A 72,089-nucleotide genomic window follows, 5' to 3' on the forward strand; every position below is an offset into this window, starting at 1 on the left:
ATATTCAGAGGTCAATAACTTAAAATTGGTACAGTAATGTGGTATGAATCTGGGTTTGCTGATACATTGGAACATTGTTTATAAGACCCCAGTGAGATATTCAACGCACCCTCAGAGACTGCCGAGATATAGCGCCACCAATTGTGCCCAGAGTGCAATGGTACATAACTGTTTTTGCCTCGCTGTATTGCGATTTTTGGCAAGTTCAGAGGTCAATAACCAGAAAATGGTACAGTATTGTGGTATGAATTTGGGTTTGCTGATAGATTGGAACATTGTTTACAAGACCCCAGTGAGATATTCAACGCACCCTCAAAGACTGCTGAGATATAGCGCCACCAATTGTGCCCAGAGGGCAACGGTACATAGCTGTATTGCGATTTTTGGCATATTCAGAGGTCAATAACTTAAAATTGGTAGAGTATTATGGTATAAATCTGGGTTTGCTGATAGATGGGAACATTGTCTACAAGACTCCAGTGAGATATTCAACGCACCCTCAGAGACTGCTGAGATATAGCGCCACCAATTGTGCCCAGAGTGCAATGGTACAACTGTTTTTGCCTCGCTGTATTGCGATTTTTGGCAAGTTCAGAGGTCAATAACTTAAAATTGGTACAGTAATGTGGTATAAATCTGGGTTTGCTGATAGATGGGAACATTGTTTATAAGACCCCAGTGAGATATTCAACGCACCCTCAGAGACTGCTGAGATATAGCGCCACCAATTGTGCCCAGAGTGCAATGGTACATACCTGTTTTTGTCTCGCTGTATTGCGATTTTTTGCATATTCAGAGGTCAATAACTTAAAATTGGTACAGTAATATGGTATGAATCTGGGTTTGCTGATAGATGGGAACATTGTTTATAAGACCCCAGTGAGAAATTCAACGCACCCTCAGAGACTGCTGAGATATAGCGCCACCAATTGTGCCCAGAGTGCAATGGTAACTTTTTGCCTCGCTGTATTGCGATTTTTTGCATATTCAGAGGTCAATAACTTAAAATTGGTACAGTAATGTGGTATGAATCTGGGTTTGCTGATACATTGGAACATTTTTTATAAGACCCCAGTGAGATATTCAACGCACCCTCAGAGACTGCCGAGATATAGCGCCACCAATTGTGCCCAGAGTGCAATGGTACATAACTGTTTTTGCCTCGCTGTATTGCGATTTTTGGCAAGTTTAGAGGCCAATAACCTAAAGTTGGTAGAGTAAATTGGTATGAATTTGGATTTACTGATAGATTGTAACATTGTCTACAAGACCCCAGTGAGATATTCAACGCACCCTCAAAGACTACTGAGAAATAGCGCCACCAATTGTGCCCTGAGTGCAATGGTACATAACTGTTTTTGCCTCGCTGTATTGCGATTTTTGGCATATTCAGAGGTCAATAACTTAAAATTGGTACAGTAATATGGTATGAATCTGGGTTTGCTGATAGATGGGAACATTGTTTATAAGACCCCAGTGAGAAATTCAACGCACCCTCAGAGACTGCTGAGATATAGCGCCACCAATTGTGCCCAGAGTGCAATGGTACATAACTGTTTTTGCCTCGCTGTATTGCGATTTTTGGCAAGTTCAGAGGTCAATAACTTAAAATTGGTACAGTAATGTGGTATGAATCTGGGTTTGCTGATAGATGGGAACATTGTCTACAAGACCCCAGTGAGATATTCAACGCACCCTCAAAGACTACTGAGAAATAGCGCAACCAATTGTGCAAAGAGTGCAATGGTGCATAGCAGTTTTTGCCTTGCTGTATTGCGATTTCTGGCAAGTTTAGAGGCCAATAACCTAAAGTTGGTAGAGTAAATTGGTATGAATTTGGGTTTACTGATAGATTGTAACATTGTCTACAAGACCCCAGTGAGATATTCAACGCACCCTCAAAGACTACTGAGAAATAGCGCCACCAATTGTGCCCAGAGTGCAATGGTACATAACTGTTTTTGCCTCACTGTATTGCGATTTTTGGCATATTCAGAGGTCAATAACCTAAAATTGGTACAGTAATGTGGTATAAATCTGGGTTTGCTGATAGATGGGAACATTGTTTATAAGACCCCAGTGAGATATTCAACGCACCCTCAGAGACTGCTGAGATATAGCTCCACCAATTGTGCAAAGAGTGCAATGGTACAACTGTTTTTGCCTCGCTGTATTGCGATTTATGGCAAGTTTAGAGGTCAATAACTAGAAAATGGTACAGTATTGTGGTATGAATTTGGGTTTACTGATAGATTGGAACATTGTTTACAAGACCCCAGTGAGATATTCAACGCACCCTCAGAGACTGCTGAGATATAGCGCCACCAATTGTGCCCAGAGTGCAACGGTACATAGCTGTATTGCGATTTTTGGCATATTCAGAGATCAATAACTTAAAATTGGTACAGTATTATGGTATAAATCTGGGTTTGCTGATAGATGGGAACATTGTCTACAAGACCCCAGTGAGATATTCAACGCACCCTTAGAGACTGCTGAGATATAGCGCCACCAATTGTGATCAGAGTGCAATGGTACATAACTGTTTTTGCCTCGATGTATTGCGATTTTTGGCAAGTTCAGAGGTCAATAACTTAAAATTGGTACAGTAATGTGGTATGAATCTGGGTTTGCTGATAGATGGGAACATTGTCTACAAGACCCCAGTGAGATATTCAACGCACCCTCAAAGACTACTGAGAAATAGCGCCACCAATTGTGCAAAGAGTGCAATGGTGCATAGCAGTTTTTGCCTTGCTGTATTGCGATTTTTGGCAAGTTTAGAGGTCAATAGACAAAAAATGGTACAGTAATATGGTATAAATCTGGGTTTGCTGATAGATGGGAACATTGTTTATAAGACCCCAGTGAGATATTCAACGCACCCTCAGAGACTGCTGAGATATAGCTCCACCAATTGTGCAAAGAGTGCAATGGTACAACTGTTTTTGCCTCGCTGTATTGCGATTTATGACAAGTTTAGAGGTCAATAACCAGAAAATGGTACAGTATTGTGGTATGAATTTGGGTTTGCTGATAGATTGGAACATTATTTACAAGACCCCAGTGAGATATTCAACGCACCCTCAGAGACTGCTGAGATATAGCGCCACCAATTGTGCCCAGAGTGCAACGGTACAACTGTTTTTGCCTCGCTGTATTGCGATTTTTGGCAAGTTCAGAGGTCAATAACTTAAAATTGGTACAGTAATGTGGTATGAATCTGGGTTTGCTGATAGATGGGAACATTGTCTACAAGACCCCAGTGAGATATTCAACGCACCCTCAAAGACTACTGAGAAATAGCGCCACCAATTGTGCAAAGAGTGCAATGGTGCATAGCAGTTTTTGCCTTGCTGTATTGCGATTTTTGGCAAGTTTAGAGGTCAATAGACAAAAAATGGTACAGTAATATGGTATAAATCTGGGTTTGCTGATAGATGGGAACATTGTTTATAAGACCCCAGTGAGATATTCAACGCACTCTCAAAGACCGCTGAGATAAGCCGAAAAGAAAATGAATGAGTACATATACACACACTTAAATAAACACAGACACAAGAAAATGTATTGTATTGTATGTGTAGGTATATATATATATATATATATATATATATATATATATATATATATATATATATATATATATATGTATGTATATATATATATATATATATGTATATATATATATATATATATATATATATATATATATATATATATGTATATATATATATATATATATGTATATATATATATATATATATATATATATATATATATATATATATATATATATATATATATATATATATATATATATATATATATATATATATATGTAGAGAGAGAGAGAGAGAGAGAGAGAGAGAGAGAGACATATTTTACACACATATTTATAAATAGGTACATATTTTTACATTTTTATAAGGTATATAGATTAATTGGCATTTATATGTCAGTACGGCGACACAGTGGTGCAGTGGGTATCACGTTCGCCACACAGCAAGAAGGTCGCTGGTTTGATCCTCGGCTCAGTTGGCGTTTCTGTGTGGAGTTTGCATGTTCTCCCTGTGTTTGCATGGGTTTCCTCTGGGTGCTCCGGTTTCCCCCACAGTCCAGACATGCGGTACAGGTAAATTGGGTAGGCTAAACTGTCCGTAGTGTGTGTGTGGATGTTTCCCAGAGATGGGTTGCGGCTGGAAGGGCATCCGCTGCGTAAAAACTTGCTGGATAAGTTGGTGGTTGCTGTGGCGACCCCGGATTAATAAAGGGACTAAGCCGACAAGAAAATGAATGAATGAATGTAATCAGTACAATATGTATAATAGCATTGTAAAATATTTTTATTTCACTACTACTACTACTACTAATAATAATAATAATTATAATAATAACAATTATGAATCATTATTATTAAATCATTATCTATTAGCATCTTTATTTTGTATAAATTTATAACACAAACATAATAATATTATCTTTAGTGTTAAACATTTTTAATGTTAAAATACACACACCCACACACACACACACACACACACACACACACACACACACACACACACACACACACACACACACACACACACATAGTTTATAGTACACACATATATAGTATGTAGTAGGCACACAAATACATATAGGTTACAAGTAAAACAATAAATGAATATGCAAAAAACTTGGCATATAGCACCTCCAACTGGGCATTTATTGAAATGTCTGTATTTTTACATTTTTTTTTTTAAGGTCTGTCTTTTCAATGGTATAGAATATTTATACATATGCAGACGCATGACATATATACTATTAGTCTGTTGTGTAATATTAAAGACAACACGGTACAGTAATTAATTATGCAATAGCTCATTCAGTTCAATTCACATTCATTTGTATAAGGTATATAAAAATGTGTATAAAAAGTGCATTGTCTGTTCTTTGAAACAATAGGTTTAACAAAACTAGTATTGTATTTACAGGCGTGGGTGTCTAATACAAATTTTAGTATTTGCAGATAAAACATGCAGTAACTTTTACAACTTGAATAAATTAAAAGAATTATTTTGTATCTAAAATCCTTGCAGAGGCAGGCACTGTCTATACATAGGTGGGTCAGGTGAAGTCTTCATAAAGGACAATATTTCTGAAAAAAAACAGAAATATATTGTACTCAAACGATGGCACTGTCAATAATAATCAATGATGTACTTAGATTTCATGCTTGCAGCCCGTTTTCTGTCTTACATCAGTTTCATTTAGCCTTTTTCGTTTTTCAAAAAGGAACACAAATAAACACGGTCCCTAAGTTGAGCGCAAATAAGAAGCTGAAAAACGGAAGCGTCGCGGTTTTTAAGGTGGACCGCATAGCGTCAATAAGAAGCTGCGAATAAGAAGCTGGATTCAGCCTCGTTGAGGATAGTGACGATTAAAGAGTTCGACCGAATTCCCTAATCCTACCTCTGAAGCATCTCTGTCTGATTTTTTTTCTGCAGGAAAGTGTGGTGTTTCCTTATACATTTACCTGAGTGTCCTACGTCACAGTGACGACGTTCTGGAATCCCGCGCCAAATCAAAAAAAAATAGTAAAGGGATTCCCGCGCCAGAAGTCTACAGGCGTAAACCACACCTACTATCTCTGGATTTTGTGAATTGTTTAGTCCCTGAAGTAAGTGAAAAATGCTATAAATAGGTAAACTCTAACTTTACAGTGTTTTTTTCCACACGCAGCTCTGTAAAATAATGTCTAAACTGAAAATAACTTACCCTGTTGAAAAAACTGCATATGCCGGTAAATGTATGTTTTATGCTACTTTGCTGGTTTATGCTAGTTTAAACTGGTTCATGTTGGTCTTAGAATCTCGGTAGTTTATTTGTGTTTTGGCGTTGATCTTAAATTAAACCACAAGTTTTCCTGCGTGACGCAGCACTGTTTTCAGGAGGACATCCCTTCAGCGTATCGCGGGAGTCCCACTGGGAGTCAACCACGCTGTTGTCATGACATCCATTCAACGTGCCACGTAATGTTCCACATGCGAGTCAACAAATCAAAATGATCTGCCATTGCAGTAAGATAGACTAATTATACTTTGTAACATAAGATACATTTTCTTGGCTTTAAAGCTAATTTACTTTAAAAAAATATATATAATAATATATAATAATAATATATATATATATATATATATATATATATATATATATATATATATATATATATATATATATATACACTTATCAGACCTATTTAGTATAATTAACATAAACTTTGTGTGAAAAGGAATTAAACGAGAGTTAATAGCCTATAAACAGGAGAAATCCAGATAATTTAAGAATTGTCGTTATACTGTAGGCTATATTCTGTCTTAAAATGAGCCAAAGCGTTTGAACTTAAAGCAAGATAGTATGAATTAAATCAGGATTACAAACATACATGCATAATGGCCACTTATTTATTCAAGTTAAGACTTGAGAGTTACAAACAATGCAAAATTATTACTTTATTGATTGAGCATTTCTTAGTAAGCAAACTTAAAACAAGTTATTACAGCTAAAATACACGACTGGTCTTAAATTATCTCTAATTATGTTTAAGGCTAAATTTGCAGGCAAAGTAAAGTTTAAGCTTTACTATATAAGACAAAAATAGAGAAATGATCGTAAAACAACCATAGTACAACCATATATAATGTATTCTTAAATTATACTGTATATATATATATATATATATATATATATATATATATATATATATGTATATATGTATGAATATATTTTGGCTATAAATAAGCGTTACTTGTAGGAGTTTTTGCAGTGATTTCTCACGTTAGACTGCTCTGTATTTTGTACCATGTTACTTTTGACCTATGTCTGATTGTTATTTACATTAAAAAAAATTACTCACATTTAAATTGTGTCACTTGGCATACCAGTTTTATCATGAATGTATTTAGATAGATGTTTTTAACGGTTGATTTATGTATGTGCATGTTTATTAAAATCTATTTATTCTGGAGGTTTGGCATTGATGAAAGTTCAGATTGGACCTTTGACATTGATAACTTTAATAACACCTGGCCCAGAGACCTATAGTATAACCCAGTGTTTCTCAACCCTGTTCCTGGAGGCACACCAACAGTACATATTTTGGATGTCTCCCTTTTCTGACCCATAACTTCAGGTGTTGGAGTCTCTTCTGATGTTATGATAAGTCGATTCAGGTGTGTTTGCTTAGGGAGAGGTTGAAAATGTGTACTGTTGGTGTGCCTTCAGGAACAGGGTTGGGAAACACTGGTATAACCTATATCTATAACTATAAATGCAGCATTTTGTACGTGTTCTTCAGCACAACACAAACAATTTTGATAGAAAAATTGAATATTTCAAAGTACATTTTTTAATAATGAGGCTGAAAATGAACTTTCAGATTGGCATTTCACAACACAACCGTTTGAAACAGATTAGATTGCCCACTAGAGGGCAGGAAATGCTCAGACATCATTGACACGTTCATTAATGCTGAAATTTAAAAACAAAAATCATATGTGTAACTGCAATACAGTGTAATAAATACATATCAGATTAACAAACATGACCATGGTTAGCTGAAACGATCCATAAAAACAAATTTTTAGTGTACAGTCAAACAGTATTAGTTTTCAACCCTTTTCCTCAGATTTGTAACAGTCGCTATACAGAAGTGTCAGAGACCTTTACCATCGATTCTGTCTCTGATGGCTCTGTGTCTTCAGATGAATCTGTAAGAAGTCAGAATAAATATAAATGTTGGTGCTACAAGTAGTTAGCATCTAACAGCTGCTAAAATCAAACACAAAGAAAAAATAGCACAAAAAAAAGAAGTCTTGTTTGAAACGTTTATTATATATGGTCATTTCTATTATCTATGTACAGTAATCTGACCTTTTCACACATTTCAATGCAGTCTTCTAAATTACATACTATTTAAGCTTTATTGGAAATAAGCAAGTCAAATTAGAGTCAGTATATTCTTCGAAAAGATGTAAGAAACTCACCTCGGACAATAAATGTCTTGGAGATCACATTTCTCCCATTCCTGGCGATATGTAGTTTATATATTCCAAAGTCTGTGGGTCTGATATCACTGATTGTTAGATATCCGTTTTGTTGATCCAGCTGTAATCGGTCTCTGAATGTCTTGTCATGACCAGCACATTCAGTGATGTTTGGCGTGTTTAGTCTGCTTATGACGACAAATGGGTTTGTGACGTGTGAATTTATCCCTCCAAACCTCCACTGCAGCACATTAAAACTGTCTATTTTTGTGACGCCGGATTTTAGAGTGACGAACTCTCCCACACTCACTGACACAGTCTTCAGTTCATCTGTTTCAGCCAAATCATCACCTAGGGAACACATAGGGATGCAAAAAAATATTCAACAGTGTACTAAAAACCTATTATATTTTCTTTGTTTCATGTTCAGACATCAGCATTTTCAAAATGATCTCTATTTTCATGCATTTCATGAAAACTACTAAAAAAGCTTCTTTTTTTTTCTTCCAAACAAGTAGATGGCGATATGACAGTTGCGCTAATACAATCCTGTTGTCTAACTTTGTTTAAATTTAGGTGGTCAAATACTTGCTCATGCATATAGACCGAAAGCATAATAATTATGAGCAGTACATTTTCATAAATTCACATTTTTTGTAATTAATGCAGAGACTATAATGGTATAATTTAAAAAAAAACTTAATAATTATATTTTTAACCAATTTTAATCTGTTGCTGTGTAAATCAATGGACAAATTAATGTTCAGGTTAAACTGTTCTTCTTTAAACGCATCCTTTTGTTTAAACGCAACAGTATTTAATAATTAATAATTATAAGATGGTGTTATGCAGTGGCGCAGTAGGTAGTGCTGTCGCCACACAGCTAGAAGGTCGCTGGTTCGAGCCTCGGCTGGGTCAGTTGGCGTTTCTGTGTGGAGTTTGCATGTTCTCCCTGCATTTGCATGGGTTTCCTCTGGGTGCTCTGGTTTCCCCCACAGTCCAAAGACATGCAGTATAGGTGAATTGGGAAGGCTAAATTGTCCGTAGTGTGTGAGTGAGTGTGTATGGATGTTTCCCAGAGATGGGTTGCGGCTGGAAGGGCATCGGCTGCGTGAAACACATGCTGGATAAATTGGCGGTTCATTCCGCTGTGGTGACCCCAGATTAATAAAGGGACTAAGCCGACAAGAAAATGAATGAATGAATGAAGATGCAGAATGAAAGGTATTGTCTTACCGTCATACACCTCAGAAAATTGTTGCACAGAAGCCTGGCCTGTTTAAAGACAAACCACACACACATATACCCATATATTGTAATTCTTTAGAAATATGTAAGACGATTTATTTCAACACATCTTGAAAAAGAATACTTTTAATAACTAATTTCTAATCATTTCTTTGTCTTCGCTATAATGACAGTACATAATATTTTCTAGTTGTTTTGCAAGATACTAGTCACTAGTAAGTATTCAACTTAAAGTGCAATTTAAAAGCTTAACTAGGTTGACTAGAAAAGTTAGGTTATTTTGGCAAGTCACTGGACAACAGTGCTTTGTTGTGTAATGTATATCTGTATATAAATGTACATATTCTTTAGGGGGCTAATAATCTTGACTTACAATTAATTTATTTTTTTTTATTCCAGCCAAACTATTCAAGAAATAAGACTAGCCAGAAGATAAAATATTTACAGGAAATACAGTGAAAATTTCATTGACCTTTTGTCTTCATGTGTGTGTGTGTGTGTGTGTGTGTGTGTGTGCGTGTATATATATACTACAGTTGAAGTCAAAATTATTTGCCCCCCTTTCATTTATTTTTTATTTTTTAAATATTAAGGAATTTTCACAGTATGTCTGATGATATTTTTTCTTCTGGAGAAAGTCTTATTTGTTTTATTTCGGCTAGAATAAAAGCAGTTTTGAATTTTTTAAAAACCATTTTAAGGTTTAAAAGCTTAAATGTTTTTAAGCCCCTTTAAGCTATATATTTTTTGATAGTCTACAGAACAAACCATCATCATACAATAACTTGCCTATTTACCCTAACCTGCCTAGTTAACCTAATTAACCTAGTTGAGCCTTTAAATGTCACTTTAAGCTGTAGAGAAGTGTCTTCAAAAATATCTAGTCAAATATTAATAACTGTCATCATGGCAAAGATAAAAAAAAAATCAGTTATTAGAAATGAGTTATTAAAATTATTGTTTAGAAATGTGCGAAAAAAATCTTCCCTCCGTTAAACAGAAATGGGGATATATATATATATATATATATATATATATATATATATATATATATATATATATATATATATATATATATATAGTCAAATACTTACTTGTTTGATGTGATTTTTTATATTTCCAGTAGATACTGAACATCCCAGCTACAGCCAAGATTACTAAAGTAACTACGATGCCAATGCAGATCAGAACCACCACACCGAAGGGTACGCTGTTTTCTGAATTCAAACTTGACACATCCACTATAAAACAGAGAGAGTTAATGCATTAAACTTTTACTTGAAAGTAGAGATCAAATCAGTTAATATTAGCATCGTCGCACCTTCACATGGCCGACAGAGTGTGTTGATGTCTAGATGTGTGGTCTGGTTGCTGATGGTGTTGTTGATCACACAGCTGTAGGTGTTTTTCTCCTGATAATCCACCTCCAGAAGTAGAGAGAGACTGATGCTGAGATCAGACACACTGATGCTGGACAATAAACTGTTTCCTTTGTACCAGGAGAGACTCACAGCGCTCACATTCACCACTGAACAAAGCACTGAACAATACTGCACTGATGAAGATGAGGAGGAAGAACATTGAGATGAGTTTCGGATGAGGACAGGAACAGGTAGATGAGCTGAAAACACCAGAATATACAGACAAAAATTAAATGCTAACAAATGCTAACCATCATGTATGAAATGTAAAGTCAGTCTATGCAGGTCACATGTCTAGCTAGCTGTGACTAAGGTCTCATTTTACCATTTACAAAAGAAACCTGATACTGCTTGACAGCATCTCCAAGGTAATCTAGCGTGATGGGTGGTTTAAGGAAAGTTACCACATCAACAAACTCGCAATTGAGTAAATTTGCAAACCACTCACCAAAAATAATAACTCTGAACTGCTTGGATAAGACGTCATTTCCGCCGACAGTATTTAATTCGTAGAGTCCAGCGTGTTGGGATGTTGCGTTTGCGATGGTCAGAGATCCAGTTAAAGGATCCAAACTCAGTTTGCCTCTGAATTTCCCGTCGAGTACTTCATTATATACTGATATCTTGTTGATAGCGTTGTTGATTTGAGCTATTCGGGTGCTGTCAGGTCCAAACGTCCACAGAACACGTTCATATTTCTGTACATCTGTAAGAGCAGATTGTAGTGTGACAGAATCTCCGTCGTTCACCGATTTGATATTACCAAACACACCTGGATAACAAAGAGAAGATTGTAAGACGCTAAATAAATAGAAACTAAAGTGCTCTGACTTGCTTTCGCTTTCAAAATATAGCCCCTTTATGAAAACGCCTTATATTGTAACGTTAGCCGTTTAGCTAGTTCAAAAGACGAACCATTTGAGGGTAAAATACCACGCTAATAAACATGTGTATGTAATTTAATAGTAAAATAATTCCAAAACATGCGATTCCAAATGCAAAGTGAAAGCAAAACAAAGTTACCTTTCAGCAAGAAGCACATACATAAACAAAAAATCGTCATTTTGGTGTAGATGTAAACTTAGCAAACTTTCTTGTCTTCATTGGCGGTCCATACGATACCGCGACACACCTTCACTAATAACACTATGTTTAACCGAATTAATATCAATAGATATGTATATAATCATATATGCTTTATATTCTCCTTTATATCCTCCTGATCAGCGGGTTGTCCGATATTTCGAGTCCAATATATTTAGTTTCAAGTAAAAGTAGATAAGATAGCCTAGTGTCAACACTCTTCCTGTTTGATCAGGTGATCTCCGCCTATATGGCAAGCTTTTGGGAATATGACGTTGTGAAATATGGATTCCTCACATAAAATAATTTGGGCTACTCCTCTAGTTATGTGAGGATACGTTTTAGAAATTAAAATAATTAAATTGCATATAGGAGGGTGGCACAGTGCGCAGCGCTCTCGCCTCACAGCAAGAAGGTCGCAGGAGTTTGCATGCCTCCGGGTGCTGCGGTTTCCCCGACTAGTCCAAAGACATGCGGTACAGGTGAATTGGGTAAGCTAAATTGTCTAGTGTATGTGTGTAAATGGAAGTGTATGGGTGTTTCCCAGTGATGGTTTGCACCTGGAAGGGCATCCTGTGCGTAATAAACATATGCTGGACAAGTTGGCGGTTCATTCCGCTGTGGCGACCCCAGATTAATACAGTGGCTGAGCCAAAGAGAAAATTAATGAAATGCTGATCTGACATCTTGATAGTGGTCACTATGCCAGTGTTTTGTAGACGGACATTTTAAAAATGTTACTTACTTTTAGTAAAGGTTCAACTTCAAAACACTTTACATTTTGTAATTTGTAATCAAATATTAGTTTTTCATAACATTAATATTGCGAATATAGCCATTTTGCACATGTGAAAATCAGTGTTGGGGAAAGATACTTTTGAAAGTAGTGCATTACAATATTGAGATACTCCCCCAAAAAAGTAAACAGTTACTTGGTACTTGGTTATTTTTTATGGCAGGAAATGCAGTACGTTGCTTTTGAGTTACTTTTGAGTTACTTTCTATTACCTGGCTGAGGCTTGATCTCTTTCAGAACAAGTTTTTTTTTCTTTATTTTTTATTAGAGGAGCTCTGTAATTAACAACGCACTGAATAACCTGCATTTACCTTTAAAAAACGTATAAAATAATATTTTAGGATAATGTTATCTGAGAACTTCCTGACCCTATAGAGCTACACATGCCGTATATACTTATTATTGAAAGTTTAAAGCAGTGTTTGCTACTTTTGTACTATTAGTTATATGTAAAATCACTGTCCATTGAGACTATAATCCCCTTTTCCTTTTCTTCGATGCATTCAAAATTATGAAGACCCTCTCTCATTGACTGCGTGATCCATTATGACTAAATTTATTTCAGAAATTAATTTTTTTTACTAAGCCGAAAAAAATGAATGAATGAATTAAATTGCATATAGGTGATTGTCACGTGTTTGGGGGTAAAAAAATAAAGTTTTGTAATAAACGTATGTGGATCTGAAAAAAACTGCCTTTTAAAAATGCTAGTGCGTAATTTTTTTTCTTTCTTTCGTTTCTCTTTCTCTTTAAAAACAAAAAAAAAAATCCCCTGATGACCACTTGGGGGAAGTAGTACTGATACGGAAACGAATGCACACTAAAGTTAAAGGGATAGTTCACAATAAAAATGCACATTTACTCAATTATTCACCTTCAATTGGTGCAGACCCTCATGCGTTTCTTTCTTCTGTTGAACACGAAAGAAGATAATTTGAAGAAAGCTGAAAACCTGTAACCAATTGACTTCCATAGTAGGAAAAAACAAATGCCATGGAAGTCAATGGTAACCAGTTTTCAACATTCTTCAAAATATCTTCCTTTGTGTTCAACAGAAGAAACAAACTCAGGTTTGAAATGAGTACATGGTGAGTAAATTATATCAGATTTTAATTAACATTTTAATTTATTTTAATGACATATTCCTACAAAAAGACTTGTTTTCGGATATTGTTGACAGTACACACAGTAGTAGGAGTGTCCAAACTCGGTCCTGAGGGCCGGTGTCCTGCATATTTTGGCTCCAACCCCAACTAAACACACCTGAACCAGCTAATCAAGCTCTTTCAAGGTATACTAGAAACTTTCAGGCAGGTGTGTTGAAGCTAAACTATGCAGGACACTGACCCTCCAGGACTGATATATGTATTGAAACACAGTTTAGATGGTTTAACTAACACAGTAGATACGCTTGACCTTTGTCTGTTATAATAAACTGGGGCAGCTCAGTTTCTCAGAGTCAAACCGAAACAGGCTGTGGTCTGATTTAACGTGGTCTACAAAGACATGTGGTGCTGCTCTGCTGAGTGGACAGAAAGGATGCACAAGTTTGCTTATTTATTGTGTCGCATGTGGTTGAAGGGCTTCTTCCTGTCCTGATAACATGAACATCTCAACCCCTTTTCCTGTTGCTCAATACAGATATCATTTAAAACAAAGCAGTGAATCCAAAAGAGTTACCCACAACTGAAATCCTGTCAATATTTACTCACTTGCTCCAAACCTGTTTGACTTCATTTCTAACACACAAAAGAAAGCTAAAAATCGTGACCATATATATCCAAAGTATTTGTTGTTCCTACTATAGAAGTGAATGGTTTCATAGATATGATAATATAATAAAGATTCTATATAATATAGAAACCCATAAAGGTTTATAAACACTTGAGGGTAATTAAATTGTGATTTTTGGGTGAACTATGACCTTTTAGTCTCGTCATAATTTACCATTGACCGTATTTAATACACAAGCAAATATAACAATAGTGTTTGCACACTAGCCACAAGAAGATGTTGGGAAATGTACACACTTATCCACAGAAAGACAGCCATTTTAGCATTTCACATAACTAATTATAATATATATATATATATATATATATATATATATATATATATATATATATATATATATATATATATATAGCTAAATTAATGCGAGTAGGAGGACTAATGCAATAACAGTGCGTATGTGCATGAGGAGAGGTGGTAGAAGAGTGTCAGGGTGGGTTCACACCTGCTCGCATTTCCAGTCAGTGCACTGAGTTAGAGATAAAAATGGTGTGCAGGATTGTTTTGCTTTGTTTGAGCTTCTGGCGTCTCGCTGGTAAGTTAATAAGCTTCTTTATTTGCATTTTCATTCTTGCAGTTTGACTAAATCAACAATAATCAAAATCATGACATTATTTCACTGCAGTAAATGTAAATAAATATCAAATCTTGCGTGTACTTGCAAACGATTAACCTTTTTTACCAGTGTTTGGTAAGTTAGATCAGCTGTTTCTCGATTGGAGTAATTTATTTAAGTAATTCCAACCTTTTTCCGCATGATTCAGACTTTATGTTTTGCCTTTTTGCATTCAGAACTTGCATTCGCGAGATATGAGTTTGTATTTGCGAGTTATCTCAAAACTATTACTGCTTTTTTATCTCCAAATTGACTAATACCTAAAGGTAATGCGACTATAGTGTGATGTGATATGTGTGTGTGTAATAATAAAAAATATAGGTAACACTTTACAATAACAGTACATGAATAATGATGTATTAATATGTAAAATAAACATTACTTTATTATGAACTAATGATGAGTGAAGGCGCACGCTAATCATGACCTAACTTTAACCACACCATGAGTCACATGAGTTCATCTGTGAATAACGGCTACCTTAATTACTTGTTAGTACATGTTGTTAATTAATTTTTTATTTTTTATTTTAGTATTATTTTATGGGATCTGTAGAGCTGCGCATCGTTGTATTTGCTCTTCAATATTTGGACTCTCAGTAGTGATTATTAAACCACACTGAACTGAGCTCAACTGAACTGAACTTAAACACTACAAACTGAACTACACTGTTCCTATTTACTATGATCTTTTATGTGAAGCTGCTTTGACACAATCTACATTGTATAAGCGCTGTACAAATAAAGGTGAATTGAATTGATTTGAATTATTAATTAACATTTAAGTTTAAGCTAAATGTATCCAACATGAACTCATGAGCTGTTGATGTATAATTATGTCATGACTTTACTTGAAGGGGTACATCATCATCAACTCTACTACTCATGACCTCCTGTGTTTACGCTGTTCATTTTGATGTTGACAGAACACCTTTCTATTGTTCTTCAGTGTAAACACACTGGACGGATGTGCATAAAGAGTTCATGAGTAGTTAAGGATGAGTTAATGATGATGTCCCCCTCCAAGTAAAGTCAGAATATACAGTAATTATACATTAACATGTCGTGAGTTCATGATGGTTCAATTAAGCTTTAACTAATGTGGTAATTAATACATTAATCAACAAACAAACATGTACTAACAAGTAATTAAGGTAGCCGTATTCACACTTGAACTCATGTGACTTATGTTGTCGTTAAAGTTAGTTTATGATTAGCGCAAACATTAACTCATTATTAGTTCATAATAAAGTAACGCTTAGTTTCAGAATCAGAATCAGAAAGAGCTTTATTGCCAGGTTTGTTCACACATACGAGGAATTTGTTTTCGAGACAGAGCTTCTACAGTGCAACAGGATTACAGAGACAGGACAAAAAACAGATAATAAATATATTTTAAAAAATAGAAGTAAGTAGTGAGTGCAAATATACAGATTGACAAGTGTATGTACATGTTTATTACTGTATACAACGTTATATGTGCAGCTGTTATGTGCAAATTGGCATGTAAAGTGTGTTAAATAAGTGTATATGTGTATAAAAGTGTATGGCAAGTAGTGATGTTGATTCCACAATTATTATCATCAAACTTTACATATTTTATTTAAGGATGTTTACATATTAACACATTATTATTCATCTACTGTTATTGTAAAGTGTTATAACTTTATATTATTGGTAATACACACCAGAAATGAAAATAAAACTTATTTTTCCCATCTCAAAAAGACATCAAATTGACATTGACGTCAAAAATTGTATCCATTTATCTAAAATAAAAGGAAACTAGACCTGAATGTGTCAAAAACCAAAGAAATGCTCATGCTCTCAAACACCTGCTCTCCAAAAGGTGCTGATCAATGACACACATGTCGAGGTTGTGGAGGAATATAGGTACTTAGGAACAATTATTGACAGCAGGTTGAAATTTGATCAAAACACACATACAATTATTAATACGGCTCATCAAAGACTGTTTCTACTGAGGAAACTCAACTCTTTCAATGTAGAGAAAGTTATTCTTAAGACCTTTTACAATTCATTTATTTAAAGTATTTAGTCTTTTTCCTTTATTTGCTGGTTTTATTCACTGTCTATAAAAAACAAGAATCGTCTTCAAGGCATCATTAATTTGTGTTCAAAGATTTTGGGAGTTCCCCTGCGAAGTCTTGCATACTATTACGAACAGCAGGTGTTGAGGATGGCACATAAAATACTGGGAGACAGCACACACCCCTTAAATACATATTTTGAGTGGATGCCCTTTGGTCGATGTCTAGGGACAATAAGATGTTCCACAAATCGTTACAAATTTACTTTTGTGCCCTGTAGCAATTATGTTACGTAATAAATGTAGTTAATCGATGGATTACTGTTAGTTTTTTCTGTTTTAGTTTTTTTTGTTTCTGATGTTAAGTGTTGATGTGTCATTCTTGTTATATGTGAAGCACTAATATGTCGGAATGAATTGCCCCAAGGCGACGCAGTAGGTAGTGCTGTCGCCTCACAGCAAGAAGGTCGAGCCTCGACTCAGTTGGCGTTTCTGTGTGGAGTTTGCATGTTCTCCCTGCGTTCGCGTGGGTTTTCTCCGGGTGCTCTGGTTTCCCCCACAGTCCAAAGCCATGCGGTACAGGTGAATTTGTAGGCTAAATTGTCCGTAGTGTATGAGTGTATGTGTGAATGAGTGTGTGTGGTTGTTTCTCAGAGATGGGTTGCGGCTGGAAGGGCATCCGCTGCGTAAAAAATGTGCTGGATAAGTTGGCGGTTCATTCCACTGTGGCCACCCCGGATTAATAAAGGGACTAAGCCGAAAAGAAAATGAATGAATGAATTGCCCCAAGGGGACTAATAAAGTTTTAAACAAAAAACACACACACACACACATACACAAATGCTAATTGACTTGATGTCAAAATCTTGTCGTTGACATCCAAAATAACCCATTTTTTTGACCACCAAAATAGTGACACAAAAAGTATTGTAATATAAGATAGCTTCAATTCCAAATGACCAATTTTCACTGGATTTTGTATATTTAAAAAGGCGGCGACATCAAAGCTCCAAAAATATCAATTTATTAAATTAAAAAGGCTAACACAAGGTGTGTAACGTTTGGAGCATTTCAGCTCTTCATTAGACCGATGAAGTCTGAGCCGGTGTGCTCGAAACATTACACACTTTGTGTTAGCCTTTTAAATTTAATAAATTGATATTTTTGGAGGTTTGATGTTTGGCTGAGCACACTTTTAGAGCAGGCGTTCCCAAACTTTTCAGCCCGTGACCCCCAAAATAACAATACCAGTGACTCGTGACCCCCAATATCCTCTGGAGTGGTTATAAATACACAAACCTTGCATGCAACGGTGCCCACATACCAACAGGCCCAAGTCTATTCTCTGTTTAATTTTGAAGACCTTCCTCTATATTCAGTCGTGGCCTCTACTTTTAATGTATGCAAGTGCCGTAAAGGTGTCAGAAAGTTTAACCTGATGCCAAAAAAATCAATCTGCTCTATTTGATGCTATTGCTTTGTCTTTAAGTGAAGTTTCACAAACTAAAGCAGCGGTCACACTGGGCTTTTCCTCCCATAGACTTCCATTCATACACCCGCGAATGCATCAGACCGGAAACGCAGGGTCATGCGTTAAGTTTCGCAGTTCGCTGCGGTGCACAGTTCAAGCTTGGTGAACTCTGACCTGCGAAATCGCATCACTTGACTGCGTGAGACCAATCGAGGTTCAAAAGAGGACCTGTCTGGACAGAAATGTAAAACATGGAGCAATCGCTCGCATTTTTAAATGTCTAATCATCTTGTTTATTCCCACCCCTTTTCACAGCGCCGTACGACAGAATTTCACACACACAAAGCCCAGTGTGACCGCAGCTCAATTTCGAGAGGAGCATGTGATATGATTGATCACGGCTGGTCTTTCATCTGTAATCATTAGTAAGCCAATCAAACCATTCCAAACTCACTATAAATAGCCAGTCTAGCATTAAGCTGCGGTCACACTGGAGTTTCAAAGCAAGAAGGTCGCTTGTTCAAGTCCCTGCTGGGTCAGTTGGCATTTCTGTGTGGAGTTTGCATGTTATCCCCGTGTTGGCCTGGGTTTCCTCCGGGTGCTCCAGTTTCCCCAACAGTCCAAACACATGCGGTGCAGGTGAATGTAAGAGTATATGGATGTTTCCCAGTACTGGGTTGCAGCTGCAAAGGGCATCCACTGTGTAAAACATATGCTGGATAAGTTGGCAGTTCATTCCTCTGTGACAACCCCTGATAAATAAAGGGACTAAGCCGAAGGAAAGTGAATGAATGAATGAGTAAAATGAGCCTATTTTCCCCCAAAAAAGAAGTGTTTCTTTAAGTGCTTACTGAAATTGAGACAGTTTTCCTATGTGTTTCAGGAGTGTTTGGTGTTGAGATCGATGAGACTGAGTCTCTGTCTGTGATGGAGGGCGATTCTGTCACCCTACAGACTGGCGTGACTAAAATACAAGAGGACGATCTGATCATGTGGATGTGTGGAGATCAGTGTATCGCCAAACTCAACATATCGTCCCAAGTCATCTCTGAAATGGACCACAGATTCAGAGACAGACTCATACTGGACCAGACTGGATCTCTGACCATCAACAGCACCAGGACCACAGACTCTGGAGTGTATAAAGCACAGTTAATTGGGCAAAAAGTGTTCAAGAAGACTTTCATTGTCACCATTATTGGTGAGTAGATCCATAACGTATTCTGGGGCCACACCAGATGTGAAGCATCGCATCACTTGCTCTAGATTAATTTAATTGACACTTCTACGTCAATTGCATGGGGTAGGTTCAGCAATCAGCATAGCCTTTGTACAGTCGCATAACCTTAGGCATACCCTGACACACACCTGAAAAAAATTAACTATACATCCCATATAGCAAAATTTCTCTGGCCCAGATCTGGCCCACACAATCAGCTTTTTCTTGGCCCACATGCAGCAGTGAATTATAGTACATGATTGGACCAAGTCTGGCTTCTATACAAAAGCCAAGCACGGACCATATCTGGGCCAAGTTAATAACCCATAACTAGCTCTGAACTGGGCCAGATATGTTGATGTGTCAAGATCTCCCACATTGCAAAATTTCTCTAGCCCAGCTTTGGCCCACACAATCAGGTTTTGCTTGGGCCACAATCTGCAGTGAATTATTGTACATGACTGGACCAAGTCTGGCTTCCAGACAAGGGCCAAACATGGACAATATCTGGGTCAAGTCACAGCCAAGTTAATAACACATAACTGGGCCAGATATGTTGGTGTGTCACAATTGCAATGAAATTGATAAAACCAGGAAGCATTGTGCTTTAGGCACGCTATGGGTGTGCTTTTTCTCAAAGCGACTTGACTGATAGAATTTTTTTTTAACTCAAAAATAATTTAAATGTATTTTTAAAGTGGGTCAAGATAGGCCAAACTAATTTGGCCCACATATAACTTTATAACATCTGGTCCAAATACTACATTTGATATCTGGTCCAAGTCTTGTGTGTTACCTTAAAGACGGTGCCACCTCTGCTTACCTTGGGCCATGTTTGGCCCACATGCTGTATGCCAGTGCCGGACGAATGCCTGCTATGCCAGCTTTATGCCAAATCTGGGCCAGAATTCTTTGCTACATGGGATGTATCAACAACGTGGAGCACAAGATCTCCCACATAGCAAAATTTCTCTGGCCCAGCTTTGGCCCACTCAATCAGGTTTGCCTTGGCCCACATGCCGTAGTGAATTATGGTACATGACTGGACCAAGTCTGGCTTCCAAACAAGGGCCAAACATGGACCATATCTGGGTAAAGTCACAGCCAAGTTAATAACTCATAACTGGCCCTAAACTGGGCCAGATATGTTGGTGTGTCACGATTGCACTGAAGTTGATAAAACCATGAAGCATTGTGCTTTAAGCACGCTATGGTTTGGCATGCTATGGTTGGGCACACAAACTTACATGGCCCACATCTAAATTTTAAACATCTGGTCCAAATACTACATTTGATATCTAGTCCAAGTCTTGTGTGTTGTCTTAAAGATGGTGCTACCTCTGCAAAACCTGGACCATGTTTGGCCCACATGCTGTATGCCAGTGCTGGACAAATGCCTGCTGTGCCAACTTAATGCCAAATCTGGGCCAGAATTCTTTGCTACCTGAGATGTACCAACAATGTGGAGCACAAGATCTCCCACATAGCCAAATTTCCCTGGCCCAGCGTTGGCCCACACAATCAGGTTTTGATTGGCCCACATGCCGCCGTGAATTATGGTACATGACTTGACTGGACATATCAATTTTTTACATCTGGACAAAATACTACATTTTACATCTGGCCCAAGTTTTGCGTGCCACCATAAAGACGGTGCCACCTCTGCCACATCTGGGCCATGTTTGGCCCACATGCTGTATGCCAGTGCCGGATGAATGCCTGCTGTGACAGCTATATGTCAAATCTTGGCCAGAATTCTTTGCTACCTTGGCTGTGATTGGTCAGATTGGTAGTGGTGATAAGTGTGGCCAGGGAGGAGAGCTGTTGCATGAGTAGATGTTTCCATCCACCTATTTTTATGTGCATTTCATAATATTACAAAAAAGATAAGAAACACCAAGATGCACTTTCATTTTGAAAATGGACACTTTCGTTTTGTGTATGCTTTACAATTGAAGTTATTAAACATTTGGAAGTTCCCACCTTTTACATACTTTTTTAATATGAGTGGCTCAGGGGAAACCAAGAATCAGACCCTTGCAAAATGTCACTGATCTATTTAATATAGGGAAATTCTTATTTGACTTAAAAAATCATTTAAAGGGCACATAGTTTACCTCTTTTTTAAGATTTAATATTAATATTATGGTTCTTCTGAGTGTGCCAGTTTAGGTTCAGTTTAAAACACAATTCAGATTTTTTATTATAATGTGTTAAAAAGTGTCATGTTGGGGGTGTGTCCACAGTTCGCTGATTTATGGGTGTGTTGCTTCACATGTAAATTAGTTTCGGCTTCCCGCCAATGTAACAAGGGAGCGGGGCCATGAGCTCACCCGCTCTGCGTTTGCAGCAGAGTCTGACAGGCAGACAGAGAAAAAGCTGGAGTGAGATGATCAGCATTCAGTCGTACATGTACGACTCTGACACAGACCAAGCAGAGAGTACAAAATCATTTGTGTCTTTGTACAGTTTTACAGCCAACTGTGTGCTAGTTTCAAGTGCCGAGCTTGTACACAGAAACTAATAACCACGCACACTGAATTAACTTTGACTGAGGCACCGGATGCGCCGCTCGAAGCTGCGACACGGCACACCCGACACTCTCTGTGGCGCACCAGAAAGTGTCCCGAATCGTCGCGCCACGCATTTTTGAATTCTAAACATAGGTTTCTGCAGCGGTCCGCGGCGCCCAGCCGTCGACTTGAGTGTACCCTGATAGAAACCTATGTTTAGACTTCTAAAACGCATGCTAGTTAAGATCACAGGGAGCTTCTGGGATCGCAAGAAATGCAAACGGCTGAAGTATAAGGTAGACTGAATGAGAAGTACACATGTTTGCAAACCTACCTAAAGATACAACCAATAATTCCGATTAGAGCGATAATGTGGAGAATATTGATCTTGTGTTGAGCCCAATGAGCCTTGCAACTAAAAATAGAGCTAGGGTGTTCCTTTAGTGATATCGCTTCGACTCACGCTGAAAATGGCGGACGTGAATTAACAAACTGAGGATATGATGACGCGCATGTCAATCAATATTGGTGGGCGGGGGGACCGCTCTCCTACGTAAAGTTGCGGTCGGTTTGAAAACCGCTCCAATTGGTCCACCGTTTTTTATGTTGTTAAATTGAAAAAAAGCACTGTGTGTGCCTATATCACCCCAATATGACAGTCTATACACCATACATGCACATATGTCTGTCCAAACAGCTTGAAAAGTAGATTTTTTACCATAGGTGCCCTTTAAACGTGAAGCTGTTCTTGGACATTTGAAAAAGAAACAAATATATATGAGAATACCATGCAAAAATGTGTGTTTATTCAATACATGTTTAACATTCTACAGCAGTGGTCTTAAACTCAATTCCTGGAGGGTCACAGCTCTGCAGACTTTAGCTCCAACCACCTCACACCTGCTTAATAGTATCTAGTAGTCTTGATCAGCTTGATTAGTTGCATCAGCTGTGTTTGATCAGGGTTGAAGCAAAACTGTGCAGAGCTGTGACCCTCCAGGAATCAGTTTGAGACCTATAAAAGTGTCAACATGGGAACACAAGCCTAGGGACTGTACCTAAAAACCGCTCTAATTGGTCCACTGTTTTTATGTTGTTAAATTTGTTAAAAAAAACGACTGGGTGTGTTTATTTCACCCCAATATGACGGTCTATACACCATACATGCACATATGTCTGTACAAACAGCTTGAAAAGTAGATTTTTTTACCATAGGTGCCCTGTAAAACATGGAGCAATCGCTCGCATTTTTAAATGTCTAAACATTTTGTTTAATCCCGCCCCTTTTCGCAGCGCCGTACGACTGAATTTCACACACACAAAGTCCAGTGTGACCGCAGCTTCATTGAAGGAGAGAAAGAGGAAATGACTACACGATATCTACAAGAGACACTCATAGAACATAACAATATTTTTCAAGATTCTAGTATTCAGCTTGAAGTGACATTTAAAGGTTTATTTGGTTAATAAGGCAAGTCATTGTATAATGATGGTTTGTTCTGAAGACAATCGAAAAAATAGATTGCTTGAGGGGGCTAATAATATTGACCTTAAAATGGGTTTTAAAAAAATTAAAAGCTGCTTTTATTGTAGCCGAAATAAAACAAATAAGACTTTCTCCAGAAGGAAAAATATAGGAAATACTGTGAAAAAAATCCTTGCTGTTAAACATCATTTGGGAGAAAAAGTAAAGAAAATTCAGAGGAGGGCGAATAATTTTGACTTCAACTTACAACTTTCCATGTGGTGTAACTCGAGCACTATATGAACATATATGGTATTATATGAACATACATTATATGAACATACGAATCTTCTTGATTTAAAGTAAGAGTTTTCCTCATGTTTTCCAGCTCGTCTTCCCAAACCTGCCATCAACAGCTACTGCCCACAAAATCCACCATCCTCAGGATCCTCAGACCTTAAATGTGTCCTGCTGTGTTCAGTGGTGAATGTGAGCGCTGTGAGTCTCTCCTGGTACAAAGGAAACAGTGTATTGTCCAGCATCAGTGTGTCTGATCTCAGCATCAGTCTCTCTCTACCTCTGGAGGTGGGATATCAGGATAAAAACATCTACAGCTGTGTGATCAACAACACTATCAGCAACCAGACCACACATCTAGACATCAACATACTCTGCCGGCCATGTTCAGGTAGCACAAATCCACATCTAAACAAGCACTTCATCAGTCATTATTTATTATATACAATTATTGTTCTCCAGATTGTGTCTGCTGCTGTGACTCCACTGAAGCTGCGATCCAATTGGTCCTTTCTTCTCTGGTGGGCGTGGCTACTGTAGCCATCTTGGTTTATGACTTCAAATCCAGAAGAGCCGAACAGAAAAGCCGCAAGCCATCTCAGCCTTCAACCAGTCTTCAGGAAACAAGCATTAATTTATTACAACAGGACTAATCTAAGTACTTTAATCTAAAATATTAATTAATGATTAATAGATAGATATAATTAATTAATGATAGAATAGATTAAAGATTAATGCTTCTGGTGGCTCAGTGGTTAGCACTGTCGCCTCACAGCAAGAAGGTCCTTGATTCGAGTCCCGGCTGGGCCAGTTGGCATTTCTATGTGGAGTTTGCATGTTCTCCCCGTGTTGGTGTGGGTTTCCTCTGGGTGCTCCGGTTTCCCCCACCGTCCAAACACATGCGCTATAGGGGATTTGGGTAAACTAAATTGGCCGTAGTGTATGAGTGTTAATGTGAGAGTGTATGGGTGTTTCCCAGTACTGGAAGCCCATCCGCTGCGTAAAACAAATGCCAGAATAGTTGGCGGTTCATTCCGCTGTGGCAACCCCTGATAAATAAAGGACTAAGCTGAAAGAAAATGAATGAATGAGTGTTTAATGCTTCTTCTTAAACAAAGGATGTCTGACTGAAGTCGTGTTCTTCACTAATAATATTGAGTTAACACAGCATGCACGATATGCTGCTCACAGCTAATTAAATCTTAACCAATACTTTACATCCATGCGTACTTTGATCTATTTTGTGCCTACAAAGCTTTTTGTTTAATGTGGTCTGATAATGTAGGTAACAGACATGTTTCTCCATCTTGTCAGCATTTAAGTCATGACAGGAAGTTGTTTAGGTGTGCAAAAAAACAACTTCTGAAGAACTTTAGTGGAAAGACATTCGCTCATATTTTAAAGGCACAGTTAACCCCTGAATGGCATTTCTGTCGTCATTCAGCATCGATATCGCAATGTGATCATTCGCAGGGGTATGCAATATTGAGTTTGTATTATAAATGAACATTTGCATGTGTTTTTGAGGCCAATGAGGATTTTAAAAGCATTCAGGTCTAAGAAATTGTACCATTTGTAACTTTAACAATTAATTTTTTTTTATTATTATTGTTTAGTTACTGTAGTTGAAAACTGTCAGACCTAGATAATGATAGAATTGTATCTTTTTATTGTTTTTATAGATAGCTTATTAGATTTTGTGGAGAGGCACTTCTATGGCAGAATCATCCAAATCAATCTAACATTATAAATTCTTTCCAAATGCATATATTAAGTCATCTGGATTGTTTTTATATTTGAATTCAGAATTATTACATCCCCGGGTTTCCCCCAGCACCCCTCTCTCTTCTCTCACCCCCCCCCCCCAATTTTGATTTTAATGGACAGAATTTTTTTCAACACGTTTAAATATAATAGTTTTAATAACTAATTTCTAATAACTGATTTGTTTTATCTTTGCCATGATGACTGTAAATAATATTTGACTAGATATTTTTCAAGACACTTCAATACAGCTTATAGTGACATTTAAAGGCTTAACTAGGTTAATTAGGCAGGTTAGGGTAATTAGGCAAGTTATTGTATGATGATGGTTTGTTCTGTAGACCAGTATTTCCCAACCCTGTTCCTGAAGGCACACCAACAGTACACATTTTCAACCTCTCCCTAATCAAACACACCTGAATCAACTTATCATAACATCAGAAGAGACTCCAAAACCTAAAGTTAATGGGTCAGATAACGGAGACATCCAAAATATGTACTGTTGGTGTGCCTCCAGGAACAGGGTTGGGAAACACTGCTGTAGACTATCAAAAAAAAATATATAGCTTAAAGGGGCTAATAATATTGACCTTAAAATGGCTTTTAAAAAATTAAAAACTACTATCGGTGCCTATGGCGTAGTGAAAAGTGCAACGACACATGCACTCCGGTGTTTGCGGCGACCCGGGTTCAGTTTCTGTTTCGAGGTCCTATGCCGATCCTTTCCCTCTCTCTGCTCCCCACGCTTTCCTGTCGGTTCTCTCTACTGTCCTGTTAAAAAAAAAAAAAACTAAAAAATAATTATTAAAAAAAATTTAAAACTGCTTTTATTCTGGCCGAAATAAAACAAATAAGGCTTTCACCAGAAGAAAAAATATCATCAGACATACTGTGAAATATTCTTTGCTCTGTTAAACATCATTTGGGAAATATTTAAAAAAAGAAAAATAAATTCAAAGGGGGCTAATAAATCTGACTTCAACTGTATATTACAGAATAAAAAAATATTGCAATGTTACATTTTTCCAATATTGCGCAGTCCTGATTTACTCACTCTTCACTTGTTTCAAACCTGTTTGAGTTTCTTTATTCTCTTAAAACACCAAAGAAGGTATTTTGAAGAAAGCTGTAATCATTGACTTCTACAGTATTTGTTTTTTCTACAATGGAAGTCAGGTTTTCTGCTTTCTTCAAGATATCCTCTTGAGGGAGAGTAAAAATTTGAGGAAAAAAATTTGAGGGAGAGTAAAAATAGTGAGAAAATTATTATTTTTGGGGGAGAACTATCCCTTTAAGCTATAAACGGCAAGTAAAAAAAATCTTCCTTGCCTAACTTTTCTAGTCATCGCAACTTATAAAAATATTAATTACACTTTGTATAGCTAAAAAATTGCATAGCTAAAAATTGTAGTTGAAACCTGTTTAGCTGAATAAATTAAGTTAAAGTAACACAAAATCATTTGTTGTCATGACTTTTTGGGATATATTTTTTAAAATGTACCCTTTTGCTGCACTTTGATTAAGGAGCTAATTGAAAACCCCCAGTAAAAGAATTTGATTGAACAGTAGATTAGCTCTTATTTGCAAAACCCTTATATCATGGATTGTATATTCTCCCCAGTGTGGTTTACACTTCAACAACTGATAACAACACGTTAACCTACAAATAGTGGTGAGTATAAATTCCTATCCTGTTCTGAAAAGTCAATATGTTTTATGATTATTGTCAATGAGAGACTTATTTAGAGATTTTTTTTATCATCCATACAATGCAAAGTTATGTAATTATCATTCACATTGTGTATTTACGCAATACTAATTACTTTATGAACAGAAAGGAACATGTATGTAATGTTTAGTAGTGCTGTGAAAATCAATCACATCTAAAATATGTTTTTATTTATAAAATATATGTGTGTGCTGTGTATTTTTATTTTGTAGGACCACAGTCTATGGAAGTACAAACATAAGTACCCTTAAAAAATACAAAAAAGTGCATATATTTATAAATTTTATTAGATGTTTAAAAATAATCTAGAAATATAAAACATTTCTTGACAACTCTTGCTGTTACAAAAACACAGAATCATTTCATAAAAGTCGAAAATGTTTCATTAATATCTCACAATACTGTACTGAGTGAATTTACAGTACATTGAGCATCCGCATAGTATCACAGTATGAAAATAAAGTGTACTTAAAACTATCACATTAAAATTATAAACATTGTTTGCAAATAGGACATAAGTTATTTTGAAATAATAAGTATAATACAATCAATCCCTGGTGAACTCTAATACAATATGAGATTCAATATTTCTTTTTTCTCTTATTTTAAATAATTTGGATGCAAATGTTTGTGTTTTATGATAATGTGTTAGGGTGAAACTAATGAAAACTGCTTTGAAACCAACAGTTTTCAACACCATGTGACAGTAGCGCAGCGGTTAATGATTGCATTTAATTAATTCGTTGTTTTCTAAATAAATAGTATATGTAATTTTATTGCTGTGCTTGGTTCCTTTTTGCAACAAATAGCAGATATCACCAAAACAATTCACAGTAATATTGCACAAAAACACACACAGACCCACACAATCAAGTGATTTCTTACTAACCATCCAGTACAGAAACAATAAAGGGGTGCCAAACTTAGTCCTGGAGGGCCAGTGTCCTGCATAGTTTAGCTCCAACTTCCTTTAATACGCCTGCCTGAAAGTTTCTAGTATACCTAAAAAGAGCTTGATTAGCTGGTTCAAATGTTTTTAATTGGGGTTAGAGCTAAAATATGCAGGACACCAGCCCTCCAGAACAGAGTTTGGGCATCCCTGTGAGACACATAGTGGTGTGAAATAAAACAACCACACATTTTGTTGCTGTTGTCATGGTGCGACTTACAGTTTTTTAGGGGGAGGATAAACTCCCAATTAACGATTGATGCGGCGTTAAGGACGTCAAAACGAGATGTATCGGGCTCAGTCCTTTAATATTGAGAAATAGTTTCTGACATGTATCTTAAATAATTATATAAATAATTGAAATATTAGTTAATATAAAATATCCATTTGTGCACCCCTATAATGGTTCGCACCATTGTGAACGCATAATCGCGCCAATCAGTTTGTGCGGGAAAAAAAGGTTCATTCAACAGTAAAACCGGCAGATCTACGGTAATCATAGACATCGTAAGTGTTCACAAGAAACTTTTCTAGTAAAATAGGTGGTTGTTTTTAGTTACAGCTTAAAAGTTACGTCAAATTAGCTGCATAGTTTGACCGACAGTAACCTCTGAAATAGCTAATCGGGGCATATTGTGGATCAGAATACACTAAACATCCCTCAAACGCTGAAAATATGTTTTATTAATCATTAAGATATCATTTAAAGTTTAAATAGATACAAATGTGATTCACTGAAGCACACAAACATTACCGAAAATTTAACTAATAACTTCTCTTGATAAATATTACAGTCGTTTTGATCCATACAATGTGTTATACTGCATAGACACATTGTTAATGAATGCCACTGCATATCTTGTGGACTGATAAACTGTAATAAATTATGTTGTATACTTTAGGTTTTACTGCAGAAAACGGTGGTGTATTGTAAACTTTATAATTAGCACAAAAGATTGAATCAATTCAAAAACACTAGTATTTACTGTAATTTTTCATGTGGGATGTATAGGGCCAAAAGGTTTTATGTGTTTTGTCTGCTGTTTTAAAAGTACATTCTTCAACATGCTGTCATATTTCTATATAAACACTCATTATGGCAATAATTATATTGTAGCTACATGTTATGTAGACATGCTCAATACATTTTTTTAACAACTTTTTTAAGCACGAACAAACATGCGCAATAATAGTATTTTTTATTTTTACTCCCTGGTTTGTAAAGCAAGTAGTTTGACGGTTTTGTTATTCATTTCACATATAGGCAAATATTGTAAGTCTTAAAACAATCACAGAAAAGAGCTTATTGCATTATGCAGCCATAGTATAGCCATTTTTTTATAGCAAATTTGACATAACAGTGCCGCCATTAGCATGTTGTCAGTTCCTTTCAGGTACATTATTGTTCACTAACAAAAAGGCAGTGCCAAATACTGGCCTAGTATACCTACATAATACAATGTTTTAGTCATTTTTGCAGATAACACCATGTCCTAAGTGTATGTAATTCAATGTGACATTTTTTTCCATGTTCAAATGAGTTTTTGTCCTAAGCATCCGCTACCATTTTTGTATGACAATAATTTCTACTGTGACAGATCGCCTTAGGTGCTGATGATGTGTTTTATTTAGCATTAAATGCTACTAATGTGAAATTGAATACCATTTTATGTAGGGCTTTTCCGATAACAATACTAATATTGAAAATACTCACTGATACTGCAAACATTTTGGCATCAGTATTGGTGTATATTTGAAACCATAAACCGATCCAATACCATCTTTTTTTAATGAGACATATGCCCGCTAGCTTTGCTTAACATTGCAAGCACAGAAACAACCATTGTTAGAGCAGCAAAGAAGAGGTAAACGCATTATTTTATTTACAAAAATGCCTGAATTTTAAGTTTAAATAATATATTTTTCTGTATTATTCATATTCTTTTTAGATATTTCTTTATTTTTGCAGTGAATTTTATAGTTATTATTCTGTAAAACTTGAATCGATTGATTTGTGGCTGAACTGTCTGCCAGTTTATACAAGGCTAGTAGTTTACACAAATATTTCTACAGATACACACTCAGGTATCAGTTCAGTATTCTGAATCGGCCGATATCCTGAGCTCAGGTATCAGGAAGAGAAAAATGGTGTTGGAATTGCCATACTGAAGGCGCCAGCAGTTATTTGGGGTTTACCTCAGATTTTAAAAATGTAATAACTAGCAAACATGTTTAAACATAAAAGTTAGTTCTATGTAGCATCATGCATGCTATACTTTTATTAATGCTAATGAGGTTTCATGCTTATTAATTGGATTATAAACCTGTCCATTTAGTTTCTGTGCTTTTGAATGGCTGGAATATATATAATTCTCCCATGTGGTGTCTGCTTGTCGCTGAAATCTTTTGACATTGTGTGTTGTTAGAACATGGCGTAAATGCAAATCTGAAACCTTTATGGCTGCATTGTTTTTGTAAGAAAAAATGCACAAAAGCACGTAACATCAATCTAAAATGGGTGCTTTGTCAAACAACAAAGCATACATTAAGGTGAGAACACCAAAGCTCCAAAAATATGTATTTATTAACTTAAAAAGTGCACAGATGAAGTGCCGGTGTGCACGTAAATTCATATTTTTGGCGCTTTGGTGTTGCCACCTTTATGTATGTTTTTTTTGCATTGCTTTTCTGCAGATTAAACATGCCTCATATGCATTTTTTGTGGCATGACTTTAGTCAGCTGTGTCTCCATTCCCCACCATTTATAACTAAGACAACTCCTCATCTGTGTCCTCATTGGATGGTAAAGTAGTGTTGGCTGGCTCAACCGAATATGTAGTAGTGTTTTGGGGTTCCTCTTCTGGTATCAAGGACAAATCATTTGGATCATCCAACACAGATGCTGTACCAGCTGTCAGAAAATCAAGAATGAAAGAAAATGATAAGACAAAGCAAGGAACATTATCAAATAGGGCTGCACAATATATTGTTTCAGCATCTATATCCCAGTGTGCAAATTCGCAATAGTCACATCGAAGGATCTGCAGTGTTAGTTAAGTTTAGTTTTATTTTATTCATCCATTAGGAATGTTTAGTTTTGAGTCACATTGTAGAGTACATTAACCTTAATAGAGTGAAAGTTTTTCATTCGCTTGTTTGGTTTGTTTTTAAGGCCGACAGTATGACTGGCCTAGGAGATTTTACATGTAGTGAAACCATTTGTGTATAAGAATTTATAATATTTGTAGTATTATCAAAGATTAATTGTCATTTTTTTATACAATAAAGACTATGAAGGGTAACTTAATCATGTTTAATTAGTTATTACTAGTTGTAAGTTATTATTAGTTGTTAGTAATACTACTGTATTAGTAGAATACAGTAGACTCTCCAGAAAATGCTGTTTGATTTATGCACATTTTCTGTTCTACAAAATAATCCCAATCAATATAAGATTATGAATTTTTTCCAAATTAATCTTTTCAAGTCATCTGCTGAAATTATTTTCATATCTCAGAAAAAACAAAACATCATAATTTAGGCATGGGCTGGTATAAGATTATGATAACCTTTGATAGGAATATCACGGTATTGTGATTACTGCTCTAAAATAAGTTACTTTAAATGTCTGGGTAAAAAACAACAACTTTATGTTGGATATAAATTAAACCACTGCACTGTTCAGATCCATAGCATGCTTGGATTTTGGTGCATAAGCGATTGTTTTTCAAATGTTTGCTGAATCGTGTACTGATAGGTAACTTTTCATGTGGATGCTCCTTTGCCGCTGGATATATTGTTGTCCTAAATAAATAAAATAGTCTTTGACAACACGTAAAAAAAAAACATATACACTCTAAGAAATGCTGGGTTATTTAAACCCAAATTGGGTAAAATATGGACTAAGGTTTAGTCTGTATGATACCCAGAATTGGGTTAAAATAACCTAGCATTTTTTAAAGTGTACCATAGGGATGTGCGATTAAACGACATCGCAATCGCAATCGCGATATATTATTTAACTTCCCCCACGCAAAGCAAATGCGTGATTGCCGTCTGTGTGGGACCAATTGAGTGAGCACACTTTCATTCTGGCCATTTAGATATTTTCCCCAAATCTCACAACCCTAATAAACCATATACAGTACATGTGAACATATACCCCAGTTACGGTATAACAGAACATTTTTGCGGTTATAAAACCTTGACTATTCTGAGCTGCGGTAAACCTTGAAAGCGGTTATTGTCCCATGCCTATCACTATGTCATTTTTTCCCAATATTGTGCAGCCCTATAATCAAAGCATATACTGGTAAAAACATGCATGGCTTGATTTCAGACACTGATTTTAGTATGACGCTCATCAGGTTCTTTACAATACAACAGTCTGGTAGCAAGTATTAACACCTAGTAAAGCAAGTAGCGGTGCTTATTCTCCTAGACATCAATAAATTAAACAATTACTTTAGTAAAAGTGAAACATTTAACATGGAAACACTTGTTGTCATTATAATTAATTCTACAGTAGGGCTGCACAATATATCATTTGAGCATCGAAATCGCAATGTGGCTATCCACAAAAGTCACATCACAAGATTAGAATGTTTATTAAAGATTAAACGATAAAGATATTATTTCATTTTATTATTATTATTATTTTAATAACTATTTTTAGGGTTTTTTCACCTTTTATTGGGATAATATAGTGGCTGACAGACAGGAAAGCATTGGGAGCAGAGAGAGGGAAAGGATCGGCACAGGGCATCGAGCTGAGAATCAAACTCGGGAGCTATATGTAGGCCCACTTAACCACTAGGCTATTTGCACCAACCAAATATTATTGTTTTTAAATAATTTATACAATGATGACCACGTTATTTTATGTTTGATTGTTCAATTTCTGTGCCTGAATACTGTTTGGCTTTCCAGAAAACCATAAAGCGCTGTTTATTTAACTTTTTTCTTTGCTCTGTTGCATTTATATGTGCTTGTAATTTATTATCATTTATGCAGATGCACTGCATAGAACAAGACTTGATCGTCCCAATTTATCTAAATGAATGAAATCTTTCCAAATAGAGCTGTTCAACTCATCTGGTGGAATTATATTCATATCGCAGAAAAACAAAGTATTGCAATGTCAGATTTTTCCAATACCCTGCAGCCCTATTATACAGCTATATAATAGAAAACATTGATAAGTATAAAGACTTCTCACCACGTACGGTGACTTTGATTGTTTTGGAAAGTGGGTGTGTGTTGCTTTCGATCTTGAGTTTGTAATGTCCAGAGTGTTTGACTCTCACGTTCTTGATTTTGAGATTTCCAGTCTTACGGTCCAACTCTAGTTTGTCTTTGAATCTTCCATCAGGGCCTTCCTTGCACCTACTGCTCCCTTCATAGACTACAGCTATGACCTTAAATAAGGTTGTGCAGTCAGATACTCTGGAATCCCCATATTTCCATTTTACCACATCATCTCTCTTTATTTCGGTGACACCAGTCTTTAGAGTGATGCTTTCTCCCGACTTCACTCTTATATTCCTTAATAGATCTGGCTCATCATGAAATATATCTGGAGAAAAAATTGATATATGCAAGTAAAGGATCACATTTGTCCAGACCTGTTCAAACAGTAATACACCAAATCAGAGGTTTGTTTGTTTATGATTACTTGTAATGGACAATGAAAGCGTAATGTTTTACAGTAACTTGCCGTTTGGTAAATATCTGTGTGGAACGGTTATTTCCGCATCTGCTGAAGACAAAGATCTTGATTTGATTTGTAATCAAACACACACACTGAAAAAATGGTTAACTGGATTTAATACGTTTATTTAATGTACGTGGTTGCAAATAATTTATATGGGCTGAACAAACAAATTAAGTTAAACATTACTACATTTAACTAATAACTGTCAACCCTCCCATTTTTACCGGGATTCTCCTGTATTTTACAGTTCTATCCTGCTATCATCCCGTAAAAGTATTTCCCGTATTTCTCCCGTATTTTCAGTCTTTCTCTGAAGGGTGGCAAATAAACATTAAAGAGCCGAGCCTCCCTATACGCGACCCATACCGCCGAACCCCCAGGGGCCGCCCTTGCTCTTAAATGTGAGTCTGTTCTGTGCTTTCGCTTTGTTTATGGCTGGATTCCCTTTCGGTTTCATTACAGGTGCCGTCTCCCCTTCATATGCAATCCTCAAAACAGTCATATAGTGGTGCATGACTGTCAGCTGACGCGCTCCATAGTGATAAATAGACGCTGTTTGCCAAACAGATTCTGTACACGTGATTTGAAGCGGAGTGAAAGTCTGGGTTTTGGGTGCGGACAACAGATATATACACATAATTAATAATAATAATAATAATAATATCTAAAGATGTTGATTTGGTTGGGGTTTTTTTTTCAAACACAACTAATTGCGTCCTAAATGAGCATAAAAGTTAGGAAAGCAATTGAAAGCTTTCATTATAACGTTAGATCTGTCACACCTGTTATTTAATTTAATGAAAAAAATCTAAATAAATAGGAGATTCATTCGTTGCTCTTTAATAAGAATGTGTAAGTTATACAGTGAAGAAACGGCTAATGAGCTTGAATCTATTTCATTAAAATAGCATTTAATTTTAATAAGCTGAACTGTTTGGTAATGTATTTGCTGCTAATGTATACCATTAAATTTTTCTTTTGTAAATAATAATAATAATAAAACATATTACTGACCATTTAACTGTTTATTTACAATGAAACAGCTCCAAATGAACATATTTAGTAATTTGGGGATTTTTTTAAAGGGGGGCTGGGCGGCAGATCCTTTATTATAGAGGCATATGCCTTATTTTTTATGCCATATCCCTTATTTTCACATCCCAATGTTGACAGGTATGATTTAACTTGTTCGATTAAATTCAACCCATATAAATTGTTTGCAACCACTTGCCTTAAAAATGTAAATCCAATGAATCCTTTTTATTTCAGTGCAGAAAGATTCAGTGAAATCTATCATATAATAATATCTTACCATTATTTTGGTGACTGTTTCCCCCAGGAGTTACACCTGTTTAAACAATGATGAGATTTAAGTTCTCATGCTTTCAATTGGATAGCTATTGTTCATGTTTCTCAATACATGAGTTAAGCAGTGCAAAGACATGCAGTATGGGTGAATTGGGTAAACAAGATCAGCTATAGTATATGAATGTGTGTGAATGAAAGAGTGTTTGGGTGTTTCCCAGCATGGGCATCTGCTGCATAAAACATATGCCAGAGTAATTGGCGATTCATTCCACTGCATATATACGTATATATTATATATTCACCTACAGTCAAAAAGATTCATAGCACCTGGATGAGCCAGGGTTATTCGTTCAATTGTTTGTTATTGGGGACTATTATACATGGGAATGTTGTGATTGACCAATCAGAATCAAGTATTCCAGAAAGCCGCATAACAATTCTATTTAAAGGCAGATTTTTGACAAACAAAACCACACAGTGGGTAAAGTAATCCAAATTTTTACCATGCATAAATGAAGTCTGCTCTTCCTGAACTGTTTGAACAATATATATATATATATTTTTTGTTAATTATGATTTCTTGTAATAGTCATTTAAAATCAGAGATTCGGTGCTACTGCAAAATCTTACCAGTGATTTGGTTATCAACCTGGTCCACAGGAGCTGGAACTGTTCAAATGATAATCATAATAATTTAGTGAATTACATCTGGTGGTTTCAGTGTTGTGCTTTTATTATTATTTTTAGTTGTTCTTAGCTATTTAGCATACAGGGCCAGAGTGGGACTCATTTTCAGCCCTGGAATTTTACAGCCCATTAACACAGTGCATCAGCGTCAACGCTTCCCAATCACTTTAAAGGGCGTCAAGCATTGCCGAACTGATTTGTGGATCCATTGGCACCACTTTAACAATGTCGCTAGCTGTAGAATTTGGGAATTTATGCAGTCACTTTATGCAAATACCCCAGCTCAGACAGTAGCCGATTGCAGACTAATTTCATTGGCTGACGCTGCTATGACGATTGGGTCAACCCCAACTTTAGACACGCTGAATGCTGAAGCCCCGTGTGAATTGGACGTTATGCCTTAGACCGGCCCATTTTAGTTTACAACTGACTACATTAACATGATGTCATTAAAAACACTCCATATACAGTGCTCAACATAAATGAGTACACCCCATTTTCAAAATGATTATTTTTATCCATTTCTCAGTGAATATAGGTCATATATTTTGGAGTATTTGAACAAAGCAGATTTATGAACCAGATATATTTATTAAAATAATATTTTATTCATTGAACATCTTTAGAAATAGAAAGATTAAACTTTCACATCTGTAGTTCGCTTCATTTGGTCCGGACCAAGGGTAACAAATGATACATTGTAGAAGTTTTTGGGTCTTTGGGTCGTTTCACACCACACTGATTGCTTTGGTCTGAACCAGTTGAAAAGAACCAAAATGCAGTCATGTGACAAAATTCACATCACTCATTGGCCAGATGTTGTTAAACATACTTTCTAAACTTTCCGATTGGTCAGTATTCATGTGTGGGGAAATGGCAATGGAACTCCCGCAAGTAAACAAACCGGCAGACACAAAATGGCTCTTTTGACAAAGGAGGGACGACTGCGCTGGCTGATTGTATCCCTGCTCATAGTATACTATATAGTTTGTATACATCACTTTAGACAAACTATACATTTCGAGAATGAAGTGTGACTGCGGCTGGAAAACAATGTTTTAATGCATTGCAAACGGCGAAGGACCACGGTAAAGTAGCAATCGAATGTCTAATGAATGTCAAACGTAAAATCGCGGTCTGCGACCATGCATCACACGTCACTTCAGGAGGAGGCGTGAATTAATTTTGCTAAACTGCGACATGGTCAACTTCCGGAAATATTAGCAACGATCCATCAGTTAATGTTTTTTCCTTCTCTCTCTCTCTCTGTCTGATGAAAATTATTGGTAAAGCGCTGTCAACAAATATTTTTCCTCCACATTTCATATTGCACAGCGCATCAGCCTACGGCAGCTGAATTAGTCCAAAAGGGCGCAGTACTTTTTTGCGGTTGGGTCTGTTTTAGTTCGGATCATATTCTCAGCACAAACGAACCGCTGGTTCTTCATAATAATACTTCTAGTTCTTATATTTATTCAGTGGCAATCCTACCTGCCCTTTCTGTAGTGATGGGCTCATGATTGGTGCTGGGCAGCATTCCTGGGCCTGCCTCTTCGTTGTTAGCAGCAGGCGGGAGAAGGGGCAGTTGACCAGCTACAATACAACAAATAGTTTGATTATACATAAACATAAGCTGTGGTTTGTAGAAAGTATTGTTTTGCTTACTAGCATAGCATTAGCTCACTGGTCGTGCCATTATCTTCATTTGTTTATTTTAAGTACAAAATGTATTCAGCTTTTATGAGTTTTCCGTTATTTATTCTTGCTTTTTCAGTGCCGCCTTTGCTTTCGATCTATTTTTAGATCAGAATTTTTTGGCAAAAAAAATGCAAGGTGAACAAGGTGTCACTGTTGGGTCAAAAGATATTTACGTCATCAACTATGTGGTGCTGCTCTCTGCAATAAAAAATAAAACATAATAAATAAAAAATAATAAATAAATAAAAAAATCTGCAAGATAATAATAAATGCAAGAAAATAATAAATAAAAATAGCTGGGTGTGAGAAAATAATATATAAGGCAAGTTTATTGATATAGCACATTTCATACACAGTAGCAATTCAAAGTGCTTTACATAAACAGGAATAAAAGAAACAAGTATAAGAGAAATAAAAACAAATAATAAAAATAGTAAAAAAAATAAATAAATAAATAAAGATAAGGGCGGTGGTATGAGAAAGGCTGCAGTAAAGTACTACATAAAAAGAGGGGGGCTGCCTATAAGGACAGTCAGGGCCCTGATCACATTGAATGTGTTTTTTTGCCATGACAGGTACCTTTTTAAAAGTTTTCTTAAATTTTGCGTGCTGTTAATGCACCCCACGTGACTCACACTTTAAGCGCCTGCTGCATCTCGCATATTTGATGAGTGCTCTATACGCCTGCAGTTGAAAAAAAAGTGCCTGATGTCATGCGCTCCAGCACAAAGACAATCGATACAGAGGTTCCCTAGCCATTAAAAAGCAAAGCGCACTGATTTTGCTAAAGTCAACAAAAGGCAGTGTGGTGCGACTTACATTTTGAGACCTGAAAAGCGCATTTGATGTGAGTAAGGCCTAGAAAAGCATCTGTATTTCTACTTAGTGTATTTTAGCACATGGTCAAACATCACAGATCGCCCTACTGGCTCAATAGCATTGTATTTGGCTGTCAATTCAATTTGTATTGCCAGTTTGGCATTATATTTATTTATTTATTTATTTGGCTTTTTATATTTAAAATGTCTATACTGTATGAATACTTAACTCTGTAAAAGTAATGTGTTTTTAAAAATGTTTAAAATGTGCAATTAACTAATTCAACTGAATGGCATGAAAATTACAAATACTGAAGAAAAATCATCAAGAAGGCTAGACCTTATATTTTTTATACAGAAGCAATAAGCTTTAAATAACAACAATAATAATAATAATATTAATAATAATAATATTAATAATAATAATGACCTTTTAAAGCGATAATGACTTCACAATTACAGTGAGCCCATTTTAATCTGCTTTCTAAAGTCATTTAGCATAATGACTCAAATCAATTGCATTTTATTAGCATTTAAATTTATGGTTAAATGTTGTAGTTTGATCTAAGACTATTGCGCTGTATTTACAATCAATCTTCAGAAGGAATAACATCAAACCAGCACTGCATATCCATGTTCCATTTTTAATATTTCAGACAAATAAATATTATAGCTTTAACAGAAATGGGAAAACAGAATGAAACCAGATCTCAAACAGTTTATATAAAGAAAAATACAAAAAATATTAAGAAAAAATATAGTACCTTCATTCAATGGATGTTCTCGGTTCTGATCTGAGATAAAATAATCAATGAAGATTCCACAAGTCAGAGTTGCTCTAGCATGATCTTTAATTAAACAGTGTACTTTTAACAGGGTCGTTTTTTTAAAGTTTTTTTTTTCAAATTTGACTAAGATAGCTTACTTGTTTTTGGAGACTTTTTGAGGTAATAATAGCCTGCAACTGCAACTGCAACTGCTGCCAGGAGTAGACCAACACATATGCCCACTATCATGCTGGTGGACGGTCCTTGAGCTGTAAAGGAGAAGCAGAGACATATCTCAACCTGAAAACACTTTTTTCACAATCATGCCTATAGCCAGTCTGTTGAAAGGGGTGGTCTTTTTTTCACCTTATTTTCTATTTAATTAGTGACATTTAAGGCACTATTTTTAGCTGGATTAGCTTGTCGGGTGGTCATCATATCCACACTTTTTGATGTACCAAAAACATTTCCTAAAGATTTAGAATAAAGAAACAAGGGCAGGGCGATATTGCAAAAAAAATGTCGATATTCGATAATTATTAAATACTTTTTAACAATACATTTAGGAATAATAGGATTTTTTACCCACTTTACTTTAACTTACTAACATTACTAAGGCAAATAGTTATCATAGTCAAAAACAAAAATATTTAAACAAAATATCTGATCTCTTTATAATAAAATAAACTTAAGTGTTAAAGAGACTCTTACACTTGATAAATAAAATGTTACAAACTGTGTGCAAGCATAAATACTGAACTATCAAAGCAAGCTTTGGGGGTGGATCAACATCTGTAAGATGTCAATATGATACATTAAAACTCAAACTCTGTAAACAAAATAAATTATGATAATCAAATCTGAGCTTTAAAGTAAAGGAACTAACCATTATTCAAATACTGCAGCATTACAAATTATGAAGTTGGATGACTACATTACCCCCTATGCTAAAAAAAATCTTTCAGATGGGGAGCTAGTGGGTGGGATGCACAAGAAAAGGAACCAAAAAGTGTATGTGCGTGCCGCTTGCACAACATGTGTACATCGCACCAATGTGTGCGTCATGCAAGTCACGTGCCTTTATTGGAAATGGCAAACTTACACCGTAAGCTTACTGGCATTCCTTCCAAGGCTGGTGCTCAGCAGCCACATTTTAATGAAACTATAGCGCTTCATACCAAATCTTTTTTTATCGATATTGACAATGGTGTTTGGTCAATAAATATTAAAACCGATTTTATTGCCCAATCCTAAAAGAAATATGAAAGTAACATGGGTCTTAAAGCCTTCTTCGATGGGTTATTTTCACAATTTACGATGGCGTAGCTGTCAAAACAGGACATATGATCTCATGTATGAAACCAATTCTGGACATTTGTTAGTGAGGGGTGGGTTGTGTAGATGTCAGTGTAGATGTCACCACTTTGTTGTTTATTTCTGCTAGTTTGCTAAGTGGCATGGGTTATGTCTGTCTATATGTGGACAGCAAACTACTGAAATTGTGACTACATTTGACAGGTTTGTCAGTTGAAAGCCAAAGTGTACAGTACCCTAAATTTTTATTACATGTTAAAGCACATATTTCCTCATCATCAGCACAGTACTATTGCACATCGATGTATATACAGTACCTTTACATGTCTGACAGAGTGTGTCGATGTCCAGATGTGTGCTCTGGTTGCTGATGGGATTATTGATCACACAGCTGTAGGTGTTTCTATCCTGATATTCCACCTCCAGGTGTAAAGAAGCATTGATGCTGAGATCAGACACACTGATGCTGGACAATACACTGTTTCCTTTGTACCAGGAGAGACTCGCAGCGCTCACATTCACCACTGAACACAGCAGGACACATTTAGAGTCTGATGATCCTGACGATGATGGACATTGAAGAGAGTTGAAGATGATGACAGGAACAGGCAGGTGAGCTGGAAATATCAGAGACATACACTGATAATAATAAATGCTCCTGTGTGTAGGATTAACTTCTTAAACATCTCATCAAAAGCCTTCGGTTGTGTTTTGATGTGATTTTTGACTGTTGTAGCTGTGAAATAGCTGGAATCATTTAGAGTAGTGATATGAAGCTATAATACGCTCAAAACCTGCCGGAACTACTTTAGCTGTGCATTTTTCCAGCCTGATCTCGCGAGGAAATGTAACTATTTTATGTTTTGTCAGTTTAGTGGCTGATTCGTATCATTTTTAAAAGGTGTAATGACACCAAAACCCGCGCCTAAACCCAACCATCATTAGAGATGAGCAAATCATACTATATTAATATATGAGATTGTACGAATTCATACGAATTAGTCACTAAATAAATTAAAAAAACGCTGTGAGATGGCGTCAGTTTATCTGAAAATAACGGCACAGCTTAGAATGTTCATCAGCCAATCAGAATCAAGCATTCAACAGCCTCTTATAGGGTTGGACTGTACCAAAGTTATTGGTCACAATCAGGATATATTGGCTTTGTCCTGAACAGTTGTATAGACAAACATTTCAGACGTTTTGAGATGTTTAAAAAGTAACATTTATTAAAATGCTACCATGTTAGTTGCGGCACATCAGAGATAAGTAATTACACTAAAATACTTTAGCAACATGGCGGCTCAGTAGTTAGCACTGCTGCCTCACAGCAAGAAGGTTGCTGGTTCATTAGTTTATTACAACAGGACTAATCTAAGTATTTTAATCTAAATGATTAATGCTTCTGGTGGCTCAGTGGTTAGCACTGTCGCCTCACACTATGAAGGTCCTTGATTCGAGTCCCAGCTGGGTCAGTTGGCATTTCTGTGTGGAGTTTGCATGTTCTCCCCGTGTTGGCATGGGTTTCCTCCGGGTGCTCCGGTTTCCCCCCACAGTCCAAACACATGCGCTATAGGTGAATTTAATTAACTAAATTGGCTGAAGTGTATGTTTGTGAATAAGTGCATGGAAATTTCCCAGTACTGGGTTGGCGGTTCATTCTGATGAATAAAGGGACTGAGTCAAAGGAAAATAGATGAATGAATGACTTTAGCTACTCACCATAGACTGTAACTCTGAATAACCTGTATGTGCTCTTCCTGATGTTTTCCAATTTATAAATTCCCGAAAAGTTCACTGTGATGTTATTGATGACGAGAGATCCTGTTTTTTGGTTCACCAGCAGTCTGTCTCTATATTTCTTAACTTCAAAATTATTAACTATGACAGTATTGTCCAGTCCAAAAGTCCAAATGAGCAGATCATCTGTTTGTATATCCGTTACGTTAGCGTATAATGTGACTGAATCTCCTTCTGTCACAAATAACGACTTCACTTCATCATCGCCAGACACACCTGAGAAACAAACACAAAGGGTTTTTCATCAGTTCAGTTTGTTGGCAAATTTAAAGGGCACCTATGGTGAAAAATCTACTTTTCAAGCTGTTTAGACATATGTGCATGTATGGTGTATAGACCGTCATATTGGGGTGATATAAACACACACAGTGCTTTTTTTTGTTCAATTTAGCAACATAAAAACGGTGGACCAATTGGAGCGGTTTTCAAACCGACCGCAACTTGACGTAGGAGTGCGGTCCCCCCCGCCCACCGAATTGGTGCGCATATTAACATGTCCCGGTAGTCACGTTTAGAATCATATCAACAAGAGAGGACGAGCGCAAAGCAACCAGGAATAAAAGGTCTGTACAGTTCTCTAGGATCATCAGTCATCATCAATCATCATCAAACGTGATCAAGAGTGAGTTTCACAAGTTTAAAATGTTTTAAAACAGTGCACTAGTGTCATGAATTACAGCGATTCACTTTAGCTTTACTTCATCAGCACAGCCGCGTGTCAGAACAATTATAAACGAAGACGCTTCAATCCCGGTTTGTGGACAGGTTTATTTTGTACATTAACATAACAGATATCCACACAGCAGTGGAGATTAACCTGTAGCCTGTCACATTTGCATGCAAAAAGAGTGCAAAGCTAAACGCGCGCTCTGTCTGTCTGTCTGTCTGTGTGTACACAAACACATCCATGATAAAATATAATGACTGCAAAAATATAATGTGTAAAGTAATTAAGTGGTAAGCTGGGACTAAATTAGATTTTTTAATGCAATAACAGTGTTATTCTATAAAATCTAACAATAAAAAAAAGTTAAATAATTTAAATAAAATCACCACCTCTTCGCTTCACTGGTGTAGTTTTATCAACCTTAAAAACATCAAGAACAATCAGGACTTGAAACTGAGTCAAGTTACTTCTGTACAGTTTTATTGACTTCTGAACATGGCTTGATGGATTGGTCATACGGTATTTTAACACCCATACAACACTCAGTACAGATATTTGGACAAGAAAACCAGCCTTCTTGATTTCAGAGGTGTGTGCTGACTTGTAACTACACTGCCTGGTGTGCTGAAAATAATTTCAGAGGGTGTGTTGATGACAGGCACACAAACATTCATTTGTATTAAATCGCTTATTCATCACATTTCAATGTATCGTTTATCAATATTTCAATATAATGCACTGCCTTGGTAAATATGAAGATATTTTTCTAGCTCAACTTACAAATCCCCCCAACAATGGCTCATACCAATAAGATAACCGGAGCAGGTGAGGTACACATACTGTAAAAACCCTAAAACCCTTTTATAAAACCTTTAACCCTTTAATAAAACTCTAAAAACCCTTTTATAAAACATTTAACCCTTTTATAAAACTCTAAAAACCCTTTTATAAAACCTTTAACCCTTTTATAAAACCTTTAACCCTTTCATAAAACTCTAAAACCCTTTTATAAAACCTTTAACCCTTTTATAAAACTCTAAAACCCTTTTATAAACCCTTTAACCCTTTTATAAAACCTTTAACCCTTTTATAAAACTCTAAAACCCTTTTATAAAACCTTTAACCCTTTTATAAAACCTTTAACCCTTTTATAAAACTCTAAACCCTTTTATAAAAACTCTAAAACCCTTTTATAAAACCTTTAACCCTTTTATAAAACTCTAAACCCTTTTATAAAAACTCTAAAACCCTTTTATAAAACCTTTAACCCTTTTATAAAACTCTAAAAACCCTTTTATAAAACCTTTAACCCTTTAATAAAACTCTAAAACCCTTTTATAAAACCTTTAACCCTTTTATAAAACTCTAAAAACCCTTTTATAAAACCTTTAACCCTTCCATAAAACTCTAAAACCCTTTTATAAAACCTTTAACCCTTTTATAAAACTCTAAAAACCCTTTTATAAAACCTTTAACTCTTTAATAAAACTCTAAACCCTTTTATAAAACCTTTAACCCTTTCATAAAACTCTAAAACCCTTTTATAAAACCTTTAACCCTTTTATAAAACCTTTAACCCTTCCATAAAACTCTAAAACCCTTTTATATAACCTTTAACCCTTTTATAAAACTCTAAAAACCCTTTTATAAAACCTTTAACCCTTTAATAAAACTCTAAACCCTTTTATAAAACCTTTAACCCTTTTATAAAACCTTTAACCCTTTCATAAAACTCTAAAACCCTTTTATAAAACCTTTAACCCTTTTATAAAACTCTAAAAACCCTTTTATAAAACCTTTAACCCTTTAATAAAACTCTAAAACCCTTTTATAAAACTCTAAAACCCTTTTATAAAACTCTATGAAACATTTAGCGGCAAACATTTATTGATTGATCGCATCAATAACACAACCTCCATTTCCCCCCCACAATTAGGCTATTGAAAGCTTTTGGAAACCTCAAAACCAAAAGGGATCACCAGTTCCTGCACAGCACTACCATGAAAACCCTAACACACATTTATAAGGCAACATCAACAATTACCAAGCATATTCCTTCATGTGTGTAAATTACAATACATGCTGTGTTCATGATGCTTTTAAAACAATTAACCAAGTGCTTCTATGTATATGAATCATCGCAAAACATTTGCTTTTTGTCTGTTTTTATTATTCATATTGGTAATATTGTAGACATTGCTGTGTTCAAGATGTAAGAATGTGTCATTTACAACTTATGAGCTTGGACTTTTCAGAGCGAAGCCCTGTTGATAAAACTTTTACCACGTGACCACTTTTACTGTGCTACATGAAAGGTAGCCTATATGGATCTGTTTAATGATTGCTATGCCCTGCCTTATTACTATCACTGAAACTACAACATTACCAATAGACCCAGCAAGCATTTTTTCTTTTAAAAAGATGTCTAATAGATGTCTAATAGACGTCTAAACATAGTCGTCTTGTCTAAAACAAGGCTAAATTTGTAGCTAAATTTGTAGCTAAAGGCTAAATAGGCCAAAACTAGACTAGTCATCAAATAAACAGAAATATATGACTACACATATAAAGTCTGTCTACTTGACGACTAGTGGGCTAATCTTAGATGTCTATTAGATTTTCACTGACAGCTCAAGTTTTGCTTTGTTTTAGCCAAGCTGTCTACGTTTAGATGTCTATTAGACGTCTATTAAACACAAAATTGTTAGCTAGGTAATAACTCCAGTAAGCTATATAGGGCCTATATGAAGTGTTTATAACTTTTAAACACTTAGTAAGTGTATAAAAAAAACTTCATATTGTTCTTTTTAAAAATATATATTGTTACGGCTGTCTTTCAGTGAAAAATAGCTAAAGAAAATATCAGAATAGTTCCTATTTAACTGATATTGACAGCAGACGGTCACGAAGTCAAATTAGACTATTACGTGGATTTAGAGTAAACTACTTGCAGACCTACACATCGCACAAGAACGTCCGCGCCAAAAACGTCCACATCCGACATACTGTATAAATCTGATGCAGGTAAACGTACATGCAAATATCTTATTATGTTGGCCACTTAAAGTATGTTACTGTATGTAGCTATACTTGCGTGCTTTGCTAATATAAATCCGTCTCTCCTCCACACTTGCCCCGCCTTGCAAAGTCACATATAGTATACTGTCCCGCAAAGTTCAAGTTCAAGACACTGTTTAGGAGTTATTTACTGTAAATAGATATTTCTAAAGCACCAGGTATTGTCACGTGTTGTGACATCAGACTGACGGCATTAGATTAGACGAATGTCATTGTAACTGACAATTATGTAATTGTTTCTAAACCGAAAGTATATCAGTCTATACAGTAAACAGTTATAGCATACTTACTGTGCATTAGTAATGATGCAGTTAAAAAAGTGAATATCTTCATCTCTCTGAGTTAAATCCGACAAGTAAAATCCGAGTGAGCAATATGATAAAAGCGGATTGATAGAAATCTTCGTCGGGTCCCAGCATGTCTGAACGGACAGCTCAGGGTTTGAAGCAGTTCGACACCAAATTGAATGGAGACAAATCTGACTAAAGTCCACTTGATCACTCGTGTAAAAATAATCGTGTTTCAGAAAGAAAAGTGACAATAAATAATTACAAATAATGCACGCAATGATTAACTTCTTTCTGCCAAGATACTCATAGGACACATAGGCTCCAGGCTACTCCATGTCCACCTACTCAGGATATCGGATATCAGGAAATAGGTTACATGTGTTTTACAAACACACACATAGTCTACGTGGTTTTTGTTTATCTCATTGGTCAACTAGCATGAAGCATGAAGTACTTTCAAGTTCTTCTTGGGAATTTATGACCCTTTAGGCCTACTTCGGGGATAGATATATGCGATGTATATGCTAATTAATCATTTTAAGAGGGTTGTGCAAGAAGTTTGGGGTTTTGATGTTTAATTAGAAATTAAAAGAAATTGAAGTAGTTTAAATTGGCTGAAAGTTAATTTATTTAACATTTAAATGTATTAAGAAATTCCAAGTAGACATTATTTACTTCAATGTTTATTTCAATTAGCTAATAGGCTATATGTCTGAAACGTTTGTGTGTGCGCGCGTGTGTGTGTCTGTTTTATTGATTTGTTTTTTTTTTTGTCTGGGAACTGTTTTGTTTATTTGATAGACTTTTTTGTATTAGCTTTGTATGTTTTTTGCCTTTTTAATAGTTTTGTTTTTCATAATGTAATTTTATTATTAATAAAATTATCCATTGACTATTCATTATTTTACATACACTAATAATCAGTTATTATACACACTTATAAATAAAAATAATGTCAATCATTAAAATATTATTATTGTTATTATTTTACGATTTCCTTCCTATTTTAGTAAGATATCGGAACCAAGACACATGTTAGAAAATATTATGATTTGACGCCCTCTAGGGCCTTTAACATATATCCCTTCATAGCTTTAACCAACAACTCCCCCCACTCCCCCTACCCCCATACGGCATGTAATGAAGCAATGTGGTGTAAGAGGGATTTCTTTATGTGCACGTTCCAAGGAAAGCAAGGTTATACAGATGTTAGGATATAAAAAGTATGGAAAAGTTGTATTTGAGAATCTATCAAACAAGCATAATTTATATTTAATCATTTCAGTTAAATTGTTTTCTCATGTCTAAAACCATACAGTAGATTAAGATCTTGAGATAACAATCTGTGTTCTGTCCCTTGACCAAGAGCACCACAAAGTGCTTTCAGTTTCACTTTTTGTTTGCTCTCTTGAAAATCTGAGCAACAATAATCAAGGTTGCCATGTTTTTTTTCTAAAAAGCAATTTATTAGCATTCACCCCAACAGTTGGTTTTGATTGACGTCTTAAATCAACCATCTCAAAATGTATTTTTTTCCTCATGTATCAATTGAACATGTCAGGCTTACTTCGTGGATAGAGATGCGACGTATATGTGATGTTTTGTAAACAAATTTCGGAGCACGCGCAGAAGTTTCAGTATCAAATACGTCATTGACAATTATTCTATTATCCAATCAGTTCTTGACCAAACCCCTATATATACCAAAGCTGTCTTACCTGCTGCATCTCACGACTTTAACATCCCTCCACCACCCCGACACCTCACCTCTTGAGCATTACAATCCCAGGGTGAGCGTTCTGGGGCCGGGCTAGATACTTCGCTCGAATCCCAATTCCTCGGTTTCCTGATAAGGGGAATAACTCGAGTTGGGGTGTCTCCCCGAGCTCAGAGCCCTCTCCCCTGACAGCACGCCAAATACGCTTTATTCTGAAACAACTGCAAGTGTGAACTCTTGTGTGAATTTTAAGAGGGTTGTGCAAGAAGTTTGGGGTTTGATTAGAAATTAAAAGAAACTGAAGTAGTTGAAATCGTCTGTTAGTAAATTTATTTATTATTTACACTTATGAATATTATTGCGCGTTTTTACAAGGAAGGTTTAGTTTAATTAGCTAACAAATAGGCTATATGACAACAAAGGTTCAGTGTTTTTGTATGAGAACTGGAGTTAACATCTCTTCTGTGTTTTGTTTATTTGATATGTCTTATTGTATGTTTTGGCCTTGTTCATATATGTCTGTTTTATTATTCATAATGCCATTTTGTCATTCATAATATTATTCTTTATTCATTGTTTTTCATACACACTTATATTTACCGTTAAATTACTATAATTATTATTATTATAATTATTATCATTTTACAATTTTCTTCCTATTTTTAGTAAGATTTCACAACCAAGACAGCTTTAACTAATAATAATAAAATAATATGATTTGGCGCCCTCTAGCGTCTAGAACCTCTTGTTTCATAGCTTTAACCAACAACACTTTCCCCCTACTCCCAAACGACATGTAATGTAGCACTGTGGTGTAAGAGGGATTCTCTCGATCAAACAAGCACAGTTTCTATTTAATAATTTCTGTTGAATAGTTTTGATTCATTCATTCATTCACTCACTCATTTTCTTTTTGGCTTAGTCCCTTTATTAATCAGGGGTTGCCACCGTGGAATGAACCGCCAACTTATCCAGCATATGTTTTACGCAGCAGATGCCCTTTCAGCTGCAAACCAACACTGAGAAACACCCTTACACTTTTTAGCTTACCCAATTCACCTATACTGCATGTCTTTGGACTGTGGGGGAAGCCGGAGCACCCGGAGGAAACCCACGCCAACATGCGGAGAGCATGCAAACTCCACACAGAAATGCCAACTGGGGCTCAAACCAGCAACCTTCTTACTGTGAGAGCAATCATGCTACCCACTGCGTCTAAAACCATACAGTAGATTTAATATCTGTAACGAGGAGTCTGAGGCTGTGTTAGATTCCATGTGCAGAAGTTTATTAATGGGATTAGACAGAGACATCAACGGGTAAACAAGCGGAGAGTCGGCAACACGTAAGCAGTCCAAACCAAACAACAAACAAAGGGGCAATTCCAGTAGATGTAGTAGTAATTCAGGCAGAGGATCAGTGCAACAATAATCAGTCCAAAACAGATCAAGATACACAGGGGGAAATCCAGAAGACGTGGTGAGAAGGCAGGCAAAAGTTCAAGGCAATAATAAACAGTCCAAAACAGAGCAAGAGGACAAAGACAGATAACGTACTTGATCAAGGCAGGCAGGGTCATACACAGGCAGGCAGGCAGTCATACAGTAGGTGAGAGTTCAAAGTGGCTATTACCGCCGTGGCTTATACCGCCGCCGTTTGAAATAAATGCTGCTCTGTTTTTAGTGCAAGACCGCAGTTTGTGAAAAAGCCGCCAGGGGGCGCAAAGGGACGGGATGCGAACGGAAAGAAATAGCCTTTACAGCAGCTCTCTCTCTCTCTCTCTCTCTCTCTCTCTCTCTCTCTATATATATATATATATATATATATATATATATATATATATATATATATATATATATAATTATGTATATATATATATATATAATTATGTATTTATTTAATTATATATAATTATAAATATATTCTTAATAAACTTCCCAGCCACAAATATTAAAAAAACACAACTTGTATTAAAACTGGGCGAGGATTAGAAAGAATACGATGCTTGTTATATAATTTAAAATGTTATTCCTCTTGTCCAATTTCTTTATGCACATTTTTTCACTCGCTACTCTGCCAGGAACTTCGCCGCTAGAGAGCACCTTCAAAAATCTCAATCTCATGGCTCATTCTTCACGAATATAGAATTAAAATAATGCCGCGTTTGGTTCATTGTGCATCCCGCGGGTTCAACCAACAAGAATTGTGCATTTTAGTTTAACTTTTTGAGCGTTAAAAGCAGTTCGGTGTTAGTTTTTATTTAAATATATCAAGCCGAAACTAAACAGCGCATTCTCTCCGCCTCCTCGTTCATAACCAGCGGGACCGAGACAACTGCTGAAGCAGGCAATTGAGAAACTCCGTCATTCATCATAATCTTTCTTAGCTGATGTTTCGGAGTCGAAAGAATATATTAAAGAGAAATGTTCTTTTAACAGTCCCTATATATTTTATCTTTTTCTTTCTTTTTTTCCTGTCATTTCTCTTCAGCAAATTATATTTTTTAAAGCTGCTTGATTCTTTTAAAACCGAAAGCAGAGCCCGTCAATTGGTGTTTTTCTATAAGATACGTTTATCCTACGATAATTTATCCTCTGATCCTTTTGCATAAAGGTTTTAATAAAAAAAAACAGGTCACTTAATTACTTTCGATGTGCTAAAATATTTGTTAAACGAATGTTATTTTTAAAAAAAGCATATGCACATATTACAATTGTAATATAGTCTAAAATGCATGGTCTAATCAGAAATAAAGGAAATTAGTTATATTTAATGCATAAAATAGGCTAGCCTTTTTATAAATTGAGTTTAATTGATTTGAAACTTTTAATTGCATTTTAACGTCCTGTATAAATAATAAAAATTGCATCAGATTGACGAAAAAACGAATATTAATACCTGCAAACAGGGCCACGGTTACTTTTTTTTCACTGACTGGCATGACTGGCAAACGCGTCAGAAAAAAAAACTGCTGAATCTCTGCGAATATTTGGTTAACTTATAAAACAAATGTCTGGTTTAGTGATGTTAGTAATGCATAGAAAAATGCAAAGCAGAATTCTCCTGAGCTCATTAAACCACTGATGACAGCGACGGAATCACTGGCCCACCACGTTCTTACGAACATATTTTATTTATTAAAGGTATTATTTCATTGACCTGAACATAACCAGTTATAATATAATTACTAACCCATCCTCTAAAGCAGGCAACACTCTATTCAGCTATGTTCTGTGTTTTTACTTAGAAATATTTTCTTTTTGGCGAATGCTTGGAGCATAATATAGATATTTTAAATAACAGGTAGTAGGGGTGGGCGGTACACCGGTGTCATAGTCATCACCGGTGTGACATTGCGCCACGACATGGATTTTCTAATACCGTCAGTACCGTAATAAATCAATTATGCGCCTTGAACGGCTGCATTTACATCAATAATAGCTAATTCTAAATAATAAGGCATTCAATTTTCTTCAAACGTTCAGTTGTGGTCTGAATACATGTCCTTATACTACAGGGCTCGAAATTGCAACCATTTTGGTCGCATGAGCGCCCGAAATTTAATCTATGCGCCCTCATAATATATTTGGGAGCATTTGTGTGTCTGAATATAATGAACAGGGAGCTTTTGTTACTGCAGGAAATACAAACGGCTGAAGAGTGAAAAGTGCACAGGTTTGCAAACCTCCCCTAAAGTTATAATAATAATAATGGCGCAGATGACAGCGATCATAACATGAGGTAAATGTTGATCCACCAGCTGAGATCAATCGAGTGTTTTCGGAGAAGGTGCCCGAATCTTGATGCATTGCATTCACCGCGTGTTCAGCGCAAATGTCCGCTAAATATAAAATCTAACACTGTACACATCATCGCCAAAGAAACTCACCTTTACTAAGTTTACACTGAAACTACGGCTCATAACAAAGAGCGGAATTGCGCTGGTGGTCATCATGAGAATCCTGCTCTGTCTGCTCATAAATTGGTGCGGCTGACTCGCCTGCTTTATTCCACCAACACAGAGAAATGAAGATCAGTTCATAACGAGACTGAGCATTTACAATGAACCAAACCAAAACTTTTAAAGAGTGATAGAAGTGAAACTTTCTTTTGTCCGTTCTTCCTTGAGATGTTTTTTATTTTGCTATTGAAAGTAATTCCATGATATTATGCCGTCACCGTTCAAAAGATAGAAACATTCATTTTCATAAGGCCCCATATTTAATGCGGTTTCGTTTTTAAACGCATAGGTTTTGTTACGCCATCCGTCCTATAGGAGTTTTGGATTTTGTGTATTCATGTTTGTGAAAAACACTTAATAGTAGAGACCCCTTCCCCCTTCTCATAACCAAAAGCTTGTCTGTCAGGAGTTAATGGGCATCAGTGAGGCCGAAATCATGTCTATTTAAGTGTCTTTAATATGGTGTATAGATTATTATGCGTTATTGAAACATCAAGGGGGACGCAGCAAAGTCACTTATAAATTAAAATTGTATTATTTTAAGCAATTTTATTATTTTTTGCAACAGCCTTACATTTAAAATGGAAACTTAACGGCGATTATAATCAAAAAGAACTCAGCCTATAAGGCTAGATGTTTTCTTTCCCTTATTTATTAATTTATTTGTTCATGTGTTTGGCGCATGTAACTCGTGTGCCATCGGAAAACTAGTGTAATGACGGCAAGCCATCTTTCCCAGACTCGGGGCAAAGTCCTGCCTCTCCTTTCACTCCGTCCCGAAGCCCCAGCTGGCCCTCCTGGCATCCTCTGCGTAAAACATATGCTGGATAAGTTGACGGTTCATTCCGCTGTGGCAATTACAGACTAATAAAGGGACTAAGCCAAAAAGAAAATGAATGACGAATGAATGAATGAATAAATAAATAATAATAATAAAATAAAAATAAGGTAATAATCTTTACACACAGATGCCGCGTAAGTGGCCTTTTTTAATTTAGAGATGGTACATTTGAATTGCCTCTGCCATTTCTTCCCCCACCTCAAACCTGAAAGTTGAAGAGAGAACTATATTCTTTGAATAAAACTATTGAGCTATAAAGGGAAAAAAACGCAGAAGAAATTTGCCATTATATTAATTTTAGCACAGCTGCCAGTCATTTTCACATTCGTTTTTCAGTTAGGGATTAATATTAAAGTAGCCTAGTAAAAATGTCTATACTATAATATTATAATTTGTTATATCCATTATTATTATTATTATTATTAAAGCTATACAATTGACAAAACGCAGAGCCCTTAAAAAATTTGCTTTCATTTTGACATAGCTAAAGCACACGTTTAAAGTTATGTAAAAAAACATCCCATTCTACAGCAGCAGTCAAGTTAGGACACTTAAAAATGCCTTTTGCGTTTGAAGATCATCGACCTGCGAAGTTATGTTTACAGTGTTATAAAAGAAAAAGGTAGGCTATTTAGTGCGTGTGGATTTACCGTAGACAGGCTTTCTGTTTGGCTAATGCCTAAAAATGTAAGTAAGTAACACATTAATTTTAGCAACTATTTTTAAATGGCATTTAAATTTTAAATTCATTTTTTTATTTAATTTAACATTTAAATATAACTTAATTTAAAACATTTATTTTTTCCTCGCTGATTTTGGTTGGGTAATAAAGCATGATGACTCAGATATGATCTAGTTTAGCTTGCATGTGTGGGCATATTTTGACGTCTTTACCTAAAACTTTAAACATTTATAATATTTAAAATAAAACGGAAAGAAATAAGGAGACTAACATAATTTAAAACACTTATTTGGTGCTTAAACCACCTTCAGAAAGTTTTGCCAGCTGTGGTAGAGCGCAACGGAGGCTCCACTGGAATGTAGCAGATGTGTTAAAACTTGGTATTATTTATTAATATGTTATTAATGTGTTTTTGTGTTCTTCGTCTTGTACGTCGCCGTGTTATTGTGCGTCAACGTCACGTTTATCTGTCCTTAAGTGCGCATATAGTCGAACATTTCTGCTCGACATCGGTAGAAACAAACTTCACAAGTTAAACTCCGCGGACACTGATGAGCTGCAAGATTTCGGCTTGCTCCGGATGCGTACCCATCCTCCGACCCCCACCTCACCACCTCGCCCACAATTGAGGCGCTTCAAGCGGCTCGAGAGGAAGCAGAAGAGGGGTAAGCGCGGGGGTATCCGAACAAGGCTAGCGGCTAACCCCCACAAACCCGCAATCCCCTCCATCATTCTAGCGAACGTACGCTCGCTAGACAACAAACTGGACTACATCCGTCTACTTCGTTCATCACATAGGACTGTAAAGGACTGTTGTGCTTTTGTGTTTACGGAAACTGCACATTAGTGAGCAGCAGACAGCCCACCCCGATGCTTTTCTCATCCTGGCAGGGGACTTTAACCATGCAGACCTAAAGAGTGTGTTTCCAAAAATACAACAACACATAGACTTTCCAACACGGGGCAATAACACAGTGGACTTTGTTTATACCACACAGAGAGGAGCTTACAAAGCCTTCCCCCTCCCCCACCTTGGTGGACCACTTAACTGTCATGCTAATGCCTGCTTACAGACCGATAGTTAAAGTCACCAAACCGGTTTGCAAGGAGATACAAGTGTGGCCAGAAGGTTATTCAGAGGCTTTACAAGACTGCTTCAATACCACAGACTGGGATATGTTCAAACAGGCTGCCATTTAAAAGAGCAAGAGCACCAGCCCCAATCATGTACACCTTCTACAGAGGCACTATTGAGAGCATCCTGACCAGCTGCATCACTGTGTGGTATGGAACCTTGGATTTTCTGCAGGAAAACACTTCAATGCATAGTGAGAACAGCTGAGAAGATCGTTGGTGTCTCTCTCCCCTCCCTTCAGGACATTTACAGCACACGTACCCGTAGAGCCCTCTGCATAACAGCAGATGCCACCCACCCAATGCACAACTTTTTCAGTCTGCTGCAATCACACACACACACACACACACACACACACACACACACACACACACACACACACACACACACGCGCGCGCACACACACACACACATATTAATTTATATATATATTTGGTTGACAATAAATAAATAAAAGAAAGAATTAATGAATGAATTCTACAGTCTGCTTGTGCCTCTATGTTTATAGAGTTACTGGAGACATCCAGTAAGACACAGTCAAATATTCAGTCCAAATGCACTGGAGAGACCTGAAACATGTTAATTTTTCCTTATTGGCTATATGACATTTAGATGTTGCATATTATTCTGTGGTCTTAAGAAAAGTGTTAAGTATTTCAGCACATAAGAGCAAATATAGCTTATAGCCCATTTCGTTGCGCTCGGCAGCTTTTCACTAATAAAGCTCTTCATGTAAATTTCATTTTTCAATTTTAGCACGTCATATAAAAACATCGCCCTTGCGCCCTCATTTATGATATCCTGCCGCCGGGCCTGCTATAGCGAAACTTTATTGTTTGAGAAGAAACAAAAACGGAAACTGTGCATGAAAACCTGGCTGGGAAGACAGCGATAACATGAATTTTCTGTTCTTCAACGAGAAAAAAAAAATCGCAGACACGACACAATGACGGCGTTAATTATACAACGCAGTGTTTACGATCATATTAACAACTAACATTAATATCAATAACTCCTCTCGCTTTAGAGTTTACCTTTTAGAGCTTGTTCTTGTCGGCGCAATATAAGTTTATTGCATGTATAGCTACGAATCAGATTATGAAGAATGATTAAGAGCATGCTTTTCCTTTATTTCATCCTTTCCGTAAGGTGTTTTATTTATTTATAATTTTTTTAAATAATGATGACAATATTCACTATCTAAGCATTCCTCGGTATACTACCAACAAATTACGCCCCTGTACCCAAGTAGCCTACCTAAGTTAATTTACATTTCATGTAAAAAATAAGAAATCAAAAAAGACCAAAGTATTATGCTAAATATCCGTACAAACGAACATGTTTGTTGTTTAACTTTCGTTGATAAAACAACACAATACAGCCTATAATAATGTAGGCTAGTTAAATAGAAATAACTTTAACTGCTTGAAACAGTAAACGTTACATTTTAGAAACTTCACAAATACTAATCAATAATAATGTAAATAGTAACGTAGAACAAAAATATTAGCCTAGGCTTGTAACAACATAAGTCAGATGTTGAAAAACCTGGCTGGGAAGACGGCGATAACATGAATTTTCTGTTCTTCAACGAGAAAATAAAATCGCAGACACGACACAATGACGGCGTTAATTATACAACCCAGTGTTTACGATCATATTAACAACTAACATTAATATCAATAACTCCTCTGGCTTTAGACTTTACCTTTTAGAGCTTGTTCTTGTCGGCGCAATATAAGTTTATTGCATGTATAGCTACGAATCAGATTATGAAGAATGATTAACAGCATGCTTTTCCTTTATTTCATCCTTTCCGTAAGGTGTTTTATTTATTTATTTATTTATAATTTTTTAAATAATGATGACAATATTCACTGTCTAAGCATTCCTCGGTATACTACCAACAAATTACGCCCCTGTACCCAAGTAGCCTACCTAAGTTAATTTACATTTCATGTAAAAAATAAGAAATCAAAAAAGACCAAAGTATTATGCTAAATATCCGTACAAACGAACATGTTTGTTGTTTAACTTTCGTTGATAAAACAACACAATACAGCCTATAATAATGTAGGCTAGTTAAATAGAAATAACTTTAACTGTTTGAAACAGTAAACGTTACATTTTAGAAACTTCACAAATACTAATCAATAATAATATAAATAGTAACGTAGAACAAAAATATTAGCCTAGGCTTGTAACAACATAAGTCAGATGTTGAAAAACCTGGCTGGGAAGACGGCGATAACATGAATTTTCTGTTCTTCAACGAGAAAAAAAAATCGCAGACACGACACAATGACGGCGTTAATTATACAACGGAGTGTTTACGATCATATTAACAACTAACATTAATATCAATAACTCCTCTGGCTTTAGACTTTACCTTTTAGAGCTTGTTCTTGTCGGCGCAATATAAGTTTATTGCATGTATAGCTACGAATCAGATTATGAAGAATGATTAACAGCATGCTTTTCCTTTATTTCATCCTTTCCGTAAGGTTTATTTATTTATTTATTTATTTATTTATAATTTTTTAAATAATGATGACAATATTCACTGTCTAAGCATTCCTCGGTATACTACCAACAAATTACGCCCCTGTACCCAAGTAGCCTACCTAAGTTAATTTACATTTCATGTAAAAATTAAGAAATCAAAAAAGACAAAAGTATTATGCTAAATATCCGTACAAACGAACATGTTTGTTGTTTAACTTTCGTTGATAAAACAACACAATACAGCCTATAATAATGAAGGCTAGTTAAATAGAAATAACTTTAACTGCTTGAAACAGTAAACGTTACATTTTAGAAACTTCACAAATACTAATCAATAATAATATAAATAGTAACGAAGAACAAAAATATTAGCCTAGGCTTGTAACAACATAAGTCAGATGTTGAAAAAAAAAACTGCGTCTCTCCGCCTTTTGTTTTCTATTCATATTTTAAATTCTTTGCCAGAAAAACTAACATGTTGACTTTGTTCGGTTTAAGCGGAGACTTATTTGAGATTACAATGTTTCCAGCAGCACTGAGACGTGTGCCTGTAGCGCATGCAGATACTGTGGCAAAGAGGGTATCTTGCTCCGCCGCCTGCATTTCTCGGAAACCAGCTCTACATCGCGGAGCGGCGCATTCTCAACTACCAAATATGCTGCTCTATTTCTCATCAACGTCTACTATTTATCAGTTTCTCTTTTGTATTTGGCCATTTTTGAAAAGGCCTCTCTGCCATACCTGGCTGGACTAGCTGGGCATTTGCGTTCAGTAGATGACACCGGAGCTGGCTCCGCATTTCATGGGCTGGGTGACATGACCGCAGCTCTGAAGGTTCGACGTGTTTGTCCATTTAACACTTATTTTTCTAAACAAGCCCAACAAATAGCTTCATCCTAATTATTGATTCGCCTTTCTCGTTCGCCACGAATCCAAAATGTTTCCAGATTGGCTCTGAGCGAGCATAAGCAGAGCGTAAAACACTGGCTGCAGTCAGTAAACAATTTAACAGATGCCCCGTCTGCAGCCAAACTTTAAAAATGTATAAAGCATATTTTAATCGTTTAACTGATACCATTCATCGGTTACAAACGTGCCCTTTCGGTTATTGCTTAATCGGTTATTTTGAGCATCCCCAACTAAACCGCATGTGCAAGCTCTATTTTTTTTTTTCTCTCACGGCCGCACGCCGGAGATCCGGCATGGTGCCGGAATACTTTAAGCCCTGGTAAGATCATGTTTATTACTAAGAAAACTAAATCAAAATTATATTTTAATTGAACACATCTGATCACATAAGGTACGCACAGAAAAGTCTGTTTAGTGTTGTGGAAAGGCAAAGCTGAATATCTGTGGTTAAACTGCCACCCAGCGGTCAAAAGCTGCTGGCGCACCAAGTACCGCTGTCGCCGCGGTATGAATGGCGCCATAAGGAACACATTGAAGTAGTAACATCTGTATAAGTATCTTGGAATACCGCTTGGTAAGGCAGGTAGACTGGCAATACTTCGCAAGGAAGCATGGCCTGAGCTCTTGCTGAAATACAGCACAAACAGGAAGTGACTGCAGAGGGAGTGGAGCTGAGTCAGTAGTTGGGTGAGGGCTACCTCTGCTGGCGTGGCGTTACAATATCTTGAGATAATCTGTGATCTTTCACTTGACCAAGAGCACCACAAAGTACTTTCAGTTTCACTTTTTGTTTGATCTCTTAAAAATCTGAGCAACAATAATCAAGGTTGCCATGTGACATCGTTGTATTTTACTTATCATTGTATTTGTAGTTTTCTAAAAAGCAATTTATTATCATTCACCACAACAAGAGCTGGTTTTGACTGACGTCTCAAGTCAGCCAACTGAAAATAGGTTTTTTCTCATGCATCAATTGAACACGTCTAGGTTACACTTCTTTCTAACCACCATTTTGTTAGTCAAACTGAAACCTGTTGCGGTCGCATTTATGGAACTGGAACAAAATGTGGTTCATTTGTTGGGTGGATAAACTGCTTGTGAGAGTGCACATATCTGCTACTTAAATGTGCCAAAACCCACTTCCACTAAAGCAGTGTAGTCAGTTTTATTCACAATTAAATATCTGACGCTTTCTTACATTATTATTTGACATTTGTAATTTTTTTGGGTGGCATGGTGGCTCAGTAGTTAGCACTTTCGCCTCACAGCAAGAAGGTTGCTGCTTCGAGTCCTGGCTGGGCCAGTTGGCATTTCTGTGTGGAGTTTGCATGTTCTCCCCATGTTGGCTTCGGTTTCCCCCACAGTCCAAACACATGCGCTATAGGTGAATTGGAAAAACTAAATTGGCCGTTGTGTATGGGTGTTTCCCAGTACTGGGTTGTGGCTGGAAGGGCATCCTTAAGTTGGCGGTTCATTCCGCTTTGGTGAACCCCTAATGAATAAAGGGACTAAGCTGAAGGACATTTAATGAATGATTGACTTTTTAAAAAATGCTGGGTTAATGTTGAGTTAAATAAGGACTCAGGTCAGTTCAGATTTAAAAATTAATCCAACAGTTGGCTTTGTTGACCCAAAATTAAATTAAAACAACCCAGAAATGTATCGCTCTAAAAAAATTGACAAACCCAATATTGTGCTCTTTTAATTCAATTGAAAAGATGAACACATTTTGTCCATAATTGACCCAAAGTTGGATGAAATCAACCTGTTGTTGGGTCAAAAATAGACAAGCTCAATCATTGGATATTTATTTCCAAATAAATTGTAATAACACTTTAATTCATTTGAAAAAAATGTCCAATAATTGGGTTTGTCCATTTTGACCCAACACCAGGTTGTTTTAATCTAGCTTTGAAAAAGATTTATTAAAAAAATGTACCCATTTTGTCCATAATTTACCAAAAATGGATTAAAACAAGTGGCATTGGGTCAAAAATGAACAAATCCAATCATTGGATATTTTTTTCCAAGTTAATTATAATAACACTTTAATTCATTTAAAAAATACCCAAATAAATGGGTTTGTCCATATTTGACCCAAAACCAGGTTGTTTTAATCCAGCTTTGAAAAAAATGATTGAAAAAATGAACCCATTTTGTCCATAATTGAGCCAAAGCTGGATTAAAACAACCTGGCGTTGGGTCAAATATGGACAAACCCATTTATTGGATGCATTTTTAAATGAACTTTGATGATTACACTTTTTAACTAAACATGAACTACTGACCAAACCCAACCCTTAAAATCAAACCAACATTGGATGTGTCCATGTTTGACCCAATGTTAGGTTTTTTTGGAGTGTGCTAGCTTTATTTTACATTGAAATAAATACAATACAGCAAACAAAGCCATTTAACTACCTGTGTTAAATGATGCACATACTGAAACACATTGTGTGCCTTACATAACTGCTGCAACCACAGCTATAGTTTTGTGCAGTCTAGGGTGTTGCATCCTGTCAGTGGACCAAAGCGACCGGAAGCTCTTTGACATTAATGCTCAGATGCCTACTGTTTAGTGAACATCTTAAAATGGCCCTTGTGATTGTTCTTCTGGGTTTGTGCTTGTCGGATCTTGGAGGTAAGTTATTTTTCAAAATATGTTTGCACAAATCTAAAAAAACAACATAAAGTAACTCATGAGATCTGTGTCTGTGTTCTTCAGGAGTGTTTGGTGCTGAGACGGATGAAATGAAGGCAGTGTTTGTTATCGAGGGAGATTCAGTCACCCTTGACATCGATGCTGAAATACAGAAAGGGGATATGATATTCTGGAGATTCGGAAATGAAGAATCTTCAATGGCTGAAGTCAAAACATCATCCCAGATCATCTCGGCATCGGACGTATTCAAGGACAGACTGCATTTGGACGCTCGGACTGGATCTGTCACTATCAGGGACATCCAAACCAACCACTCTGGAATTTACAAAGCACAGATCATCGGAAGTAACGTGTCATGGAAAACGTTCAATGTCATCGTTTATGGTGAGTTATATGCTTACATTTTACTTTAGGTTTAAAAAAAAACTACAAAATATAGATGCTTTTTCTTTCCAGAACCTTTTCATTCACTGTTCCTCACTGGTGGAACAATCTGCCTGACTGACTACAGAATCAGTGTAAACATTCAAAATGGAGTTAGATCATATAATCTGATTTGCAGACATTTGCCCTCCAGTGGGTCCTCTACAGTGAATGTGTGTAGGAAAAATTTGTGTTATTATAGAATTTGAAATCATGTATAATCAGGAAGCAACTGTTTAAAGGGCACCTATGGTAAAACATCTACTTTTCAAGCTGACATATGTGCATGTATGGTGTATAGACTGTCATATTGGGGTAATATAAGCACACCCAGTGCTTTTTTTTTCAATTTAACAACATAAAAACGGTGGACCAATTGGAGCGGTTTTCAAACCGACCGCAACTTTACGTAGGAGAGCGGTCCCCCCGCCCACCAATATTGATTGACAGGGTCGTCATCATATCCTCAGTTTGTTGATTCACGTCCGCCATTTTCAGCGTGAGTGGAAGCGATATCACTAAAGGAACACGCTAGCTCTATTTTTAGATGCAAGGCTCATTGGGCTCAACACAAGAGCAATATTCTCCACATTATCGCTCTAATCGGAATTATTGGTTGTATCTTTAGGTAGGTTTGCAAACATGTGTACTTCTCATTGAGTCTACCTTATACTTCAGCCGTTTGCATTTCTTGCGATCCCAGAAGCTCCCTGTGATCTTAACTAGCATGCGTTTTAGAATTCTAAACATCGGTTTCTATCAGGGTACACTCAAGTCGACGGCTGGACGCCGCGGACCGCTGCAGAAACCTATGTTTAGAATTTAAAAATGCGTGGCGCGACGATTCGGGACACTTCATGTTTCTGCCGCGCTACAGAGAGTGTCTGGTGTGCCGTGTCGCGACTTCGAGCGGCGCATCCGGTGCCTCAGTCAAAGTTAATTCAGTGTGCGTGGTTATTAGTTTCTGTGTACAAACTCGGCACTTGAAACTAGCACACAGTTGGCTGTAAAACTGTACAAAAACTCAAATGATTTTGTACTCTCTGCTTGGTCTGTGTCCGAGTCGTACATGTACGACTGAATGCTGAACCTCTCACTCTAGCTTCTTCTCGCAGTCTGCTTGTCAGAATCTGTTGCGAACGCAGTGCGGGTGAGCTCATGGCCCCGCCCCCTTGTTACGTTGGGCGGGAAGCCGAAACTAATTTACATGTGAAGCAACACACCCATAAATCAGCGAACTGAGGACACGCCCCCAACATGACACTTTTTAACACATTATAATAAACAAATCTGAATTGTGTTTTAAACTGAACCTGAACTGGCACACTCAGAAGAACCATAAAATTAATATAAAATCTTTAAAAAGAGGTAAACTATGTGCCCTTTAAAGCTGTTTTAAACTATTTTTTGACTTTTAAACACATTGCTTTTAATTTCACAAGACATCGTGTGTAGTACTTCTGGATTACTGTGATGTTTCTGTCATTTTTTTGGACTTTGATGTGACTCCTTCACTGCAGAGGATCTTGTGTTCAGCAAGTGTATCCATTTAGATGGGGAATCTCACTCCACTACATTTTGTTGTACTGAGGGTGCGTACATATTCAGCAGATTTGCACTGTGAATGCATTAACCCTTTAACTGCCTGCTCTACCAAATGGTTGACCATATTTTGACTATTTTAAATAATGACTTTTAAAATTTTAACATTTAGACTGTTTTAAATAATGATTTACACACACATTGTTGGTTTACAAAAAACCAAACAAACATAATCCTGCTGCACTACTACACTTGATTTTGGTTTTATTGTTAAAAAAAAACAAGACAAAATGTTAAAGGAGAATCTGAAATATTTTATGGCATAATATGGTTGATTTAGTATTCAAAACAGTTAATTTTTTATATATATATATATACAGTTGAAGGCAGAATTATTAGCCCCCCTGTTTATTTTTTCCCCCAATTTCTGTTTAACGGAGAGTGTTTCAGCACATTTCTAAACATAATAGTTTTAATAACTCATCTCTAATAAATGATTTATTTTATCTTTTTTTTTGTTTAGTTTAGTTTATTTGTTTACAGGGTCAATGCACATTAATAAACATTACTATAAAATGTGCCAGAATTAGCCAAGAATGGCTATTTTTCATCTGTAAACCCCTTACAGAATGTTAAGTCACACCTAAAATAGAAGCACAGAAAAATAACATAAAATACAATTTGATATATAAAATACAATTAAAAAGTAAAGAACAACAGACTGATGGCAGCAGAAGAGGACAAAAAGTGTCAAGAATACAGTACTAATGCTGACAATGCTGATTTGTCACTAACTAATTTTTAACCCGAGACTGAAAAGTAAGAGAAAGTAAGTTATCTTCTAATTGTTGGTGGGATGGAGTTCCATTCTCTAGCAGCTTTCACTGAAAATACTGACTGACTAAATGTACTGTTTTTGAGAGGAATAATACAATCCCCACTTTCACCACCTCTAGTAGGTCGGTGAGCAGTCGTTCTAATAGGGTAATTCTCCTAAGTAACCTAGTCGTTCTAGGTTAGGGTAATTAGGCAAGTTATTGTATAACGATGGTTTGTTCTGTAGACTATCGAAAAAAAATTAGCTTAAAGGGGCTAATAATTTTGACCTTAAAATGGTGTTTAAAAAACTAAAAACTGCTTTTATTCTAGTCGAAATAAAACAAATAAGACTTTGTCCAGAAGAAACAATATAATCAGACATACTGTGAAAATTTCCTTGCTTTTCATTTGGGAAATATTTTAAAAAGAAAAAAAAATTCAAAGGGGGGCTAATAATTCTGACATTAACTGTATTTTCAGATTTTTCATAGTAGATGTATTAATTCCAGCACTTTTACCATAAACCGACATATCAACCATTTGGTAGAGGTTGAAATTTTAGAACAAATGCATTGAGTGTGTTAACTAGCGGCATTATAATGTTTTTCTTGGCAGTTAAAGGGGTAACATCTGTCACTGAAGCCCTGTGGGTTGCTGGTTCTTAATTATAAGTTAAAGGGCACATAGTTGACCTCTTTTTAAAGATTTTATATTAATTTTATGGTTCTTCTGAGTGTGCCAGTTCAGGTTCAGTTTAAAACACAATTCAGATTTGTTTATTATAATGTGTTAAAAAGTGTCATGTTGGGGGCGTGTCCACAGTTCGCTGATTTAGGGGTGTGTTGCTTCACATGTAAATTAGTTTCGTCTTCCCGCCCAACGGGCCATGAGCTCACCCGCTCTGTGTTTGCAACAGAGGCAGACTGAGAGAAGGAGCAGGAGTGAGAGGATCCGCATTCAGTCGTACATGTACGACTCTGACACAGACCAAGCAGAGAGTACAAAATCATTTGTGTCTTTGTACAGTTTTACAGCCAACTGTGTGCTAGTTTCAAGTGCCGAGCTTGTACAGAGAAACTAATAACCACACACACTGAATTAACTTTGACTGAGGCACCGGATGCGCCGCTCGAAGCCGCGACACGGCACACCAGACACTCTCTGTGGCGCGGCAGAAACATGAAGTGTCCCGAATCGTCGCGCAACGCATTTTTGAATTCTAAACATAGGTTTCTATTAGGGTACACACAACGGCGCTTCAAGTCTGCAGCGGTCCGCGGCACCCAGCCGTCGACTTGAGTGTACCCTGATAGAAACCGATGTTTAGAATTCTAAAACGCATGCTAGTTAAGATCACAGGGAGCTTCTGGGATCGCGAGAAATGCAAACGGCTGAAGTATAAGGTAGACTCAATGAGAAGTACACATGTTTGCAAACCTACCTAAAGATACAACCAATAATTCTGATTAGAGCGATAATGTTGAGAATATTGATCTTGTGTTGAGCCCAATGAGCCTTGCATCTAAAAATAGAGCTAGCGTGTTCCTTTAGTGATATCGCTTCGACTCACGCTGAAAATGGCGGACGTGAATCAACAAACTGAGGATATGATGACGCGCCTGTCAATCAATATTGGTGGGCGGGGGGGGCCGCTCTCCTACGTAAAGTTGAGGTCGGTTTGAAAACCGCTCCAATCGGTCCACCGTTTTTTATGTTGTTAAATTGAAAGAAAAGCACTGGGTGTGCTTATATCACCCCAATATGACGGTCTTTACACCATTCATGCACACATGTCTGTCCAAACAGCTTAAAAAGTTGATTTTTTACCATAGGTGCCCTTTAAGGAGATAACTAAAGAGAAGGTATATAGTAAGGAGACATGGGCAAAGCTTATCAGTTGGTCATGGGTGTACCTCAGGGGTCAGTACTTAGACCCCATCTCTTTTCAGTTTTCACCACATCTCTGGGTCTCATCAATCAAGCACATTATTGTTTGATTTCCTGAGGACTGTGCAATATTAAAGAAAAATCCAATAGCATGCTAAATAATGTGATGCTCCATATGCGATACAATATGATATTTATCAACCAGCATATTTTGGTGTTATTTCAGGGAAACGAAAGCATCACTAAAACTTCTGAAAATGAACAGCCATGTTTTACTGTTGCATGTAAGAAATTAGACATTTTAAAGAATGTAAACAAGCAAAAGGAAATTAAATAACCTCTATTTTGTTCTTTACTCTGGTGTAGTTTTATCAACCTGAAAACCTCACGTAAAACCAGGACAACAAAAACACTTGAAACCTCGTCAAGCTACTTCTTCACGGTCTTATTGCTTTCTGAACGTGACTTGATTGCTTGGTACAGTATTTTAACATCCATATTAAAATTGGTACAGATTTTTAAACAAAATGTTGGTTTCAGAGATGTGCGCTGACTTGCAACTGCATTGCCTGATGTGCTGAAAAGTCTTTCAGACTCAGAGAGTGTGTAAATGGCGTCGCACTAAGACTATGTTAACACTGAAAGGCTTGATGCTCAAATCTAATTGTTCTCAAATCAGATTTTTTTGCATAGGCGTTCACGCTGTTGTTATAAATGTGGCCAGTATCAGATTTCCAGTGTGAACAGATAATGGTGCTTAACTGCATGCGCGAAATTACAGCTACATACAGCACTAAAAGTCTAATTATGCACAGTGTGTATACTGTATGAAGTACGCACGTTGTCAGATTAGAATTATATAATATTTGCCCTTTTCACAGACAAGCGTGGTGTGTTTTATGAACTGCAAAGAGTTATTCTGCTACTACTAATGTGTATTTCAGCATTTGAAACCTAAAATAAGTCTCCTGTGGTTGAAAACACTGATCATTTGTGATTTATGACAAGCCCGATGCGCATCTTCATAACCACCGGTGTGGTGAAATCGTCAAGGGTTAATGAGCAGCCCCAGACTGAACTCTGAAGGCAGCGTTGGTTGATTTTCATATTCATATCAGTTAATGTATCAATTATTATATAAGTGAAATATAGCTATTTTGTGTAGGCCTATGTGTTTTATTTGTATTTTTTTTATTTATGCAATTTAATGGACATTTTTTATGTTTAATCTAACTGCACAATATTTTTTTAAAAGGTTAATGGTCAATGATTGGTTAACAAGTGCCAGTTTTACCCCACATTAGACTGCAGCGTGAATGTAGCCAAGATACTTTTGTATTAAATTGCTCACTTATTGCAAACCATTGCTATATGCGTATTACTGCATTCACATATTTATAGATATAGACATAGATATAGACATATAGATTATAGACATAGATATTTCTATTATTTTAATATATCGCATAGCCCTATTGACGACATAACTCAATCTTGATAGAGCACCGCCTCTTACCATCAGAGAGAAGCTCTAAATCACTTTCCAGAACCTTTTCATTCACTGTTCCGCACTGGTGGAAAGATCTTCCCAATCCCAAATTGACTACTAAATCAGAGTAAACGTTCAAAAGGCAGCTAGATCTCATCTCTTTGGCTTCTCATATGCTTCCATCCACATATTTTTATGCATATTTTGTAATATTGCTTAAAAAGATGCTTAATGGAAATGGCAAGATGTGCATAAATTTTGCGCAAAATCTCTTTACAAAATAAGAGAAACATGCATACACTATGAAAACGCATTTATCGATCAAATTCCAAATAAAGCTATGGCATTTTGATTTAGCAGATCATGTGAAGGTAAAAATAAGTGCGATGGGACGCATTAATGGACAAACCAGCATTTCCAGCACATTGTAAAACATCTAAAATGTTGTTTTGGTCTCTCTAATAGGCAAGGGTGCAGGTTCGCTCTTGCCATTGGAGCATACATCCCTATAAAGCGCATGCATTGAACAGCCCAAATTCTGTTTTGCGCTATTAAAACATTAATAAAGTACTTAATAATATAAAATAAACACTTAATATTACAAATAACAATGCTGCAAAAGTCAGTTTACATGATTTTCCTGCAGTCGGGCTTTGAGGAGGAATGACTATAGAGAAATTTAGAGAGGTGTATGACGCAATTTAACTGTTTCATCCCGATTATTGTTTTTCATAATCATGGAGGCCAAAATCGAACCTGAAATTTGATTGGTTAATAGTATTACAGCGAATTCATGGTGAACTTGACTTGGTGCACGTGTAGGTTAAGAGTCGAAGGAGCATTACTTTATTTAAGTCAATTAAGTTATTGATTGGGACATTTCACGTAATTGGTGAATATTGGTGGGACACGTCCAATTCTACACCCTTGCTAAAAGGCCTCAGCCAAAGTCTGTCATCACAGAGGTTCAGAATTATTATTGTTATATTATTATTACCTGCAGAACCGTCTTGAGCATATGCACTCCCAAAGAGAATCACACGCCTCTAAAAGCCACCGTGCTTACATTGCATTTTATCTTTGTCTTCTTAGGAGGAAGTAATTTCTTATATAAAAGAAGGCCCACAGTGACTTCTCCTACCACAGCAATCTGCATTCTGCTTTTTAAAATTTGGAGCCAGTTTATAAGGAAGAGACCATTTTGTCCTCTTTGACTCACTTAATGGAAACTCTGCTATTTTGTGATGTTGCATTTTTGCTTACAAGTTCAAATTGGGATCTTCAGATTGGAAACATAGCTGCACTGTAAAACCCAACAGTCAACTTTATCAAATGAAATGAGTGTAGTTAACTCAAAATTTACTGAAAGTTAATTCTACTCATTTGAAAAGAGTTTTGAACTACGTGTCACTGTAAAAAGTGTTCATTTACATAACCTCTTAAGGCCCAAGGTGTTTTTTACATGCATTTTTTATTTCTATTTGCTATTTGGGTTTATTAGAACCTAATTAGAATAAAAACCCAAGGATCATCTTTTGATATGATTTACTTTTAGAGAAAAATTATGTCCATATGTGTGGACTTGTGATCCGAATTTACATAAAACACTTTTTCCTGACTGTTTTTAATGCGTATTTATCATAGAATTATTATTTTTTTTGAACTTGCTTTGACTATCAGAGAGTAAAAACATTTTTTTTCCCATTTTGGTCAGTTAAAAACAGTGTTTGGGACATTTTATATGCTGCAAAACAGTTGCAGGATGACACTGGATGTCTGTAACAAAATATAAAACATTCAAGTATTTTAAATAGCCACTCAAGAGCTAAAATGCGCTGTCCACATATGTGGACACTCAAGCCCTAGGAGGTTAATGTGAGTAAACCAATTGCCTTAAAAGCAACAAGTTGACTTTACAAAAATAATGTAAGTAAACCCATTGTAACTTGGAACTGTTAAGCACTTAATTTTTATAATTATGCTTACTGTACTTACTTGTTTAAAGTCAACCAATCCTTTTTTACAGTGTCAGACTATTTACTACGTCTGTTTTCAAATAACTACTGCAATTATTACAATATTACATATTTGGTGCTTCATTAAGTCTATAAAATCTACATTTATAGTATTGAATTTAGAAGACACGCTGGAGTCTGGAAGAGCAGATTTATTTTAGGTACTGTCATTTTGCTAGATACAGAAAAGCTGGATAAAACAAATATATTAATGTGTATTGGAAAATAAATATTAAGTCAACTTAACAGTTCCAAGTGACGATGGGTTTACTTACATTTATTTTTGTTAAGTCAGCTTGTTTCTTTTAAGGCAATTGGTTTACTCACTTTAAGTAACTAATCACTTGAGTTAATTAAATACCTCAATTCTTCAACTTAAATACTTAAATGGAGTAAGTTCACATTACTAATATAGATTTGTTTTTTAACTCAAATGGTTTGTAGCAATCGGTTTCCTCAAACGGTTTGAGTTGCCTTAACGTATTGGGTTTTACAGTACTCGGTTGGTTTGAGTTCTCTTCATTTATTGGGTTTTACTGTGCTCAAATTGCTTTGTTTACTCAAATGAATTAAGTTCACAATACTCATTAGGATTAGTTTTTGAACTTAAATGGTTTATTGCAATCGGTTTCCTCAAATGATTTGAGTTACCTTCACTTTTTGAGTTTTACAGTGTAGCATTTCCTTACTTCCTCACTACTCTAGCTTGGTTTTCTCTAACAATGTCACAAACTTTGTAACCAAAGAGCAAAGTTTTTTTCACTTGATCATTTTAGGCTTTCATTAACATTTAGGTTGTACTGTATATTAGGTAAATGTGTCAATGTGCATGTTAAATGTTTTTATCAGTCATGGAAAAGCCTCTGCACAATTGTGTGGTGCTATTCAACACATTATACTGTGACTTGCAGTTCTTTTACTCGTGTTTGATTTGATTTATTCTGATTTTTCTTTAACAGCATCTCTTCCTGTCCCTGTCATCGCCAGAGATTGTTTATGTTCTTCCTCCTCCTCTTCATCAGTGCAGTATTGTTCAGTGCTGTGTTCAGTGGTGAATGTGAGCGCTGTGAGTCTCTCCTGGTACAAAGGAAACAGTGTATTGTCCAGCATCAGTGTGTCTGATCTCAGCACCAATGCTTCTTTACACCTGGAGGTGGAATATCAGGATAAAAACACCTACATCTGTGTGATCAATAATCCCATCAGCAACCAGACCACACATCTGGACATCGACACACTCTGTTACACAAGTTCAGGTAATATTAATGTTCAATCACTGAAGTCGGGTGCATATTATCAGTCATTTTTTATGATTATTGTTTGTTTATCCTGACAGAGTCCAGCCGCATCTGCTGTTGGGGTTCTACTGGTGCTGTTATCCAATTGGTCCTCTCTGCATTAGTGGGTGTGGCTACTGTTGTGGTTCTGGGTTTTGACATCATATCCAGAAGAGTTGAAGACAAACGAGTTAAGAAATCATTGGCAGTCTCACATTGATTCTCCATGATCTACAATCATCTCTCTCTTTTAAAATATATGTTTCTGCTCTTCTCTGTCTTTTCTACATTTTTTTTCTGAAATTGCTTTCAGAGATTATTTTTTGCATTGTTTATATCAGGGCTGCCCAAACTCATTCCTGGAGGGTCGGTGTCCTACATAATTTAGTTCCAACCCCAATTAAACACACCTGATCCAGCTATTCAAGCTCTTTCTAGGTATACTAGAAACTTCCAGGCGGTATGTTGAAGCAAGTTGGAGCTTAACTATGCTACTGACCCACTTGGAGCGAGTTTGGGCACCTCTAGTTAATACAGTCTGAGAATAAAGAAAATTGTACAAAGCTGTTGCTGGATTGTACCCTGAAGTTTAAAAGCTAAAAGGTAAATGTTTATACCTTATTTAGCCCTAAATTATACATAATAATACCTCAATACACAGTGTTAGTACCCAAAGTGTACTTGTTAATACTTTTTAGCACTTAGCGACAGCTTTTTTTGTATTTCAAGTTTTAAAAATAGTTGTTTTTCAGCTGAAAATTTCGTTTCATAAGTGTACATTAAACATTATATAATTTTAAAAGGCTTTTAATATGCAAAAGGTATTATTTATGCAAATAAACACAAAATATGTCTTGATTTTATTATGTAATGTCATTATTTTTCAAGTAGACAATAAGAATAATTAAAGGTTTGCATGATATAGACGTCTGAGTGATTGTTTATTATAATGATTAACAGCATTACTGTTTGTTTGTGCACAATATGTCACTTTAAGAAAGCAGATTATAAGCTTTAATAATTATTGACAATTTATTTAATGTTCCTAAAAGGACAAAGTATAATTACATTTATATAACTAAACATTTGAAGGCTTTAAGGCTTTTAAAATGCAAAAGGAATAATTTATGCAAATAAACAGTAAATACACTCACCGGCCACTTTATTAGGTACACTTTTCCAACTACTTGTTAATGCAAGATTTTAATCTGCCAATCACGTGGCACAAACCCAACGCATTTAGGCAGGTAGACATGACAATCTGCTGCAGTTCAAACTGAGCATCAGAATGGGGGAAAAGGTGATTTAAGTGACTTTGAACGTGGCATGGTTGTTGGTGCCAGACGGGCTGGTCTGAGTATTTCAGAAACTGCTGATCTACTGGGATTTTCACGCACAACCATCTCTAGGATTTACAGAGAATGGTCTGAAAAACAGAAAATATCAGTGAGCGGCAGTTCTGTGGGTGCAAATGCCTTGTTGAAGCCAGAGGTCAGAGGAGAATGGCCAGACTGGTTCAGCTGATGGAAAGGCAACAGTAACTCAAATAACCACTCGTTACAACCGAGGTTTGCAGAAGAGCATCTCTGAACACACAACACATCCAACCTTGAGGCAGATGGGCTACAGCAGCAGAACACCACA

At 36.2% G+C, this 72,089-nt stretch overlaps 3 protein-coding genes across 3 annotated transcripts; 1 reads left to right on the forward strand and 2 right to left on the reverse strand.

The window, feature by feature from the left end:
- Positions 1-8,754: 8,754 nt before the first annotated feature.
- Positions 8,755-12,109, reverse strand: LOC130216571 (uncharacterized). The gene is made up of 6 exons (XM_056448466.1): positions 11,723-12,109; positions 11,148-11,471; positions 10,600-10,899; positions 10,373-10,519; positions 9,267-9,305; positions 8,755-8,765 (listed from the first exon to the last, which is right to left on the reverse strand). The coding sequence occupies exons 1-6, from the start codon at positions 11,760-11,762 to the stop codon at positions 8,755-8,757; spliced, it is 861 nt and encodes a 286-aa protein (XP_056304441.1). The 5' UTR covers positions 11,763-12,109.
- Positions 12,110-14,832: 2,723 nt separating this feature from the next.
- Positions 14,833-25,097, forward strand: LOC130216285 (uncharacterized). The gene is made up of 4 exons (XM_056448184.1): positions 14,833-14,904; positions 19,389-19,706; positions 24,091-24,390; positions 24,462-25,097. Exons 1-4 carry the CDS (start codon positions 14,856-14,858, stop codon positions 24,650-24,652), a joined length of 858 nt encoding a protein of 285 aa, XP_056304159.1. The 5' UTR covers positions 14,833-14,855; the 3' UTR covers positions 24,653-25,097.
- A 2,693-nt stretch (positions 25,098-27,790) lies between these two features.
- On the reverse strand, positions 27,791-46,917 carry LOC130216573 (uncharacterized). Its single transcript, XM_056448468.1, has 11 exons — positions 46,582-46,917; positions 42,469-42,762; positions 41,064-41,363; positions 39,591-39,701; positions 39,430-39,459; positions 37,641-37,742; positions 36,093-36,131; positions 35,467-35,502; positions 34,158-34,196; positions 33,660-34,016; positions 27,791-31,352 (listed from the first exon to the last, which is right to left on the reverse strand). Exons 1-11 carry the CDS (start codon positions 46,622-46,624, stop codon positions 31,210-31,212), a joined length of 1,494 nt encoding a protein of 497 aa, XP_056304443.1. The 5' UTR covers positions 46,625-46,917; the 3' UTR covers positions 27,791-31,209.
- Between the last annotated feature and the right edge of the window lie 25,172 nt (positions 46,918-72,089).

The sequence above is a fragment of the Danio aesculapii genome, chromosome 22 (assembly GCF_903798145.1).
Source record: "Danio aesculapii chromosome 22, fDanAes4.1, whole genome shotgun sequence".
Classification (NCBI taxonomy): Eukaryota; Metazoa; Chordata; class Actinopteri; order Cypriniformes; family Danionidae; genus Danio; species Danio aesculapii.

Bases quoted from the DNA above. Each gene is read 5' to 3' on its own strand.
- LOC130216571 (XM_056448466.1), bottom strand. From the start codon at position 11,762: ATGACGATTTTTTGTTTATGTATGTGCTTCTTGCTGAAAG. The intron at 10,900-11,147 runs GTGAGTGGTTTG...TGGTGTTTTCAG, and splicing joins GTTCAGAGTTATTATTTTTG to CTCATCTACCTGTTCCTGTC. The intron at 9,306-10,372 runs GTAAGTATTTGA...GTCTTTAAACAG, and splicing joins TAAAAAATCACATCAAACAA to GCCAGGCTTCTGTGCAACAA.
- LOC130216573 (XM_056448468.1), bottom strand. From the start codon at position 46,624: ATGAAGATATTCACTTTTTTAACTGCATCATTACTAATGCACA. The intron at 34,197-35,466 runs GTAAGATATTAT...TGTCTTCAGCAG, and splicing joins AAACAGTCACCAAAATAATG to ATGCGGAAATAACCGTTCCA. The intron at 31,353-33,659 runs GTGAGAAGTCTT...ATTTTCTGACAG, and splicing joins AATCAAAGTCACCGTACGTG to CTGGTACAGCATCTGTGTTG.
- LOC130216285 (XM_056448184.1), top strand. From the start codon at position 14,856: ATGGTGTGCAGGATTGTTTTGCTTTGTTTGAGCTTCTGGCGTCTCGCT. The intron at 14,905-19,388 runs GTAAGTTAATAA...TATGTGTTTCAG, and splicing joins GAGCTTCTGGCGTCTCGCTG to GAGTGTTTGGTGTTGAGATC. The intron at 19,707-24,090 runs GTGAGTAGATCC...CATGTTTTCCAG, and splicing joins TTTCATTGTCACCATTATTG to CTCGTCTTCCCAAACCTGCC.